The sequence below is a fragment of the Spermophilus citellus genome (genome assembly GCF_964194105.1).
Source record: "Spermophilus citellus genome assembly, chromosome: 6".
NCBI lineage: Eukaryota > Metazoa > Chordata > Mammalia > Rodentia > Sciuridae > Spermophilus > Spermophilus citellus.
In genome coordinates, this window is record NC_138187.1 from 30,404,927 (window position 1) to 30,468,065 (window position 63,139).

Genomic DNA, 63,139 nt, shown 5'->3' on the forward strand with positions numbered 1-63,139 from the left:
ATCTACTGAATTGAACCTCTGGGGTGGGGCCAAGCAATCTGTTTTAACAAGCCCTCTGACGTTTGCAAACCACTGCCACACTGAATGGGAATGTGGACTGTCAGGATTCTGAAGCCCAGAACAAATCTTAACCCCACAGGAGCTTGTTAAAAATACGGATTCCTGGCCTAAAATCCAGTTGGGGTGCAGAAATCTATATTTTAACCAAAGGTGAGTTTGATAGGGGAGGGAGGGGCTGCCTCAGAAGCTGACTGGAAGATGGTCGTGGAAGACACCTTGGGCCTTGAAGGCTGAGGTTTGGGGACTTGAGGGTGCCCCTTGCAGGAGCGGATATAAAGCTGGAGAGAGGAGGCGGATCCTCTAACTCCCCTGCGGAAGGAGTTTGGACTTATCTCAAAGTCACTGGGGAAGAGGAAGATGGGGTACAAAATGAAACGAGCTCGCAACCTGGACCCCTGCCCAGGCCCTGACATCAGGCCCCTAGCGTGGCCCATACTCGCAGTCAGAAGGGGAGAGGCCTCTGGGGGCGGGGTTTGGAGAGACTCCGCCCTCGGTCTGGTCCGCCCACTCTCCGTGCCTGCGGCAGAAGGTGGAGAGGCCTGGCCAGGGAGCCTCCAGCGCTGCGGGACCCAGGCGGGGAGGAGCCAGTAGGACCGCCTGCAGGCCCGAGCTAGGGCGCCTAGACGACAGTCACCTCGCGGTCCTAAGCTCCAGGTGGCGCTGCGGTGCGCATCGCCGGTTTCTGCTGCGCCAACCTTGGCCCCTCGTTGGGGAAGTTGCTTTGGCCTTTGGGAGCGACGGAGAAAGTGCAAGAAGGGGACCTTGTCCAGAAACAGGGAGGCATCCCTGTGTGGGCCCTCTGAGTCCTCTGACCACCGGTCCTGCAGCTAGTGTCGCAGCCTAGAGACACTAGTCGATGGAGGAGCCCCTGTCCTGGACCTTGAAGCATAGAATGTTAGGTCTTCTGAGCAAGGAAATGGGCCATTGGTGACCCTGGCTCTTCGGAACAGTTAATTTCTGTTTAAAACAACTTCTTAACAAGCTAGTGGAACCCTATCCCCTGGGCAGGAGCAGCCTGCCTCTACCTCTTTCCCTCCCTCTTGTCACCACCATCATCAGGGGTCATACATCATCTCATTTAGATCTAAGGGCAGGTCATCAAGGTTGAATTTCCATCACCTTCGTTTTCCACATGTGTAGTCTGTGGCTCAGAGAGGTTCAGTAACTTTCCCAAAGCCCCACAGGGATATCAGACAGGACACAGGTCTGCCAGGACCCAAGCTCTTGTCACCGACCCCTTCTTTCCCCACCTCCTTGTGGTTCTCTCCATCCTTTTCTCTGTTTCACAGCCCCCTACTCCTTCAGGCCCACCCCTTGTCACTGCGCAGGTTTTGCACTGTACAACTTCAAGATGTAGCGCCATTAGGGCAATTTTCCAACAGATGTCAGTAAAAGGCTTTGAGGAAGGAGCATATTTTTTTTCTAATTTGTTCAAATAACCTTCGGGGCCACCTCACTGACCCTGCAGGTGTCTTCCACACTTTTTCCTCCTCTCCCTGGCAGTCCGGTGTCCTGATTCCACATTGTACCTGGCTTCCTCCAGGGGTAAAGGAGACCTTCATGAAGTCCGGCTCAGGGGATCTGATTTTCTCTGGAGAGGTGATGATGCCCTGTGATACCTTGTGACACTGCCCTTCCACGGAGCCTCTACCTGTCAGTGAGCACATGGTTACCTGTAGGTGTGTACACCTTTGTTTCTATCCCTGTGCAGGTGAGAGTGACAGAACAATTTCCTTGTGGGATTCTTAGGGTGCACAGGTGAGCCAAACCACATAGGGGAGACTGTGACTCTTTGGTCCTTCAAGCTGATACTACAAAGGCTGAGGGGAGGCACCCTCCTGGTTGAAGGACTACAAGGGGCACCTTACAGGTTTCGGGTAGGGAAGTGGAGCTGGAAAAGAAGAATCTGGATTCCGAGCATGAGGCTCACTTGTGGATGGTTCCAGCATGCAGTAGGACAGAGATGATGCTGGCAGTACGGTGGTAGAAGCTGACCTGGGTTCAGGACAGGAGGAGGATACAGAGAACTGGTCTTCTGGAAGTGAAGCAGGGGAGTCGGAATACCTGGGCTGGGACCCCCTGGTGGAGAAAGAAGAGAAGTTGATGCCCTTGAGGAGCCCTTGCCTTTGTGCCCAATGCCCCAGCTTCTCTCCAGCCATGGCAGAGCTCTTGGGAATGCTGGGGCTCTCTGGCTTCCTCTGTGCCCTCATGTGTTCTGTCTTGCCTGTCCTGACTCAGCTCTGCCCCCACTCAGGATGCTCCCCAAACACAGAACTTCTGGCAGGGGCTGGACCTGCTCTGCCCCTTCAGCTCTCTCTGCTCCTATGTTCCTGCTTCTAGGATTTTCTCTCCTGCCAGTGAGCAGCTGATCTCCAGCATCCTTGATCCTCAAGCCTGCTATTTTTAAGCTGCATCAGGAGGCCTGCTGCTTCCTGCAGGGCCTGGTGGATCTGGTTGTCTTGGGTGTGCTCTACCCAGTCATCCTGATCTGCTCTGGTGGAGAGACGCTGGTGAGGGGAGGATGAGAAGCTGCCTTGGCCAAATGGGAGGGAGGATGCTGAAGTTCAGGGCAGGACAAAAAAGAAAAAGCAGGGGTGGGGGGAATTGGTGGAGGCAGGAGATGCCAGGGGGTAAGGACCGGCTTCTGGGTGGTGGTAAAGGACTGATGGGTGGTGTGTGGGTGGGTTGTTGGTTCTCTAAACTGTCTGGGGCAGAAGCCACTCGAGATGAATTAGTGCAACTCCCCTGTTCTCATCTAGAAGAGGAGACTGAGGCTCACAGAGGAGGGAGATGGTGTCACTGGAGCGGAATCTAGGCCTTTGACTTCTGCCCCGGCCCAGTCCTCTGTTGGATACAAATCCCTCCTACTTCTTTCTCTGTCCCAGGGAGCAGACTTTGATCTGAGACTGCAGATGTGGTCTCTGTGCAAACAAGCAGTGCAGTGTTTCAATCCCACCTCATCTGCTTCATTGATGAGGCATTTTCCCCACCGAGGTCACTTCCTGCCAGGAGACCCAGATCCCACTGTTATATCCCTCCAGCCCAGAGCAAACCGAGCCTTACTCCCTGGCTTAGCTCTTTGTTTTCAGGATAACAGGCCCTTCCCTGCTCCCTGCTAGACTTTCCTCAGCCTGGGATGCTCACAGAAAATGTACAGGGGGCAGCATTTTGGGGTTTTCCCAGGTCAACGGACTGGCAAGGTGTGTATGAGGGAGTAAATTTTGGGTAGGGGGTGGGCTCTGATTCCTCGGGCCCTGCCAGCAATCTGGGAGGCTTGTCTTTCCAAACTTGGTATCTAAGGCCTCAGTTTCTTGAGCCCACTTCCTGGTTGCCATGGCAACCTGACACCTGCCAATCATGATTGGTGACCATCCACGGTAAGAGTGGATGCCACAATGATGTTTTGCATGTGGGAATGGACTCACAATGTGACCTGGGGATCCTCACTTTCTCCCCAGGAACCCTCCCTTCCTCATCTGGAAAATGAGGGGAAAGTTTGCTTCAAGTGGTAACCAGGGCCCAGTTGAAGCCCTCATAAGTCAAGTCCTTGCTTTTCAGGAGCTGATGGAGACCATAGGCATGTGCTGTTACCTGCCTGCCCTCCCTCCTTCCCTCCTACCCTTTACCCTCTGGCTTTCCTTTCCCCCCATCAGGTCCTTGGGACATCCTATCTGGTCCCCATTTCATTGTTTCTGAAGCAGATGAGTGGGGTGTGATAAATAGATGCTGGGGGACAAAAGCTTACAGTCCCTTTGATGGAGGGTTCCAACACGGGGCTCAGTGCTTCCCACCTTGGGATTCTGCTTCCTTGGGTCTGGCACACACCCCTTTCCAGCCCCTGCCCCAGACCCCAACCCTGCACAGTGGAGAAAGCAAGTAAGGCAGGAAATGTGGCCCCTGTTAAGGAACTCAGAGCCCCATGGAGCAGATGACATGCTTGCCCCCTGCTTACTGACACCTGCTTTTCCAAGTCCTGGGAGAAGAGTGGGTGGCTTGGAGAGGAGCCATGTCTGCCCTCTCAGAGCTCAGGATAAGCTCTAATATCCAAGCCAGAACAGGGCCCTCAGGAAAGATGGGGCAAACCGATAGCAGCATGTAGGGTTCCGAGAGGGATGGGTCAGCTCAGCCTGGAGGCTGGGAAATCTTCTGGAAGGAAGCCCTGAAAGGAAGTAGGAGATTAGAGAAGAGAAGTTCACTGTTCTTACCTCTGTGAGTCAACTGGAGACTGCCTACCCATGCCCATCTTGGCCTCGAGCTAGTTTGAGTCTGAGCAGGGTGACTGCCTCCAGACCCTCCTGCCTTCCTCTGGACCTACCCTGCTGATGAGGCCCCAAGCCCTGGCCTTGACTCACTGTGACTTTCTGCTGTTTCCTGGCAACATCCTTCCTGACCAACCAGCATCCCCAGGCTAGAATTCAGAAGGCCTAGAAGGAGTGTTGAGCTATTCGTTATAGCAGTCACTGGAAACTAGTGCAGCTGGGGGAAGGCCTGGGCAGCATCTCAGACTCAGATCACCCAGGGTCTCCTTCAGCTTCACCTTAGCAACATCCCTATCTGAGAGGCTGGAGTCAGGGTCCTGAAGCTCCACAGAGGCAAGGATTTGGTCTTGAAGGGCTACATCCTCCTGAGAGGCTCTCTCCAGTCTCCAGGAAGTCACCAAGGAAAATTGTCAGAGGCAGGAGGAGAAAGGGTGGGCCACATGAAATAGATGGAGTGTTGGAGGCCCTGAGGAGGAAACCTGGCATGGGGGTCATGGAGGAGTAATTGTGCAGGACACCTCTAATGTGGGGAAGTGTCCCCCACGGAGGTCAGGGGTGGTTAGGGGAGTACTATGAAGTGGAGAAATTGATGGGGAGGGTCTTTGTCCACCCATGCTAATGGCCTCAAACATCTTAAGATAGAGAGAAGACCTGGCTTTCCACAGACTATCCTGTCCAGTAGCTAGGAGCTGGAGTAGGAGAGAGGGCAGATGGAGGGGGACTGTCTGACACCCCTGCCCAGGGCTCCTCAGAGGAGTTGGCAGGTCTCCTTTTGTTATATAAATTAACTAGTCCTCAGGTTCATCTTCTGCTCTGGCTGCCAGGCAGTTCAATGCTAAAGTTTGGGCCAGATTGCAATAACTAATCTTGTCTTAAGTTTCTAGCATGTTTCTGTCCTTTCACACTTAAAAATGAATGTTAGGGGCTGGGGATGTGGCTCAAGCGGTAGCGCGCTCGCCTGGCATGCGTGCGGCCCGGGTTCGATCCTCAGCACCACATACAAACAAAGATGTTGTGTCCGCCAAAAACTAAAAAAAAAAAAAAATATTAAAATTCTCTCTGGGCTGGGGATGTGGCTCAAGCGGTAGCGCGCTTGCCTGGCATGCGTGCGGCCCGGGTTCGATCCTCAGCACCGCATACCAACAAAGATGTTGTGTCTGCCGAGAACTAAAAAATAAATATTAAAAAGATTCTCTCTCTCTCACTCTCTCTCTTTAAAAAAAAAAAAAAATTTTAGAAAAAAAAAATTCTCTCTCTCTCTCTCTCTCTCTCACTCTATAAAAAAAAAAAAAAAATGAATGTTAGATGGGTGCAGTGATGCGTGCCTATAATCCCAGAGGCTCAGCAGTCTGAGGCAGGAGAATCACGAGTTCAAAGCCAGCCTCAGCAACTTAGCCAGGCCCTAAACAACTTAGTGAAACTGTGCCTCAAAATAAAATATAAAAAAGAGCTGAGGGATGTGGCTCAGTGTTAAGTGCCGTTGGGTTCAATCCTTGGTACAAAAAAAAAAAAAAAAAAAAAAAGAAAGAAAGGAAAAGAATGTGACACCCACATCACAGGAGTACTAGCAGGATTAAAGAAAAGACTTTGCATCTTTCAGGATCTACTGCATGTAAGGCATCTGCTTGAAACAAATTTCTCTAAGGTATTATCATTCCCATTTTGCAAATGAGGAAACAGAGGCACAAAGAGGCCAAGTAATTGGTTCAAATTCATACAATAAGTAGGTATAGGAAATAGGCCTCATGCTCTGGTGCTCTTTCTTAGATCTAGAAGGTCATCTGTGAGAAAGCTTCCTCCAAGGATGACATTTCATGCAGTTGGGGCTGCTGTTGGGATTGCAGACTTGCCTAATGCTCCTTAACACACCTCCTGCATTACTTCCCAGTAAGCTCAGTAAGGTCCTGGGGCTGGTCCTGTCAATCGGGCTGAATCCAAAGAGCAGACCAGTATGGAACAGTCTCTGAGAACTAAGATGAGGATCCTCATAGCCATGAGTGCCAAATGGGGCATGGGGGATGGATGCATAAAGTTCTTAAACTTTCTGGGAGAGGCAGTATAGTTGCATGGAAAGAATTGGGCTTAGGGCCTTCAGTCTGGTTATACATCCTGCGTCCCCTTCCTTACAGTGGGTAGGGAGTCAGAAAAATCTCTCTAAGCATCATTTTCTTCATCTGTACAATAAGGAGATGATAAAACATCTTTCACGAGACACTTGGTAAATGAGTGTGTGTGTGTGTGTGTGTGTGTGTGTATGTGTGTGTGTTACTGGAGATGAAACCCAGGACCTCGCACATGCCAAGCAAGTGCTCTACTACTGAGCTTCATCCCTGGCCTTTTTATTTTGAGACAGGGTCTCACTAAATTACCAAGGCTGTCTTTGAACTTGCAATCCCCTTGTCTCAGCCTCCTGAGTAGCTGGGATTATAGTTGTATACAACTGTATCTGGCTCACCTGGTGAGTTCTAAGGGTTAAAATGCTCCACAGACTAAATATAAAGCCTCTTCACGTAGGGTGTTGTCACCATGACAAGCTGGCTCCCTGGGGATGGTCTCAAGAGCCTTTACCCCAGTACTCCATTTTCTTGGATTATAGCCTCATCTTTTATACCTTTGATTCTGCCACCTTTCACATGGCCTCTGCCTGCTTTCTTATAGTTCCAGTGGTCTTTGACCAGTCTTTCCTTGGGCTCTTTTAGGCTCCAACCAATAAGTGTCAAATGCCTGGCACAGTGGCACATGCCTGTAATCCCAGCAATTTGGGAGGACTGAAAATTTGAGGCTAGCCTTAGCATCTTTGTAAGGCCCTCAGCAATTTAGTGAGATCGTGCTTCAAAATAAAAAATAAGCAGGGCTAGGGATATGACTCAGTGGTAAAGTGTCTCTGAGTTCAATCCCCAATGCCAAAAACAAACACTGAACAAACAAAAACTGGCATTGATCAACCTATTCTGTGTTGATATCAAGGACATCCCCTCTCTAGCAAGCGCAGGACACCCTCCAGCGCTCTGTGCCTTTTCAAGTCCTGCTCCATTATAATCTCCACCTGCACCCCAACCTCAAAACCTGCTTCTCTTTTCTGGCTTCATCCAATTTTCCTTTTTCTCCACTCTGTGCAGACCATGGACAACTTCTTTCAAATGAAGTTCCCTCCCTCCAACTCTCCATTCCAGTGAATGGCCTCATGCTATGTCCCTGGAGACTTACCCTAACAGGTCCCACCTTGGCCCTCCTCTTCCTGTTCTGCTGCCATAGGGACCTGTGCTGCAGTGTGCTGGCCTGTGGTTATAGCTCACCCCAGTCCCTAGATTCCAGTCTGTCTGTTCCTCTGGGTTGGGAGAAAGGAGTAGGTATGGTGGGGTGTGATGGCTTCAGGCTGAGGTACCTGCGATCGGGTAGGATGGGAACAAGCACTCTGGAGTTGGATGTGTGTGTTTGGGGATGGGCCACTCACAGTGTAATAGGGACACACTTTCCTATGGAAGTGTTTCTGCCTTGGCCCCCACCCAGAGCCAGGAGCCAATTTGTGAGTAGGAAACAGGAGATGAGCATCGCTCGCAGGTAAGAGTTGGCAGAGGGTGTCTTTGACCTGTCTTGGCCCTACTGGGGGCACCTTCCTGAATGGAATCTTTGTTCTTCCCACCCTCATCCCCTACCCCAGCAGGTCTTCTCATCTGCCCTTTGCACCAGCCTCAGCCACAGCACAGCTCACTGTGTACTGGAGGCCTCCACACGCAGGGCAGGACCTCTGACTCTGACGGTCTCCTGTTTTACGTAGCCCACCTGTAGTGTCTGGTTCAGCAGGAAGCCTGGGATAATGCTGAATTATCCCTTCTAGCACCCAGACTCACCTTCTCCAAACCCATATCTAGTTTTGGGAATGTCTTCTAGCAGCCTCAGATGACCTAGAACATCTCTCTCTGGTGAGTTCTAACCCAAGATAACCTAAAGTCTTAAGTAGGACTTCCTTTTGGGGAATCTTCTCTTTCCCTCTTACCTCTCCCTACCATGCCCTGGATGGGACATAATGCAGAGGTAGAAAATCCTCGGACTGGCGAATGGAGGAAGGGCTGGTTGGTAAGAGCTTTGGCCGGGCTTCCTCTCTTTGGATCAGGGAAACTTTTTTCTTCTTCTTCTTTTTTTTTTTTTTTTTTGTGTGTGTGTGTGTGTGTGTGTGTGTGTGTAATAGTTCCTGGGACACCCGGGGCATATTTATAATTTTCTCTCTTTTTGGTGCTGGGGATTGATGTAGCTCAGTGGTATAGCGCTCGCTTTGCATATGGGAAACTGGAGATTTAATCCTCAATCCTGATATAACAAAATAATTCCTGCAAACAAAAGAAATGCCTTATACCCATTAGCTAGGTTCAGCAATCATCAACATTTGGCTAATCTTTTTTTCATTTATATATCTTCAAGCATTGTTCTCAACTCCAACATAATTTTTAATAAGAACATAATTGAGATAAATTTTGATTCACATATAATTGTTAAGAAATAATACAGACAGATCCATTGTATATTTTCTCCAGTTTTCCTAATGGTAATTTATGTTTTTAGTCTTTAATTTTTTTTTTTTTTTTGGTATCTGGATTGAATGCAGGGCTTCACAGTTGCTAGGCAAATGCTCTGCCACTGCCAACCCAATGGGAACAGCTTGCAAAACTGTATTATCACAATCAGAATAGTGACATCCATACAATCTACCAGTCTTATTTACATTTCCCCGTTTTGTGCTCATTCATGTTTGTATATGAATTTCATCATCTATGTTCCTGGATCTACCACCAAAGACCATGAGCTTCTCAATACCAAAGGATCCCTGATGTTGCCCTTCTGTCACCACAACCACCTCCTCCCAGCACCATGTCCACTTGGTCACTAAATGTTTTCTATTTCCAAACTTTCATCATTTCTAAAATGCTGTATAAATGGAATCAGAGAACATGTCACTTTTGAGGATCAGCACTTTTCATGTCAATAATTTGTTCCCTATTTTGGCTGATTACTATTCTATTGTATGAATACACCATAGCTTAACTCTTTATTTGCTAAAAGACATGTAGGTTGTTCCCAGTTTTTGGCTATTATGAATAAAGCTGCTATGAATATTTGTGCACAGATTTTCAAATGCTTAGTGATGTGAAATTCAAATTCACATTTTGGGAGCTAGGAGTGCTCACTGAATCTGTCATTGTTTTTGAGGGCTTTTTAATGAACAGAATTAGGATATAGATTTAAAATTAAGGCAAAATATACCATGAATTCATACAGATATTTCTTATCTAAATTCAAGACTGCACAGATTTTGTGTATTATCATTCACTGATTTTGCATCTCCTACACCAAAATTCCAGTTTGTCCATTCCAAAATGGACACTATTGTTTTATCCTACATATTTTCACATCTTCCAACAAGATTACTAAAAATGGTTTAAGATTTTATGGCAGTTTAAAAATGTCAGTTACTTTGGTTCTCTAGGAGATGGGGATGTATAAATTAGTTTTTTGTTTGTTTTCTGTTTTGGTCATGCTGGAGATTAAATTCAGATTGCATGAACTCTACAACTCTACAACTGACCTATATTCTCAGACCCCAAATTACTGTTTAAAGTCATTTCTAAAGACATCTGACACACATTTCACTTTCAATTTTTAGAGATTTATTTTCAAATAATAATAATAATAATAATGTAAAAATATATTTCCAAATTCATATATATTAAACAAAGTATATTCAGAGACTTTTAGACTCTTTTCCTTTCACTCTGGTCTTTCTTTCCCCAGGTCACCATTTAAATAATCTATACTTGCACCGTTTATTTATATTTAGATTGCCCTATTCCCTTTAACAATCCAGTACACCTTAGTCCTGACTTCAACAGGAAAGGCTTTAGTTTCACCATTGAGATCCTCCTTTAAATTCCTTTTCTTTCTTTCGTGTGTGTGCGTGTGTGTGTGCGTGTAAAATGTGGGCTACGCTATCCCTTCTATTTGATTTCCCATAGCATTTCCTGGGAAGATAAACAATGTGAAACTCTTAACATGCTTGTACGCAAACATGCCTATTGATAGATCATCGGTCTCCTCCGGGAAAGCCTCAAGAATCTCGAGTCCAATCTACACATTTTACACAAGAATAAACGGAGACTCACAGAATTGAGGGGACCTGCACCAAGGAACGTCGGAGCAGGCGGGCGCTCCAACCTCCCGCGGTCCACCGGTCTTCCCCAGCCTGGACAAGAGTGGAGCCGGGTTAAATACAAAAGTTAAAAAAAAAAAAAAAAAGTACAGAGCATGCAGATATCTATTTTATACCAGTCAATAATTCAGGTAACCCTCGAAGGAAAAACCAGGTCACAAAACGCTGCAGAACGGCTAAGTGCCTGGCGGGAGCCTGGGCTGGGGCCCACGAGAGCCTCCACTCTCGTGGAGTGGCCCAGGGTTCCGAGGTGACGGAACCGGGGGATGCGGTGTAAGCACAGAAGGGGGAGGACTAGATGCGTGGACACTGGGCGGTTTAGTTAAGGCTTCCCCTCTTGGCGTCCCAAAGAGAGGACGGACACACTCGGGACCACAACACAAGCCGGGAGAAGAGCCACACAGGTCGGATCATCAAATCCGAGTTTTCGAAAGAAGTGGTCCTGCTGAGCACTTGTAGGGCTTCCAGGTCTTCAGCTCTCTCCCGGGCCTAAGAGGCGGTACCAGACTCTGAGGGCGGAAGTCCGTCCGGAGGCTGGGGGCGGAGCAAAGGAACTGACACCGTAGGAACGCCAATAGGCGGGGTGGGTGGGTGTTGTCCCCGCCCTCGTGGGTAAGGGCTAAAGGTTTCCTGCTGCGGCGTCTGTGAGGGGTGGGGGAGAAGAGGAGGAGGAGGCGAAGCTGTGCTGCGACCCTGTACCAACTCTAAGATGAGGGGCTGCGGGGAATCAGAGCTGAAGTTCGTGGAAGGGGAAGAGGCCGTGGAGTCCCCGGGACCACCCCCAGAACCACGCGCCCAGGAACCCCGAGCTCCAGTGCCCGAGCCCGGCCTGGATCTGAGTCTGAGCCCGCGGCCCGAGAGCCCGGAGCCGCGGAACTGCAGTCCGGGGCGGCGGAAGGGGCGGGCGGAGCGCCGGGGTGGGGCTCGGAGAGGGCGGCAGGTGAGCTGGGGGGAAGCCTGGCCCCCATCCTGCCGACGGCCAGGAGCATGTCTCTTCACGGTGCTGCTCTCTGCTCCAGGTCCGTTTCCACCTGGTGCCTCCCTCACCCGTCCGGCCCGAGCCGCTGCCCGCGGCCGCTGCACCTAGCGACAAGCCCGCGGCGCCGCAGGAGCTGGAGGCGCCCGCGCGGCAGAGTAGCATGGCCCTGAGCCTCGAGCTGCAGGCCGCGCGGGCCGCATCCATGGGCCAGTTTGATGCCACGAAAGCCGTGGAAGAGCAGCTGAGAAAGTCTTTCCAGATCCGCTGCGGCCTGGAGGACAGTGTGGCCGAGGGTGAGCTGGGCGAGCGGCCGGTCGGGCGCGGGAGTCTGAGTGAGGGGCGTCACTCACCCCAACCCCCTCTGCGCTATCAGGATTGAACGTGCCGCGCTCCAAGCGGCTCTTTCGGGACCTGGTGAGCTTGCAGGTGCCGGAGGAACAGGTTCTCAATGCTGCACTCAGGGAGAAATTGGCGCTCCTGCCGCCGCAGGCCCGAGCCCCGCCCCCAAAGGTGAAGGGACCGGGGCTTGGACTTGACCTTGGGTCTCCTGTCCTCGCGGATTCTCCTTCCTCCCAGCCTGTAACCTTGCTTTGGCCCCGACTCCAACAGGAGCCACCAGGGCCGGGACCGGACATGACCATCCTGTGCGATCCGGGCACATTGTTTTATGAATCTCCGCACTTGACTCTGGACGGACTGCCCCCTCTACGACTTCAGCCCCGGCCCCGCCCTTCAGAGGACACCTTCCTCATGCATCGGACACTGCGACGGTGGGAAGCTTAGACCCCAAAGCTCCCTGGATTGCTAGTTCATATTTTTGTAGGTTAAATTTTTTTTTTTCAGAATAAAGTGGTTTTGCTAATAATGTAACTCTTTTTGGGAGCCAGGAAAGGACTAAAACCCCTCCAGGGGTCTTCCACCTGGGTTGCATGTTGGAAGCTGCCTGGAAGTGAGTTTTTGGTCGTTTTAGGAAAGTTCCCAATCAGGGATTAGATCCCCATCCCCTGCCTACCTTTCCCCTTCAGTCACAGCCACCACCTTGGCACTACTAGGGTAGTACAGATCAGTGGTAAAGTGTGTGCTTAGCATTCATAGGTCTTGGGGTTCAATCCTCAACAGCAGCCCCTACAAAAGCTTTTAAAACTTCCGCTTTACCCATGAGTAGATAAAAGGTACACATGTGGGTCTTGGCCTATTGCAGTTTATGGAGGCCTTCCTTCATTACCTGTCTGAAGGTATCTGCAAGGCTTGCTTTCATCTTTAAGGGCCTTGCCCATCTTATTTACACTTAACCCCAGAATTTTCAGTATTTGTTGAATCAATGTTCAGGACGCCAGTAACCCTTGACAGACCACTGAAGAGCTTCATGTTAATTGCCTTTGCCTAAGTGTGAAGCCACAGGAAAAAAAAAAAAAAAGTGTCTTTGGCCAAAGTGCCCTCTGTTAAGACCTCCAAAATTAGCCTTCTGCCCAAGGTTCCCACAAAAATATCTTTCAACAAGGTTTTTGGGGTTAGTCAGACTCAAAAGTTGCACATTTGTGACCAGGGTTCTGTGAAATGAAGTGTAGTTGTGATTAGCACCCAGCAATCTTCCCAACCATTAAAAAAATTCTCTTTGAGATCCTACGGTAGGAACTGGTTTGACAGGAGGTGCCATCCCTTCCCCAGCTAGAAAGAGCCACATACCAGGTGTGTGTGTGGGGGGGCCACTGCCCTAGACATTAAGTTTATTGTGCTGTTCTCACATTCCAAACCCAGCCCCCACTCCCACTGGGGGACAGCAGAAGGAAGGATTTTCACAGTACCTGTGTGCCTCCCTGCCAAACTTCCCCCTCTTAAACCTCAGTCCATCTATTCATGGTTCACTGAAATGCAGCTAGGGGCAAGGGCTGAGGAGAAACGGGAATCGAGAGCAGGAGGAAAGGGCTATGAGGATTTGACATTCCCCACTTCCCATGCCCTAGAACAGAGTTCAGCAAACAGTCCAAGCCATCCAGCCCAGCAGGCTAGTGGAGAAGATGATGGTAACTCCAGCACAGCTGGGCTTGCTGCTCAGGTGCCAGAGGTATAGGGAGGAGGCCAGGGCAGCAACTTAATAAGTATTCTTTGCAGATCCAAGAAAGGAAACTATTTTTGGAGTCAGAAAGGAAAAACCTTGGGATGCTTTCCTCTTTCCCCAGGTCCTTAGGAGCAGCAAGGGCAGCCTCTTCGCACTTTCTGTTCAGGGGCCACTTAGTGGCTGGGGGAACGGGCCTTGTGGAACAGGTACACAGGACGCTGGAAGCCTAAGGGGAAGAATATGAAGTCAGGAAGCAGGTTGGCAGTATCTTAGAACTCTCCATTGGTTCTGCACCCTTTCAGCCAGGACCAGCCTCCCCCAACTCAAAGAACCAACCTTACCTTTGGAGGTGTTGTGGGGTGTGGCCACGAGCTCATAGCTGGAGAAGCCCACCTCTGGGGACATCAGATAGGAGCTGAACTGTTCTGGCTTCAGTTGGATTCTAAAGTAGTTCTTATAGATTGTTTCCTGAGAAGAAAGGCAGGAGATAATACCTCTGCTTGCTGCCTCCTCCCCCTAGCCAAGAATGATGCTCACCCAGGGACCTTCTCCTGTCACTCAAATCTTTCTGCTTCCTTGAGACCTTTTTTTTGGCTCAACCAAAAGATTATTTCCCATTTCCACAGAAACCCAACTTACTGTAAGAGTCTTTCTCTTGCCATAGGATGACCATGGTTGGGGCTCCAGGACCAGGATGCCCCCTGGGCGTAGGTGCCGGTAGATTCGGCGGAACATGCGCTTCAGTCCCTCATCTCCCCAGTTCAGATGCACCCACTTGGTGAGGCTGAGGCAGAGCACCACATCATACTCAGGTTTTTGCGCCTCCACTAGCTCATCTCGATCCAGCACATAGTTACCCTGAGGGCAAGAATTGCGGGTGAAGTCTACAGATGGAAAAGAATCACCACTGGCCCTCACAATTGCTCTTCAGACTTTAGAAAAGTCCTATTTTCTTCACACTATGGTTACACTTGTCTCTGACACTTCTTACACTACGTTCCAATGGTGTCCTCCTTTCAGTCTCATTTTCTCTTTATATCTTCCTGCCTCTGCTTCCTACTGGTGGTAAATAAAAACAAGCTTGAAAGGAAGCTTGGTTAATTTTAAACTGAGCACATTATCCACGAGATCTTCCCAGATGGGGTCAAACTGCAGCTGCTCTCCAGAATCTGTTTATTCCCACCTACAAATATGCAAGAGGACCCAGCCCAGGTATCAAAAGAAGACCCATGAGTCCTTCCCTAAGTTGGGGTTGGCAAAATGTCAGGCCTGTTTCATCCTTGCTCTGAGACAAATCAAGAGCCATACCTCCTAGGAAACCTAACATAAGCTCCTCACCATCCCCTAGAAAGTCCTCTCACCTACCCCAGTATGTTGGCAAACATTCCTGTAGATGGCCTAACTGTACTGTTTTGTGGGGAGCTATGTATAGTCAGAGGCCAGATGCCCTGCCAGGTTCAGTATTCTCCCCTGCCTTGCGAAGATGTCTCTGGCTGTTCCCCCTATCCCCCCCAACTACCTAGGGTCAATGTGGAGATCTAAAGCCAAATCTCTTGGGTTTCCAACCACTGACTTGTCAATGAAGTCTATATCTAAGGAAACAAAAGAAGCTGATGCAAACAAGATCCCTATAAAAGGTCAGAAACTACAAATGTCTCTCACTGCTAGTGTTCCTCCAAGAAATTCCCTTTTGGAAAAAACCCTCAGGTTCCCTCAGCAAGTTTAAGAACAAGGTTCCATCTGGAGTGAATCCTTTAATGAGTGGCACTAGCTGCCCTAGAGGGAAGGTGGAATGGCCTGACAGTCTAGTCTGGGAACAGCCCAACAGGGGTAAGCCCTTACGTTGGGGAAGAGATCCCAACAGTCATGAGAAATGACCCCAGGGTTAAAGCCCCAAGGTAGAGACCCTAGCTTTCCATTATAGTAGGGGAGAGAAGACCACTAGTATTAGTCTCACTTGACCAATCCAGACCCATCTCTTGAGGAACTGGTTCTTAGGAGTAAGATGCAGGAAAATACCTCTGGATCATAACCTTCCACTGCCACATTCCCATTTAACTTCACTTAAACATCCCATCCATATTCCAAGACCCCCAGGACCCTCTTACCCTGACGAAGACAACATTGTTGGGGAAGACAGATGTGTCCGCTCCATCCAAGGGCAGTTGGGGTGCAGCAATGGGACCCCGGCTGGCTGTCAGTGAGGCTGGGAAATAGCTCCGTTTCCGAACAGTGGCAGTCCCTTCCTCACCCTCTGCCCCTGGGTCCCCCTCAGAAGTCTGGGGTGGGAGCCGTAGTTCCTCAGACAGGTAGTGTCGGATATTTTGGCGGGCTGAGTGGATGAGCTGGGCATCGATATCCAGCCCCACCATGCGGGATGGACCCCACTTGCAGGCAATGCTCAGGGTCAGGTGGCCCACATTGCAGCCCAGATCTAGGACGTCCCGGCCGCGAAACCACTCAGGCTTCAAAACCCGAAGGCGCCCATCCTCACAGGAAGGATTGCGGTACCCATAGTACTTGCTATAATTTCCATACTGGAACTTGCGGTGTTGCTTTTTGAAGCCTGCTGCAGGTAGTGGGTGGTGATGGTGACGACCTCCCCCACTCCCTCGGCCCTTTTCCTTGGAACCCTGGCCTCCACCCCTAGCCCCTGCCTCCGACTTGCTGGAAGTCCTGCGACGTTTGCGATGTCGGGAGGAGGAAGACGAGGGTACAGAGGTAACTGAGGCAGTTGGAGGGGCTGAAAGGGAGCCTGAGGGACCTTGCAGGGCAGATGGAAGGGGAGACACGACCTCATCCCTGCAGTTGATGGCTGTATTGAGTTCATAGGGTTGGGGGGCATCCCGGTTCTGGCCCCTGTGCCGCTGCTGCTGTGTGGCGCCCTCCCCGTGAAGTGAGGGGGTGAGGGGGGCTGTGGGCAGCATGGCATGGCTATCGTTCCCTCCAGATGCCTGCTGCTGCTGGTGGTGCTGTCCCCGGTGCCTATGCCGCTTGCGACCAGTCTTGAGTGGCGAAGCGAGAACTACTTGGGCCTCATCAGTGCAAGTATTGAGACTGAGCGGGTCAGTGATATCTTTGGGGATGAGGATCTCCACTGGATCTCGCCCCTTAGCCGGAAGTGGGGATGACTTAGGGGTCTCCGCATTGAGTGCGCGACTCACTTCCTCATCCAGGAGGCTATTCAGGTTCAGGGGATCAAAGATATTGCCCCCCAGGAGGAAGTTGGAGGGTAACACAGAGTCACAGTCCGAATTCACCCGCCGGCGCCTCTTGAAGGCCGGATGTTTAAAGCCTCCCCCAACATTACAGCTATTTCTCCTCTTGCCCCCTCCCCCCCCAGGGGCCCGGTGGGGCTGGTAGCCATTGCGGGGCCGTGGAGGGGCAGGGGGGCCCAGTTCCGTCCCGCCCCCTCCCCGGCGCTCCTCCCCCACGTCCGGGGGAGCCGCTCGCCCTGGGAGATCGGACAAGGGGGCCTCCCCGTGCGATTGCACCTGGGGGCCGCCCCCTCGGTGCTGCTGCCCCTGACCACCCCGGGGGCTGGCCGTGGCCCCTGCCGAGTGTGCGCTCCGTCCAGGCCCACGCTCCGTCCTTCTGCGGAGCTCCCCGGAGGCGGCCTCTCGGTGCGGCTGCACCGCGGGGCCGCCCCCTCCGCCCGACTCATCTTTGAGCGGCGGCGGCGGGGCCGGCACCAGAAACGGCTCCTTCTCCGCCGCCATCTCGATCATTTCCTCCCCTTATGCCGTCCCAGTCGAGGGTACCGAGGGGGATCAGGGGGCTTAACCCCCCCTTCCTGGCCCCTACTCCCTTCCCCCCCTTTCCCGAGTGCGCGCGCAGCTCTGCTCTGCTCGCCTTGAGCCCAGGCGCCTCCCCCCGAAGCGCTCCCCACTCGCCCGCGAGACCAAAACAAGATGCCCGCGAGACCCAGACAACCCGAGAAAACAACAGCGCGTGCGCCGACCCCTTTCTCCACCGCCACTACCACTCGGCCGCGAGCGCGCACGGCTGGCGCGCGTTCCTCTCCCTCCGGAACCACGCATGCGCACTTCGCCACCGCCCTGGCTGCGCGCGCATCAGAGTACGAACCAACTTAACGGCTCCGGGAGTTTAAATATAGCCCCCCCAAGCCCCCCAGAAGCCCCCCCACCCCAAACGGGCACTCTACTTCCCTTCGTAGCTACGTCCGGCCCTACTGATATCCTTTGTCTCTGCAGCGCGATCCCCCCCCCCCTCTGTAGGCGGGGGAGCTGGTGTGAAAAGGTCTCCTTGACACTCGACCCTTGTTCCTGAGGAATGAGTCTCAGCGGTCTCCGCCCGGCTCTAAACCCGACAACCTCCCTACCCCGCCTCCTTCCTCCCCCTAGTGGGTAGCGCCTGCGCACACCCTTTTGGGCTTGCGCGGGTAGCTGCAGCACGTGCTGGAGATGATGCCCCGCCTCCAGTCCTAGGGGCGGGAACTATTACGTCGCTTCCTCAGGTTTGGTATACGCAGCGTGCGTCAGCACGAATCCAAGGGGCGTGGTTTTCCCAGTAAAGGAGGCGTGTTCATGAATTATTCATGAGGCGATCGCACACCTCCCCTCAGCCCCCCTACTTAGAGGGAGTAGAAGGGAAAACGTGAAGTAGAGACAGGGGAGAAGTGGAGTGTACTGACCGTATTCTTACGAACTATTCTCAGCAAAGTGCGATTATGTCATTTTAACTCATCCCCCCCTCGGAAATATTCTCTGAAAAAAAAAAAAAAGACAACGGAAACAGCCAAGGTTGTCCCAACTTTCCCCGAAAAGGCTCGCTTATTTGCCTTTCTCCAATCGCGATCACCACAGAACACCACGCCTTACTCTCCGCCTCCACATCCACGTACTGACCCCAACGCCTCCGCCCACCACCCGGCGCCTGCGCTCGAGGCCCCCGGGCCCGCGGACGGCTCGCACGCGGGCCCTCCGGGGGCACCCTGCGACTTCGCACCGCCTTGCATGAAAGCGAGCGTGGGCGGGGAAATGGATTCAGCCCACCTTGGGTCCCTTGCCCCAGCCCTTGGGAAACCGCGATTCGATGCCGTTTTCCCCGGGTGATGAATGTCCCGGTCTCCCTTTCAACAGTTTTAGAAGTGGATGGTATAAGTGGGAATGGAGGCCCAGGATAGTCTCAAAATTAAAGAGTGCGGAGACTGGAAGGGAGAATAAGTGTGAAAAGCTGACGAAAGAAGCAGTGTGTGGCAAAGAGATGAGTTGGTAAATGTGCTTCAGAACACTCAGGCACTGTTGCTGCTGCCTATTTTAAAAAGTGAAGTCGAGGAGGATTTTGGGATTTGTAGTTTAGGGTCTTCGTCTGGAAGATGGCCGCTTGCAGCAGCTGCAACTTCCAACTGCGCATGTGCTTTGGTCTTGAGCGCTCCCCTTAGGGGGCGGAGCTTGTGCACGTCCTCGCGCCTTCTCCTCTTGGCGGGAAAAAAGTAGGTCGAGGTTGTAGGGGCTTGCAGAGTCACGGCTGAGGCACCCTGTGCTTATCGCTTTCAGGTCTTCCTCGCCCCAGAAGGTAGCTGGCTCCTCTCCAGTTGCAGATGAAGGTGCTGGGTGCTGCCAGTTTTGGCACCTGTGTCTGAGGAGAAGGTTTCTCTTCAGGGCGATGACCAACTCTTGCTCCTTCTCCTCAGAACCTCTGAAACTCCAGCTCACCCCCAACAAGCGAAAATGACCAGTCCTGTGGCGGGCACCGGCGGTATGCCGGAGAGCGAGGCTCCCAGGCCTGGGCGGGAGGGGCGCCCGGGGACACCGGCCCCTGGGGGAGTCTTGGTGGGGAGGGGACCGGCTAGTCGCCGGTCCACCCTCAGGGGAGTCGAGAACCTTTGGCTCTGTCCCTAAGAACTGGTGAGGGGAAAGGGAAAATGGAAGCTCGTCCGCAGTCGGGCTCGACCTCGCGCCCTTTGAGGGGAGGTGGCGCGGTGCCTGGGAGGTCACAGGGGACGTGCTTCTTTAAGCGAAAGCCACCCAAAAGCCCGGTTCGGGGGTTTACGGCTGCTGGGGAGGGGTGTCCCAGAGCAGGAACGTGAGGGCCACCAGCCATCGCGCTAGAGAGGCGGCTGACCCCGCTTCTTTGCACCCTCTGAACTAAGAAGCTGTAATTTACGGTGAATTTATTGATAAGCTGTGAGAAGTTTAGTTCGGGTAGTTGCTTCTGAGGGTAAATAACTTGGTGTGGGCATACGGGTTCCTGGAAACGACTTTTCGTCTTGTGAAAAAGCTGAAAAATCAGGTTTGTGGAGCGCGCATGCGCCCGAGCCCACCTACGCCCAGAATGGACCCTGCTGCCATTCATGGCTTGGGAATGAGCGCGAACCACGTGCTGCTAGACAGTGATGCCCAGGGGAGCTCAGACTCTGAGACTTTACAGCCTTTAAATAAGTTCTGAGGCTCGCAGAGTTCATGGTAAAGTACAATTCTAAAGGATTTGCTTTTCTTAGACTAACGACTGGAGGAACAATATGAAGAGGGAATCTTAAAAGGCGGAATTAACTTTTTTTAATATTGCCAAGACTAAATTATTTTACTAGGTAAGGTCTTTAACTTTTTGATAGGAGAATTCTTTTGTTCTCAATTTATGGAGGACTCCAAAGAGTTTTTTATGTGGTTTGTGTCTATTGATGTTAACATTAGACATTAAAACTCTGAAACGTAAAATATTTACTTAGAAATAACTCATAAACTCGCTATATAATATTTTGGGAAAAATGCATTTTCCTAAACAGAAGACATTTTAGTGGGAAGAGTGGCATTGTTTATATTTTCACAAACCTCATGTCTGCTTAGTAGAAAACAGCCAGATTCTCATCTGTTTCAATCTGTTGTAATATCTTGTTTTGGTATAAGTGTATGAGAAAGCCAGGCGTGACTCAGGAGGCTGAGCCTGGCAACTTCAAAACCGGCCTCAGCAACTTAGGGAGATCCTGTCTCAGAAGATAAAAAGGGCTGGGGATGTGGCTTAGTGGTAAAGTTCAAGCCAAAGTAAAAAAAAAAAAAAAAAAAATAGTATATGAAAAAAAAATGCAGCTTAACACAAATAATTAGTTGGAAAAGGAAAGAACTCCTCAGGGATTTTGGACTACATTTTGAGGATGCAGTCTGGGCTGGATAATTTTATCTCAGTATTAATTATGAGTTTTTAGTGTTTTTTTTTTTTTTAAACTGGTCATTAATGGCACAGATCTTTTTATTTATTTTTATTTTTTAGAGAGTGAGAGACAGAGTTTTTTTAATATCTATCTATTTATTTATTTATTTAGTTAGTTAGTTAGTTTTCGCCGGACACAACATCTTTGTATGTGGTCCTCAGGATCGAACCCGGGCCGCATGCATGCCAGGCGAGCGCGCTACCCCTTGAGCCATATCCCCAGCCCCAGTTTTTAGTGTTTTATTTTTCTTTTTGGGATTGAACCCAGGGGCACAACCACTAAGCCACATTCCCAGCCCCCTGGTCGCCCCACTTTTAAAAAAATATTATTCAGAGACAGGGTCTCTACTAAGTTGCTGAGATTGGCTTTGAACTCCTGGTCCTCCTGCTTCAGCCTCCCAAGTCACTGGGATTACAGGCATATGTCACCACACCTGGTTTTCTTTTATTATCTTGTTCTAAGTTCTTTTGGTTCTTTTTCCCTTCTCTACTCTTTTTGTCCCCCATGTGCTGGGAATTAAACCCTTGCTAGTGCTAGGCAAATGCTCTACCACTGAAATAAATCCCCGGCCCCTACCCTCCTTTCTTAGGTTGAGTGAGTGGGATACAGTTTGTGGGATTTTCTGGTTATTTTACTTCCTATGGTAAAGGTTTTGGGACTGTCTCTATGTCTTTATTGTCATCTCCATCTCTCCTTCCCTATCTCCTTTTCATCTAAGGTAAGAAAAAGAGAAATGCTAATCCTGGATCTAGAGTCCTTAGTCTGTTCAGAAGAAAGTTGGTGATGTTTTGTATATTTATTAGCTATGATTTCTTTTTTTCTCTCTGAACCAGATTTCAATATTTGTTATTGTAGAAAGAAGGAAATTAATCTGAAACAGGGAGCAGAAACTTGAGTTGTCACTTCTTTGCTTTCTCTTCTCTGTTGGTCAGGCTAGAACTCTTGTTTAAAAGTAATGGTCTTCATCATATTTCTCCTTAGATTAAGGGGACCTTTAAGCATCACAACTTATAGATTTGCTATGTCTTGTTAATTTAATAATAATATACAGTTCTATCCAGTTGCTTGGAGTTTCAGAAACACTTTGGCCTAGAAAGGTCTGTGTAGGTTTAGATAAGGATTTGAACCTAAATATTAGAAAAGTTTTTATTTTTACATTGGTCAAAGTATTCTTTTTATTACATTTGAAGAATTTAAAATAAAAATATATTTTTCATTGGTGCATTACAGTTGTATATAATAATGGGATTTTTTTTACATATTTGTACATGCACATGGCATAAGAGTATAATTTGGCCAATATTATTCCCCAGTATTCCCCTCCTTCCTTTGATCCCTTTCCTCTACTGATTTCTCTTTGATTTTCATGAGATTCCCTGACTTTTCTAAAAGTTAATTTTTTAATTGGTAATATGTATGTTATAAAATTCAGAAATAATGCAGTATCATGAAAAGCTTCCTTTCATTCTCATCCACCCAGATCTACTGCTCAGAGGCATTTTGATCAATTTTTTATATATTCTTCCAGAGAAAGTTTATGGATAAACAAGCATATTATGTAGACATACATTTTGAATAGCCAAATGTCATCTTAAAAACATTAATTTTCGGGCTGGGGATGTGGCTCAAGCGGTAGCGCGCTCGCCTGGCATGAGTGCGGCCCGGGTTCGATCCTCAGTACCACATACAAACAAAGATGTTGTGTCCGCTGATAACTAAAAAATAAAATATTAAAATTCTCTCTCTCTATCTCTCTCTCTATCTCTCTCGCTCTCTCTTAAAAAAAAACATTAATTTTCATTCTACTTTTCCTCCCTCAGTACAGCTGTTATAATTTAAATTATCTTCATGGGTACTTTTCATGAGATTTTTCAGAATTCTGGAGTCTAGGAGAAGATATGTTTGTCATTTATGGTCACATTTTCATTTGTGGGCAGATATTCCTTTTGTAGCTTATTAAAGTTTCTGGCTTTTACTGAAGATCATATTAAAGAAAGAGAACAATTTGCTTCAGTGTTTCTCCCCCAAATTTCTACTTGCCTTTTTTTTTCCCCCTGGAGAAATTATGTTTGGGGATTGGTGGTGATGAGTTAAGATGGACACAGTGAGGAAATGTGCTCCTTAATATAAGGGAAAACTAGTTACTTCAGAAAACCATATCTGAATTGTTCACATTTATGAAATTAAGAAAAGGAACAGAAAAATATCAAAGGATAATTTTAAAATACTTTGCATGTAGCCATGAGGAGTGCATGCTAATCAAGCCCCCAATACCTTTTGAGTTCACCTTCTGATCTAGATGATGGAACTCTAACTTGAACAAGTTTGGGATTTGAGTATCTTAAAATCTTCAGATTCTTTAACTGGAAGTGTCTAGGAATCAAAAAGTCTATTTTATGTTGCCTTTATGTCTCTTTGTGGTGGGAGATTAAGTAGTTAGAAGAACTGAGTGTCAGTTCCAGGGTCTTCAAAATTCAAAACCAACAGCCAGAAACAAGATCACTAAGTAGAATGGATGTGTTTTTAGGATTTAGAAGCAAAAGTCTGGGTTGGTCTGAGTTCTAATATGTATTAAGACTAAGACTTTGGGCAAACCATTTACCTCACGTTGTGTATTTTCTTCTGTAAAAAGAGGAGCTGAGACTTTATGCCTCTAAAGCCCTCCTAGAGCTATATTGTTTGTTACAATCACCAAAATCAGGAGGCTGGGATGTCCTTGGGATAATGCTTGCCTAGCATGCTCCAAGCCTTGAGTTCAATCCCCAGCACTGAAAAAAAAAATGGTGTGTATGCTTTAAGCCTATATGTTTTAACATGTATTCTTATGTATGCTTTCTGTATGTTGTGTTAAAATTATGGTGAAACATTGAATTAGACTATTGGGTTTCAGCACAGCACAGTTAACAGCACCAACTTTGACAGACATGTTCTGATTCTGGTTTTTATGGTTTATTAATTCTTCAATATCTCTAAATTTTTGTAAGCTGCAGTTTCTTCACATATAAAATGGTATCTAAGATTTGTGAGAATTAAATGAGATAATATATAAAAGATAAAGAAAATAGTGTTGAATATATGTTAACCATTATCATTAATTGCAATATCAATAGTAAGAATGAAGCACATTGGTGTAGTGTAGAACCCCTCTGAATAGATTGCTGAATAGCTATGAATATCAAATAAGGTTCTGAAAGTTCTTATTACTAGGTTTTAAGTAGAAGAGTAAGATAGAAGGTTCAGTTCTCTGAAGACTTCTGCTGGTTTATGAATATTTCTGAGCTATAAACAGACATGGGTAGAGTCCAGTATTTGGGAAAACATTGGCCTTAGGATCTAAGTAAATGGAAAGCAAACATTACAATGATGTCAAAAGGGGATTCTCTATGCATAAGAGAATTGCCAAATTATTTGTATTCTAAGTATGTAGTGGAACTTCAGGAAATGGAGGAAAGTGCTCACTCTTGAACTCCCAGGACTGTCAAAGCCCTACAAACACTACTTCTACTAATGCTTCCACCACTGCCACTCCTATGGCTACCTAGTATGAGTGCCCACCTTACATCAACATGGTTCTAGGTACTAAAAATACTAAGGATTTTTGCTCATATTTAAAACAGTAATTCTCATTATTCCCTGGTATGTAATTGATACTGCTGAATTGGGGAGAAGTATTGTCAAAAAAGCAGAAATGTAGTCAAGATTCCCAAGCAAATAGATGTTGAACTCAAGAAAACAGGGAGAGGAAAAAGTAATCAGGGTCTGGGGTTTTAGCTCAGTGGTGGAGTACTTGCAAAGTGTGTGTGAGGCACTAGGTTTGTTTCTCAGTACTACATAAAAATAAAATAATAAAGGTATTGTGTCCATCTACAACTAAAAGAAGAATATTTTTAAAGTGATCAGAATCATCGTTCATTTCTTTCTTCTAACAGAGGCAAAGAAAGCTGTGTTTCTCAGCTGAATGATGACAACATTGCAGAAGAAAGAAGGTGAGCCAAGAATGAGGGAGGTTCACTTTATACATTTATCTCATTTTCTCTTTCTGAACATCCTTTGCACCAAAGGGCAGTTCAGTTCATATATATTTTCTGTTCACTCTATTCAAATTTCTACTCTGAAAGATACTTTGAGCAGAAATAAATATGATTTCTGAACTCATAGGGAGAAGAAAGACATTTAAACATCTATAACATAAAGTTGAATGTGGTAAGTGCTATCTGAGAGGTGCAAAGAATTATAAAGGCTCAGAAGAAAGAGATATTACTTATACCTGAGAGGATCAGTGTAATTTCATGGATGAGGTAGCATAAGATTGGCCCTTGAATAGTTTGTAGATTTTGGCTAGTGCTTTGAAGCTAAATTCTCAAAAAATTTTATTCAAAGTTAAGCAAATTTTTAAAAATTTACACTTGAATACTCAGCTTTCTATATGCCTATATTTTTATCACCTTTGAATTGGTTCCCAAACCAATTTGGAACTGTGCCAGAATCAACTAGTCTTATAAAATTATAGATTTCTGGGCCTCACTTCAGTCTACTTCATCATAATCTGAGGGGGGCGGTGATGTGGAACAGGCAGGGACAGACCTAGGAATCTGAATTTATTAAAAATTCTCCCCATATAATTCTCATGTGGCTAGTAAAGAGACAGTGTTCAGCGATGTCTGTTAGACTGTTTCATAAATTCCATTTGATCAATTTCAGAATGTGGGAAGGGATCAAAGAAACCCTTTGCCCCACCTACACAAAAATTGCATAGCATGATACCGCATGGCCCCAACTCACACAGAGACGAGACCCTGGGGATCAGTTCTCCAGTGGCAGAAGCCAAGGCAAGCCCACCAAAAGCCAGGTTAGAGAAGGAGGAAAAGGCAACTACAGAGGATGGTCCAGGGGTTGGTCAGGAGAAAAAAGGAAAGGCTCAAGACAATCCAGCAGAGAAGAAGGAAAAGGTATGAGTCACATTAATGAACTCTCATAGGAAAGTTCCTCCTACACTGCCCCCAGCCCCTGGGGCTAGACAAACAATCTTTTCATGTTGGGGAACTTCATCCTGTAGTTACAATATTATATTTGTGGTTTTTATTTTTTTTTAACTTCTGTTTTCTTCCCTAAGAGGCAAAAAGATATTTTGATGAAAGCATTTGATGAAATAATAGAATGAGGTAGGTTAGAGTGGGAGTAGAAGTAGACAGAAATATTATAAACATTTCTCTTTTCTTCTACTCCTTTATTCCCAGGACATCTGGGATAAAGTTTATGAACTCCTTAGGTATGTTGACTTCATACCTTCAGTCCTGTGAACTCAACTGCCTCATCTAAAGGAGGTTTTCCTGACTGGCCAGAGGAAAGAACTATGAAAAGATAAGCAGTTTTCCCTTCTTACCCTCATCTCTGCAGGGAAAATCAAGTCTTACCAATGCAGAATTTGAAGAGATTGTCCAGATTGTGCTTCAGAAGTCCCTTCAGGAGTGCTTGGGTACGGCTTGTGGTAAGAGAAAAAAGGTTTCAGTTAGGTAAAGTGACTTATCTGAGAAGTAGTGTAAGTTTGACATCTTTTCTTCTCTTTCTTCCTCATAAGTAAAGAAACATTAGACAAGACTTTGAAATACTTAATTCCTTATCAATAGGACCATGGCTAACCCACCTAAGATAAAAGGTACAGACCTTTAGAAAAGTGGATTACATTGATTTCAGAATATAGTCTTGAACTAAAAAAAAAAAAGGGGGGGGTGCAGGCAAAACTGGGAATTGAACCCAGGACCACTCTACTGAGCTACATCTTTAGCCCATTTTATTTTTATTTTGAGACAATGTCTTGCTGTGTTGCCCAAGCTGGTCTTAAACTTATGATCCTCTTGCCTCAGTCTCCCGAGTATTGGGGATTACATGCAGTACCATCATGCCCATCTCACCTACATTTTTAAAATGCTCTTTTTTATAATATTTTAAACTGCAATTTTAATTCATTTCTATATGTTTACAGTCTACTTAGGAAAGAAAAATTGTTTTCCCAGATTTGAAGAATTTAGTCTCCATCTATCCTTGTATATTTCTGTTTTTAATGTTTTAACATCTTCTTAGGGTTTTGGTTTTTAAAAGAAAGAACTCTGTAGTATAGGCCCCAGGGCCTTCTCCATAAAGTTTGAGGCTAAGGAGAATGGTCTAACACTTCAGCCATTCTCAGGTATACTTCTGTTCCTAGAAGGGGTTTGAGGAAAAGTGATATAATGTGTGTGTGTTTGTGTGTGTGTGTGTGTATTATTTTTACATATACAAAATAAAGTTATAATTATCTAGCTGTCCTGGAGTGAATCAGATCAGTCTGGAAAGGCTTGCAGAAAGATACAGATTTCTAGTTTTTTTTTTTTTTCTGAAAATTTAAAGATTTAGGTTTTATCATATGACAAGTAGCCAAAGGTAAACTCTTCTAGGCACAGGAAAGAGACAAATGTTATGGTTAGTAAATACTGAGTGATTGTTTTATCACTTCTCTGCTTATAATTTTCTGTTTTGGGAGGGATGGGATCTGGTCTTAATTTTGCAGAGACTACCTGTATTCAGACCAATTCCCAGTCAGACAAAGAACCAGGCATTGCTTCTGCTACTGATAATGGTAACGCTGTTGGGTAAGTTTATCCCAGGGAGGCAAGTTAAACATGGGGAATTAACATTGGGAAATGGTGATTTATCTATATATCTAGTCATTTATGGTGTTTCTACTGATTATAGGCATGTACCACCATGCTCATCTCACCTAAATTTTTAAAATGTACTTTTACAATATTTTAAAATGTAATTAAAAATTATATAATTTTATTTCTACTGATTTCTCTCAGCTAAGGAAAGAAACCTCTTTCAGCTGAGGAAAAAAATAAGCAAGTAGATGAGTAAAATGACCTCAGGTGGCTTTAATGGACGTAGGATTGGTATTTTTTTCCTTGTTCATTCTAATTGTGTGCTGTACCACCAAGCTATACCCTTACCCCCAAATCTAGAAATCTTTTATCTTTCTTTTACCCTTGAGGTCTTTCAAAAGTTGCTCCTTTTGACTTTTTCATTTGAAAATATCATTTTCAGAGAGAGGAAAATGATACCTCATACTCCAGAGACTTCAGCCTCTGTAGAAGATGTCCCAGAGATAAGAACATCTAAATCAGCCCAACTGGTTCCTGCACCTTCTGAGAAGAAATTTAATAGACTTTCCTTAAGCAAAAGAAAGAGGGAAGCTCGTAAGTGTAGTCAGATACAATTTGATTCCTGACTTAGATACTTAAAGAAATGAGAGGATGGGACAGTTAATAGGCTGAGAATTTTCAGTCCAAGTCTTGAAATTATTGAGCTTTGATTCCTCTTTTCACTGACCTTTTCTATCTACAAAGATTCTTTTCTTCATCTCCTCACCTCATAATGTTTTTTTTTTTTTTTTTTTTTTACCTTCCCAGAAGATGAAAAAATGGAGAAAGTTCAAGGTGGACATGAGTGCAGAGAGAAAGACCATCCAGAGAAAATAATTCAGGGTGATTCTCAGATCAGGGGTCAGCAAAAAGGGGAAGAAAGTGGTTTTGGTGAGTTTATCCAAAGTTTATCACTTGGTTTGGCAAGCCCACCTGAGCTGAATATTCAAAATGGAGGAGAGAGACAAGGATTAGAATGTTAGAGGAAACTGCAAAGACTCTAACTTTCACAGTTGCTTGTTAAAGAATATGCTGCTGAGGAAGAGAAAGATTCCATTCATTCAGTCATTTATTCACATAATCCTTATGTACCAGGCATTTTAGATAGTACCCAGGCAGAAAACTAAGATGTGGTCAGAAAGGTAGAAGAAAAATTATGAGAGTGGTATCACAGATATCAGAGGAGGAAAGAATTTGAAGAAAGAGGGAGTGCTTAGTCATGTCAAATGCTACCATGGAGAAGCCAGAGAGGGTAAAGATTTGAAAATGCTCAAGGATATCACAGTTAGGAAGCCATTAGGGTTTGATAATAGTTATCATATGGATTGGTAAGGGTGTATGGATGGTTATAGTTAGTTGCAGAGTAAACACTTTTTAGTTAGTATACATGTGAAAATTAAGAGGGAGAAAATGGACAGAGTGGGAGAGTTGTGGGAGGGATATTCAGTTTATAACTTTCTTCTATCTATCCATCCATCTATTCATCTGTCTATGAATAACAAATGAGACAGGGTCCTTCCTGTGTTGCCCAGGCTGATCTCAGACTCCTGAGCTCAAGTGATCCACCTGCTTCAGACTTCCCAAGTACTGGGATTATAGACATGTGCCATCATGCCTAGAATTATCTTTTAAAAGAGAGACTTGATCATATTTATATGTTGAGGGAAATTTATTTATAGAGGGGGAGAAATTGAGATAGGAATGGGAAGAGATTCAAGGAATTTGTCCTTCACCAAGAAGGACACCTTAGCCTTTGAGATGGGTTGAAGGCAGAGTCACAATGAATATGGATTTATTTATTTTTATGAAATTTTTTTGTGCTAGGGATTGAACCCAGGGCTTTGCATATGCTAAATATGCACTGTACCACTGAACTATATCCTCAACTTATTTGTTTTCTTAACTTCACTTATTAGTGTGTTAATTGTGTTCCATGTACATTAGGAGCTAGAAATACAGTGATGAATAAATTTGATAGCTCTTATTCATAGAATTACAGTTTTTGTGTGTTAGATAATGAAAAGTATAATATGAAATAATCAAGGTGACATTTAGATATTTATGACAAGAAATAAAACAGATCATACAATATATTAGTAGGTTCAAAAATTCAGACATAAATAGCTAATACTTTGGGAGAAAACAGGCTTGTACAGAAACCCCCAAAATAATAGAAAACAAAATCCAAGGTATAAGGATTGGTATAGTAAAAAGTCAGGTGGTATCTAATATGTATGTGTATATGTACATTGTTTTGATTGTAAAAGCATAATAGAATTTGCACAAACTTGGAAAAAACTTTAGAAAGACTATGCGGGTATCAACAAGAAAGATAGTCCAGATTAGTGAACCATTCCTCTAATTACAATGACATGGTAGCAGTAAGGATCTGGAAGTATAATCTAATTGGATGGTCAAGTGGTCTGAAACTCAGATCACCACAAGGGAGTGTTCTAGGTAGGTTTGTTTCTTGAAAAGAGAACTAAGAGTTTTTTTTTTTTTCCTTTTGGTTTTATTTGAACAGATAAACTTAGATGTACCTGTTAAGAACTATTCTTGGTATACTGTAGACCCTGTTGACCTGCTCTCCAGTTCTTCCAAATAAACCAGTGTCATTAGGTTTATGTGGCTCCCTCTTCTGTACTCATTACTGCCAGGATAGGATTTTAGATTGACAGATATGAGCTCATTCCCTAGGTGGCGCCTGTGAGTTGAATTATGATTGTAGTGAATTTGTCAGCCTCTTGCTGTAAGTGAACCATTCCTTCTGTTTCTTACAATTGCCAAGGAAAAGAGTCTTCTGGAGAAGAAAGTAGAAAGGGGTGAATCCCCTAAATACAATTTTCACTAAATATTGTGAAGGAAAAGAAGAGTGTCACTAGGAAATGATGGAGACCTAAGTAAGATTGGGATAGTCAGGGAATTTCTAAGGAAATTATATTTCAGATGTAACCTGAAAAAAAAAAAAAAGAAGTCATTCAAGTGAAGAGTAGGATAAAGTTTTAGGTAGGGTAAGTTTGTCATATTCCCAGTACCAAAAAAAAAAAAAAAGTATGATTGGAGTTCAGAGAGCAAGGGAGGGAAGTGGGAAAGTGCCTTAGGAAAAATGGAAAGAACTAGGCAGTGGTTAGATCAATGACCTTGATCGTGCCATAGTGAAATTTTTATACGTTAGTGCAGTGTGTCATTCTTAATTTCTTTTTTTATGTGCATGATACTGGGGAATAGAATCCAGACCCTTGCACATGCTAGGCAAGTGCTATACCACTGAGCTACATCCGTAGCTCTTTTTAAAATCTCACTTTGAGTCAAGGTCTTACTAAATTGCTCAAGCTGGTCTTGAACTTGTGATCCTCTTGGCTCAGCCTTCTGAGTAGTTGGGATTACAGGTGTACATCACCACGCCTGGCCAAATTAATGTTTAAAATGATCCTTTAGTGATAAATTAGTGGTTGAAATATGGGGAAAAGAAGGAGGAGTCAACCAATTACTAAGTTAGTGGTAGCATGGCTGGGATTAGGATGATAAAAATGGAGAGAGAGAAAGAAATAGATAGTTTTATGATAAGTTTTAGAGATAAAATTGTGACAACTTGGTAATGAATTGGATATTGGGGACAGGAAGAGAGGAAAGGTTCTGTCAAAGATGTTTGGTTTTTGGCTTAAGCAGTTATGTAAAAGAAAGTGATAAGAGTGGAAGAACAACACATTTGTGGGATAAGATTCAAGTTTAGGTGTACTAAACTTGAGATCTTTGTGAAACTTCCAAATGAAAGTATCAGGGTTGGGGATGTAGTCCAATGGAAGTGTATGTACACATGGCCAAGTTCAGTTCTCAGCAGAACACACACACACACACACACACACACACACACACATACACATACACACAAAATGCCAAAAGGCAAGGTGGAATCTGTAATTCGAGTATGAAAATGGATTTCAAAGATTTGGGAATGGGTGAGCTTGTCTAGGGGAAAGTATAGTGTGGGGAAAGAAAGCCCATGATTGGGCTTTGGAACTGTGACATTTAAAGATTGGATGGAGAATGAGGAGAATCTAGCAAAGGAAACTGAGGAGGAAACTGTCTGAAAGATGAGGGAAGAGGACAGGAGAATGAGGTAACACAGAACTCAGGATGCTAGTGTTTATGGAATGAATGGCCAATTGAAATGCTGTTAATGTGTGTCTGTGACATCAGTCTTCATTATCCTGGAACCACATATGGTGAACATCAATTTTTCAGAGCACATTGTCTTTTCCTTTCAGTTGTTTGAACAGAAACTTTAAAAAATTGCTGTCATTGGATATTTCATCCCAAGCCATAAATATCCAGTTTTATATCATTAGAGTGGTTTCTTTCCATTCATTTTCTTGTGAATAATTATTGCTTTCACACGAGAGAGTGAACTTACCAGAGGAACATAATGGTTGGTGATATGAATTGTGAAAATATAGTGATACCTTCGTGCCTGGTTTTTCTCTAGCAACTTTCGGTTTCAGGAGTGTAAGCACAGAAAAGGAAGAAACTGGTTTCATTCAAGGTGGTGTTTTGTCATGGGTGGAAGAAAGGACAGATAAAAAGGCAGCTGAAGATGTCTGCAAGAGAGTCTAAGGAAGTGTTAGAGAACCAAAGGTGATTGGTTCAGAGTGAAGAATAGAGGTTGTTACCAAGCAGAGAAGATGGGAGGAGATAGTGGATTGAGAAAGTTGCTATAGGGCTCATTGAATAGGACAGGGCTTTTTTTTTTTTTTTTTTTTAGTTTTAGCTGGACACAATATCTTTATTTTAAATTTATGTGGTGCTGAGGATTGAGCCCAGTGCTTTGTGCATGTCTGGCGAGCACTCTACCACTGAGCCACAACTCCAGCCCAGACAGGGCTCTTTTTTTTTTTTGTCAGAGACGATATTTGAATAAATGGATCAAAGGGTTTACGATTCCCGTAGATGGCTGGTTGGGGCATGTGGAAGTGGGAGTGGATTACTGAGGTGGCATGGAGGAAAAATTTAAGGAACTGAGAGAATGGGGATATTTTGGGTGGTTTTCCTGTGGTCATCTGGACTGAAGTCTAGAAATGGAAGAAAATAAGCTGGATGCCAGCATATTTACAGGGGAGATGAAAGGATGGTAGAACCTCAAAGGAAGAAGAGATTTAAATATAGTAGCAATGGGAGTAAGGATGATGCTGGTGCAACATTCTGTCCTGAGAGACATGGACAGTGTGAGAAGGGTCAGAATCCACTTAGAGGGCTGGGGTAGAGGTCAGGTTGAGTGTCATTAGTATGTCTTCAGGCTTCATAAAGGAGGCAGAGGCTCAGAGGTTAAGTATATGTGAACATTTGTTGCTCAAGTCTGGAATTTCAAAGGACACTGTGGAAGAGTTTGGGAGGGGAAGTGTGTGGGACATGAAGTCAAGATGTGGGGATACAGAGGCTGAGATGGGAATTTAGAAGGTAAGGGATAAATGGAGGCTTGGCCTTTGGGGCCCAAAGCAAATGGGAGAGAAGTGCTAGACTTAGATCAGTGTCTTTGGGAGGAGGGTGAACCCAGGGCTGTTGGTCTTAGAGGTTTCAATTTGGTGATTTGGTAACAGATTCAGATAAGAACTGTATATTGAACACAAGGGAGGCTGGTTAGCCCTTCAAAAGAACCTTTCAGTAGTGTCATACAACAGAGAATGAAGCACTCTCAGGAAAAATACCAGGCAACTTTTTTTTGATGGGGGGCAGTGTTGGGGATTGGACTGAACACATTGGGCCCAACACATGCTATGCCAGCACTCTACTGCTGAGCTATACCCGCATCCCTAAGGCAATCTTTTTATCTAAGAACTATTAATACAGGAAACTATCCTTCTGCTTGCTTGAATTCCGAGTTCTAATTTAGTCTGATCTGCAGCAAATAATTATCTTCTCTGAGCATTGATTTTCCCAGTCATGGGGCAGGGATTGGACTAGTTGATATGTAAGATTTATATAGAGATGTGATTCTGGGGGAGTGGGAAAGTTATATTGATTTTTAGTTGGATTGAAGAAGGAATAACCTATTTTTGAGTCCTTTATGAAAGTTTTTTTTCTTGTCACAGGTCAATGTTTAGTTTGGGTCCAGTGTTCCTCTCCAAACTGTGAGAAATGGAGGCGGCTGCGTGGGAACATTGACCCTTCAATTCTCCCAGATAATTGGTCTTGTGACCAGAATACAGGTAGAAAAAAGAATTTTTTTCAAGTTTTATTGTTCTTCCTTCTTTCCTGATATGTATCCCTTAGATTAACTATGACATGGGTGTATTTTACACTCAAGGGGTCCTTGTAGTAACTGGGAGAAAGGAGCTTCTTATCCTGTGGAGACGACTATGGGCATAAATAGTGGGAGAAAGACATCCTGTAGAGTTACACGAAGAAAAGGGCCTGGAATTCTGAATATATGTATTGTGTGAATTTCATTTTCTTTAGTATTGGTCTGATCCTTTCAATCCTGATTAGAATATTGGGCTGGTAGATAGCAAGGAATATGGGATTTATAGGGGAAAGCAGGTGAGAAAGACCCAATGTTCTTAGAATTATAGAATGTTTGAAACTACTTTGAAGAAATAATGATGATCTTGTCTAGCTCAGTTATTTTACACATGAGAAAATAGTCTCTGAGAAATTACTCTCAAACTGCTCCATGGATGGGAACAGAGTCACACCAGGGTTTGTAAGTGGGAGTTTGGAATCTCTATATAGAGTATCAGGAGGTAGCACTCCTAATTCTCCTGGCTCAGGCTGCATTTCTTCCATGGGTCTCTATTCTTTTCCTCCAGGTGCTACTTTTGTTCTGCCTGCTTCCTATACTACTTTCTTCTTGTTCTCTCATAACCTGCATCTAGATTTCTACCTCATGAGTGTCTTCCTATCCCTTCATTCCTTCTCTCTCTTGGCAGACTTGGATTATAATCGCTGTGATATTCCTGAGGAGATCTGGACAGGGCGTGAGAGTGATGTGGCCTATGCCTCCTATGTCCCAGGATCCATCATCTGGGCCAAGCAGTATGGTTACCCCTGGTAGGGCACCATGATAAAGAGAAAACATCCATCCTGAGCTTGGGAGTGGTAGATTCAAGAAGGGAGGGAAAGAAATGGCAGACATTTGTAATGGGAACAGTACTTGCCTTAGAAAGAACAAGGTCTTTCTAAGGTTTCTCAAAGTTAAGGTCTAACTTAAGTTAGACTGAACTTTAGCAAGTAATTATTTTCTCTGAGCATTGTTTTTCCCAGTCATAGGTTGGGGAATCATGAGGTGAGGGAGAAGACAAAATATCAAGCTCGAGGGTTTTGAAAGAGTGTGTTTTCTTGAGGTTCCAGGAAGAAAGGTCTGGCAATGCTGCCATAACTGGGTAGAAAATGGAGGGGGGATCCAAGGCATTTTAAAATATTGAGTTGTGAGAATATGCAAAGTGAAGAGAATGAGGAAGATTAGGATAGTTTCTTCCTTAGAGATTTTGTACTCAGGGTTGTGGGAATGTGCATAAGAGTAAGACAACTCTACTAGGAAGACTCTGACCTTCTGTGTACATTGATGGAAGTCACTTTAGTCATTTGAAAGTGACCACTGGAGGGGCTAATGAGGGACCTTTTGGATCCTTTGTTCACTAAATGTATTGCCTTTTTCTGTACATGTATATTGATTAGCTTGTGTTCTGTTTATCTGATGTCTTCTCTTGTATCCCCTATGCCTGTCTCTCTTCCCCAGGTGGCCAGGCATGGTCGAATCTGATCCTGACCTGGGGGAATATTTTCTCTTTGCTTCTCATCTTGATTCTCTGCCGGTGAGTAATAAACAAGCATATCCATCCTAAAAGATATTTAGAGTTGGAAACATAGATTTAGGCAGCAGACTTGAGTGCAAAAAAGACCTTAATTAGAGCTAGAAATATGGAGGTAAGTTCTCACTCCAAGAAATAAACTTGTGTTTAATTAAATCTTTACCCATTTGTAGGGCATTTATGATTTGATAAAGATGCTTTGACTAGAATTCCTGAGGTCAAAATGGAGGAATAGTGGGATGAGGTGGAGTAGGGGATTTAGACTTCAGGGAACATATGAAGCACAACACCTTCTTTGTAAGTCCCCTTATCTTTCTCCACTTCTTTTGGCAAGAGGAGAAAAGTCGAGAGGTCAAGAGCCAAACAGACTATCTTTTATTACAGTCTAAATACCACGTGACATTTTTTGGAGAAACAGTTTCTCGTGCTTGGATCCCAGTCAACATGCTAAAGAATTTCCAGGAGCTGTCCCTGGAGCTAGCAGGAGTGGTGAGCAAACCTGTGTGGACTGGGGGTGTGGGGGGGTGGGGGGTGTCTCTTGTGATACAGGAACTGGAAGACAAAAATCTTCCCTTTATTAAGTGTAGTCTGCTCCCAGGGGAAATTGTCTGGAGATGGTCTTTGGTCTGATCAGTCATGCCAAAGGTAAGATTATGCACGAGGCACTCTTCTTTTTGCTGGGTTGCAGTAAGGTAACAATTTTTTTCAGTTTCCTTCCCTGCTTGCAGATAGTGGACCTTCCTGAAGATGAAGGTACTCTACAGTTGAGCCAAATCAGGACTGACAGACGTGAGGGCCCAGATTAATTTAGGATCTACCATTCTCAATGCTGTGGACATTTTGGATCAGATAATCTTTTGTTGTGGAGGGCTGTCCTGTGCACTATAGAACGTTTATCAACATCCCTGGGGTCTTCTGGCATCTAGCCCTGCCCCTGACCCTGCTTCTGGTCATGACAAATGAAAAATTGTCTCCAGACATTGCCAAATGTCTCTGGGGCACAAAGCCTTTCTGGGTTAAGTATGTCATATTTCCTTCTTAGAGTTACTTTGTGTCCAGTGGCTATAAGATGAGCAAAGGCCCAGCAATTCAGGGGTCTTAGAAAAGGAAACAGAATTAAATCAAACAGTTGTATCTAAAGAAACTTGTGAGAAGCTTAAAAGTGAGATCACCTAAACTCCTTTAGATTCACTTTGGAGACCAAAATGTCAATTGAAAAATTTTCTAGGAATTGGTGAGAGGTTTATCAGAAGGAAGAGGAGTGCTGTTTCTGAGTGCAGAAGACTGAGAACAGAGGAGTGTCATATCAATAATTGGAAACAAATAGTTAAAATACTGTCTGGTGGGTTGCAGCATGTTGGGATCACTTCTCTAATATTTATTATTGACTGATCTTTAAAGCAGTATCTATTATTGACTGTAATCTTCTTCCATTTCAGAAAAAGTGCAGGAATAAGGACTACAGCCAGAAACTGGTGGCAGCCATCATGATGGCTCAGAAGGCAGAACAGATCAACATTGGGGTGGGAGAGTGTTCAGATCACATACTTGCTTTTATTTGGGACTTAGACACAAAGAAAACCATACTCCCCACTGCATTCCATAGTTGTTATTTTAGAACTACTCTTTTTTCTGAGACCAGATTCCCTTGATTCCTGAAGTCATCCATTTCTTCCCATGTCCTTGAACAAGTGGGATCTTCTCTCAGCCCAAAGAGACACAGTTTGTGGTAGGGGTCAGCCTACCTCCCTATTTAACTTCAAGTCTCAGATATTTGTACCCTAATCTCTTTTAATCTGAGAGTTTTTCACTCTCAGATTCTGCCTATGGGGGTAAGGGTGGGGTTGAGAATGACGAACTGAATTTCTCTTTCCCTGTTACTTGTTGAATTATGAATAAACTGGGAAAATAGATTACAGTTAATCTCTATAAAAGTCCAGATAGGCCTAATATAATATTTCAAGTGAAAATGATGTGGAAAATGAATACAAATTTTGTCAGAACTTAAATTTAGAAGACAGAGGGCAAAGGCTCCCTCAGGAAGATAGTGGATGATGTTTTTGTTTCTTGGTTCCCTCAGGAGCGGGTCAACTTATTTGGTTTCTGGAGCCGTTACGGTGGATCTGACAGCAGTGAGAATGGAAAAGGTAGAAGTGGAGGGGGAGGCTGAAGAGGAAGGGGAGAGACTCTTCCATGAAAGTGGCAGCTCAAGCTTGGTTCTGGATTCTGTAATAGGAGACTCTTGTGAATTTCATTGATCCAGTATTCAGGATGGATCGACAGATGGATGGAGAGAAGAATGGGGAAAAAGAGGATGAAAAGAGAATGTAGATGGATAGTAATGAGCTTTGAAGAAGGTGGAATCATGATATTTGGGAACTAATTTTATGAGGAAAATATCATTTGGACACAGAAGGCAGAGTTAGAAGATGGATTCTCTGGCATCAGCTTCATAATTCACCAACTTTTTTTGTAAAAATTATTTAGCCTTTCTTTTCTTTTCCTGTTCTAGACCTAATACTTTCTGGGGCTAATAGCCCAGAGTCCTACTTGGAAAAAGAAGAGGAGGAATCAGAGATAGAGGAGGAGAAAGAAGAGAAGAGAGTAAGATTAGCTTTAAATATTGGTTATATCAGGATTGCCTTTTAGGAGAGTCCTGTAAGGAACTGGTTGTGATGGGTTTACATTTGCTATTATCCATTTCATTTCTGTCTCAGGGAAGACCAGCTGGCTGGTCTTATGTCCTAGAGGTCTCCATCAAGGGAGGCTCTCTGCAATCCTCCTTGTTCCCTCAATTTCTCACATCTCTAGAACATTTTTTTTAATTAAAATCTCAATTTATACCATACTTTGTGGTCCTTTCTGGAGAAATTTGAGAGAAGAGCAGATTGCTTTTTTTACTCTTTTCTTTCCTCTGTGGACCCTTAGGATATTCATTCACTCAGTTACTTAGCATCTCTTATTCAGGAATATGAAATATAGATTTTTCACTTTCTCTTTTAATTATTTTTAATTTTTAATTTATCAGCTTTTACCATGCTTGTGACCTAGCTTTATTTCCTTCTTTTATGCATTAAACCTTGCATTGACTAATACCAAACAAAATAGGAAGGTGACCGTTGATTCCCTAAAACCCACCCGCTATTCTACAACATCCCTGTCTATTAAGACAGTTATATGACTGAATTTATCCTTTTTTTTCCCCTATTCTATTCACAGGATCCAACTTTGCCTGGACCAAAGCTAACCAAAACACATTCAAAAAAGCCCAAGGCAAGACGTAAGCAAGCCTGCTGGAAAGGGGCTGCATCTCAGTTAAGGCAGGGCAGAAGCAGAGAGTATTAGGAGTCTTCAGGTAGCTGGGTCCATCTATCTCAGCTCCAAGACCTGAAAACACAGGCAGGACTAGCTGATTGTATCAGGGAAGAAACTGTAGGTTCCTCATTTCTGTGTTTTATAAAATGTTAGGTTAAAGATGGGAAGTTTTAAATTCTTAGCCAATAAGGATGACTTCCTAGAGAAGGCCGACTCTCAGGAGAACAGTGAAGAGAAGGAGAAGATGGGGCGGGGGAGGGGGGATGTAAAAAAAAAAACAAAAAACAAAACCCAAGTGGGATGGGGAACTGGAAGCCACTGAGAGAGCTCACTAGATTGAGAATGAGCAGAAGATGTGGAGCAAGGCAGAGGCTAAATGTCGGGAGACAGTCTGCCCTTTCCAAGTTATTGAGAGAGAAAAAATGTCCTTGATATTTTTGGGGTTGGGGTGATGCAGGCATGGCAGATAGACAAGACAGGACCCTGAAAAAGAAGATAGTGAAGAGACCTCTGGGTAGTGAATCCATAGTGCCTCCTGCACCCATAACGGGAAGGAAAGAAGGACAAAGGAATTCTGATCTGGACCAGCCAGGTAAGGCTTAAGGTATAAAACACTGGAGAAATGAGGTCCATAACTGCATATCCTCTCCAGGATCATTTCTGAAAAATTCTACAGCTTTTCATTACATTAAAGAAGGAATGAAAATCAGAATGAAAGCGCATGCCTCACATTGTACCCGGCACACACAGTATGAAAGCATGATGGGTTTTGAGTTGATTGATTCCAGGGAGGGGAGAATACTGAGGAGAAGAGAATGTTTATTGAATGTTACTGTAGACTGGCTAGATGGGTACTTTCCTGCTTGTTCCTTTTCTTTATTTCTGTAGCTTTATGACTGGATATTTGACATTTTAAATATAAGACAGCTGAAACTCAAAAGAGTTTAAAATTTGTTTTAAGACCCATGTTGAGCATATGGATATCCATGGCTTTAATCCAAGTCTTTCTGACCCAAAAGCCCATGTTCTTTATACTGCGATCTTTTCCACAGATACGTTTTTTTTTTTTTTTTTTTTTTTTTTTTTTTTTTTGCATAGGTATTTAGAATTTTACTAAGCCAGCATAATCTTGCCCTTTAGGACTCTGAACTTTATTCCCATTGCATCTAGGCCTTAAGAAAAAATTTCAAGTTCCCCAAACCAAGGCCTCAGCAACCAACTTGTCTCAGGAAAAAGAAGTTAGAATGATGCCGAAGGGCCTGACCCCACCAGCTCATCACGTGGCCTGTCCCTTGGAGGGGAAAGAAGGGCCTAGACCCCAGGAACCACCGACTAAGGAGGCTGAAAGTATCCCCACTGAAGATGAAGCTTCCAGTGACCTGGACCTGGAGCAACTCATGGAAGATATTGGAGGAGAGTCCAAGGAGCAAGGGGAGCCACAGCATGGAGAGGATGCAGAGGGGTTCCCTGCAGCCTTCTTTGAGGAGTAGTAGTCCTCTGTTCTTATCCTACTATTCTCTGCAGCAGTGGAAAGAGTCTCTTGGGAGGTCCCTGAGCAGTTGATAATTTTGGGGTTGTTAGTTGGCTACAAGTTCAAGTCAGTTGTGCAGTTTATGTGTTAATAAAGCAGGTTACTGATGTGATTTGTTTGGCTTCTGTCTAAGCAGTGCTTCATTTTGGCTTCTTTCCTTCCACATGTTACTGTGGCTTATCAGTGCCTCTGATGGGAGGCTTGCATGTCATAGGAGCTGGGGAAGGCAGTGAGACCTGAGTCCTGGGAGAACCTCCAAAAGGGTAGGTCTGGGTTCAGATCCTGGCTCAGTGATACTAGCCAGCTCTATAGTCTTGGGCAAGCACTTGGAACTATCTCTTCATGCCTCAAATGGGCACATGGTCTAAGCAGGATTGATGTTTTCATGAGGTGATGGAATAATCAGGATAATGCTAGTGGTTACGGTGAGGGGAGATGATGGTTAGATCAGAAGCAGTCCTTGGTTCTGTGGTGGCTACCAGGGTTTGGGGATTTGTGTTTCCTGGCCTGAGATAGTCACTGAGAAAAAAAATTCTAGAGGAGGTGGCTTGACTATAAATGGCTGTACCAATTTCTTTGTGTCCTTCAAACCTCCTGATTTCTGAGTTGTCTGGTTTTAGTAATTGGAAGCTGTGATTTTTCCCATTGGAAGCATAGTTGATTCTTTTTTTTAAATATTCTTTATTTTTTTATTTTTTATGTGGTGCTGAGGATCGAACTCAGGTCCTTGCATGTGCTAGGCAAGTGCTCTACCGCTGAGCCACAACTCCAGCCCTAAGCATAGTTGAATCTAAGATCATCATTTCAACCCCACTCTTTAGGTCTTCAGAACAGAATATAGGCTCTTTTCTGGGGAGCCCCCATGAAGAGTGTGGCTAGGAGCTGCTCCTGGCAAGGTCAAGTTGGAGAGGGAAAGGGAGGCATAGACAATGTTGTCTTCCTGGGTGAGAACCAAAAGAAGAGGATGTTAGTTAGTGGCTTTAATCCAACTTTTTCTGACCCAAAAGCCCATGTTCTTTATACTGCAATCTTTTCCACAGATACGTTTTTTTGTGGTTTTTTTTTGCATAGGTATTTAGAATTTTACTAAGCCAGCATAATCTTGCCTTATAGGACTCTGAACTTTATTCTCATTGCATCTAGGCCTTAAGAAAAAATTTCAAGTTCCCCAAACCAAGGCTTCAGCAACCAACTTGTCTCAAGAAAAAGAAGTTAGAATGATGCCAAAGGGCAGAACCCACCAGCTCATCATGTGGCCTTGTCCCTTGGAGGAGAGAGAAGGGCCTAGACCCCAGAATGGAGGCTCCCCGGAAAAGAACCTATATTCTGTTCTGAAGAAGTAGGTTATAGGGAGTATAGGGCATAGGGAGTCAAGTCATGTTGGGGCCTGGCTCTCCTCTCCTAAAGCAAAGACCTACATCCTGAGTACCTTGCCTACACCACAGACCCTCCATTCCTTGCATACTACCTTCTCCAAATCCCCCTTACCTCCTTCAGGGCCAAGTTTGAGCTGCATACCTCAGGTTTCACTTTCAAGTGTATATTGTGTCCTATGGAGGGGAAAACCAAGGAGTGCTGAGAACAAGTGGTATGGCAGACAGGTAGACAAATGATAGAGGCTGTGGCACCCAGTATCGTTAGGTTATGGACAGGTCACATGGGAGGGATGAAGTGAGGAACAGAATGGGGGAGAGCACAGAGGTGGTGCATGTGGAGGTAGCAGGTGTTTGGGGGAAGAAGGAAGGGTCTGGGAAGCTTGGGAATGGTGATGGTAGGACTTACCTCTATACTCAACATTCTCATATTGCTCCTCAGTATTTGAGAAGAGTTCACTGCATGGGGACAAAAGGTTGAGAAGTAGGTTAGAGGTTGGGCATAGGGAGTCAAAGTCATGCTGGTTCTCCTTTTGGGGGGGCACTACAGTCTGCCCTGGTACACAGGATGAATGTGATGGTGTTAGGCCCCCCAGAAGGAGGCTGCCTGGAAGAGGAATCAGAGCCCTTGGTGGGGCTGTCCAGCAGAGGTCTTAGCACCAACTAAAGGTGGGTTTTCGAGGGAAGCTGCTTATATTGGGGGCACTTAGGAGAGGTAGGGAGGGTACTGCCTTGGCTAAAACTGGGAGAACAGAACAAATTCAGGTTTTCTGGGCCCTTGCTCAGGCTGGGTCTCTGGAAGGAGAAGGGACCTGGAGATGGGGAAGAAGAGCAGCTGGGCAGGGAGAGAAGAGAGAGAGAGAGACCTTAATTGGGAAAGTATGGTAATGGGAGGATGAAGAGGAAAGGACGAGAGAGATGGTGAGCTGGGGCAGAGGATGCCTGGGGTTTGTGGGGTATTCATCAGGGGAAAAGGACAGACTGGACAGGCAGCAAGAATGACAAGAGGATCTGGGGAGCTGGATGTGTCCAGGAAGACATGTTCAAGTCTGAGGGGAAACCAGATGAACATGAGTTGCAGCTTAGAAATGAAGGAGGGAGGGAAAGAGGATCCAGGAGAAAGACTGGAGGGAGCAGTTCTGAATAGGAGAATAGCTGAAAGCCTGTGCATTCTGGTCATTATCAGGGGATAAAGGTTGTGAAGGTAAAGAGTCTGGTCTGTTGGAGGACAAAAGAGTCGGGGATGGGAGAGTGGCTGTAACAGGCACCTTGTATGGTTTTCCCAAGGAGACTTCCCAAACCAGCCCCTCTCCCCCAGTCTTGGGAGGACAAATACTCACCTGGCTGGGCTTTGGGCTTTGGTAGGCTGATCTGTAGGAAGACCAACAGCACGTCAGTGTGACATCCATGATGATCCTCCATCCCACCTTCTCAGCTGTGTCCTGCACTCAGACAATCTTTCAAGGAACTAGGGTAGCAGAGAAGTTCTGCCCCAACAGCCAGGAAAGGGCCTGGGACTCAGCTGGCATTCTGCAACCAGCTCTCACCTCTTACTGTCCTGTACAGCAAATCCTAAGACAAGCTCTTCTGGTCAATTGCCCCTTCATCCTTGCCCTATCTCCAAACTTTACTTCCTTCTTCCCCCTTGAACTTCTTGCCCACTCCTATGTTCCTCCTTGCTTTCCTCCATTGTTCTTTCCTTCCTTTCACAAAAACATCTTCTAGCACTTTCTCCTTAGTGCTGGCTGCTTCTTCCCGTTGCAGATTCAGCCCCAGGGTTGGAATTGTGTTCAAGACTTCTACTGCCACTGTGGACCATTCCTCTTAACTCTCAGTTGGTCCTCTTTTTCCCTATTTAGACATCTTGGCACTCTTGTTGAAGATCATTTGATTGTAAATTCAAGAGTTTATTTCTGGGTTCTCTATTTTGTTCCAATGTCTGTCTTTATGTCAGTTCCAGGCTATTTTGATTACTGTAGCTTTGTATTGTTTTGAAATCCAGAAGTGTGGGTCCTCCACACTTGGCTATTTGGAATGTTTTTGTTTTTTAGTACCAGGGATTGAACCCAGAAGTGCTTAATCAATGAGCCACATCCCCAGCCCTTTTAATTTTTTTATTTGAGACAGGGTCTTTCTAAGTTGCTGAGGCTGGTTTTGAACTTGCCGTTCTTCCACCCCAGCCTCCTGAGCCACTGGGATTACAGGAGTGCACACCGTGACTGACTTATTTGGTGATTTTTGAAATTCTAATTTTAGGATGAAATTTTCATTTCAGAAAGTAATGCCATTGGGATTTTGACATGGATTGCACTGAATCTATAGATTCCTTTGGGTAATGGGGCATCTTAACATTAATTCAATTCATGGTTACGAGCTGTCATTCCAATTATTTGTGCTTTCTTTAGTTTCTTTCCATAATGTTTTAAAAATTTTTTTAGTTGTAGATGGCTATAATACTTTTACTTTATTTATTGTTATGTGGTCCACAGGATTGAACCCAGTGCCTCACACATGCTAGGCAAGTGCTCTACCACTGAGTTGCAACCCTAGCCCTTCCACAATGTTTTGTACATTGTTTCCAAGTATTTTATTTTATTTTTGATTCTATAATAAATGGGATTGTGATCTTTCCCCACCTTGCTTCTCCCACCACCACCACCTCTACTACTAAGTTTCTTGAAAGCTGACTCCACTCTACCCACTTTGATTCTCCAGTTTCAAACCAGGCTCTTTGGAAAGTGGGCACTGGACCAATCCTTGCTGAGCTGATCCAACTTTCTGTTCCTTCTTCTCTCTCCTTTACTTTTCCCAGGGTAAGCCCTCCCTTCTCTATGAACCAAAGGGTAAGAATTGATGAGACATGACTATTTAAAGTGAGAAGAACTGGCAGATGACCCAGTTGTGTAGATAGGGATTGATGGTTCTCAGAACTTGATCCCACTTGTAGGGATTATAAAAAGGCAGATTTCCAAGCTCAGACCTCAGAGCCTGACTTGGTGGGTTTGAGGGGAGCCCCACAGTGAGTTGCATTTTTAAGAAGCACCTTCAGTGATTCTGATGCAGATGAATGTTAAGGATCACCCAATTTGGAAGCTTGGGCAGAGGGTCAAGCTTACCTCTTCTTCTCTTCCACCTGAGGAAGACCATCAATGCCAAAATTGCAGTTACAAACACAGCAATGGCCAGTGCCACTCCTACTGCAGCTCCCAGACTCAGGGGCTGAGAACCTGATCTCCTTTTGCTCTCTGTGACCTCTATGCCAGTCGTGGTTTTGGAGGTTTTGCTGATGGGAATTTGCATGGTGGTCTTGGCAACTGGAGAAAGATGAAAAATAAGCAGACCCTCCACTGGAGAAGTGGGGGTATCTGGGTGAGGGTTTTGAATCTTGTTCACTAGTTGGGAAATATGGGTAGGGGAGCAACCATCAGGAGTTCATATAAGGAGAGAGTAAAAATGCTAAATGCTGAGAAGCCAGACAGCCCAGCTTACATCTGACTCTACACCACTTACTGATCTTATCCAGTCACATGATATTAAATCCCATTAATATCCTGATTACTCCCAAGTCTAACAGTCAACTTTCTCCCTGCACTGCTGATTCATGTCTTTTTTTTTTTTTTTTGAGAGAGAGAGAGAGAGAATTTTAATATTTATTTATTTTTTTAGTTTTTGGTGGACACAACATCTTTGTTTGTATGTGGTTCTGAGGATCGAACCCGGGCCGCATGCATGCCAGGCGAGCGCGCTACCGCTTGAGCCATATCCCCAGCCCCTGATTCATGTCTTAATGCCTCCTCATGCTGCCATTTGTATGTCTAGTAACAACTGACTTAAGTGTTCAAAACAGAGATCTTCATTTCCTCCCACACCTGTTCCTCCTCATTTTCTTTCCCTCCCCACAATAAATGGCAATACTGTCCTTCAAGATGCTTCCGGCCAAGGGCCTTGGAGTCATCGTTGGCAATCCCAATTCAATCTGTACGAAGAAATACCCTTAGAAATCTCTATCCCACTCTTTCTACTGCTTTTTCTCCTCTGCTTTTTTCACCACCAATTGACTCACATACAAAATTCATTTATACATTTTTTTCTTCCCCCACTCCAAAGTAGGTCCTATCTTTGGGTGTTTTTAATGACTTTCTCCAGGGCCCAGTTAGTACCTGACATGATAGGCACTCAATCTATATTTGTTAAGTGAATGAATGAAATGAAATGATTTTCCTTGGGAATTCCAGGCATTCAACCATGGTTTTTCAGTTTCCTATGTTACTATTGAGACAGTGATCTGCATATGGGACCTGTTTCCTTCCTCCCTGGAGGTCATCTTCCCCCAGGGTCCATTTTTCACCCTCCTGTTTGTTTTGCTGTCTGCATTTCCTGGAAGGAGTTGTTCCTAAGTGTTTAGTGTAAACATAGTTGAAAAGTGGGGCTCTAGCTTTGGGCTTTCCAGGCACAACTGACACTAGGCAACAGTCATCAGTGGGGGGGGGGGATTCCGTGCAAGGATGAGACCCCAGTCTTTTTGCCCAGTTGTGTCTGGGGTTTCTCACTCCAGAATCCCTCTGGTTCACCTGTTCTGGAAAGCAAACCTCCATTCTTTGCCTGGGAGGAATGGAGTTTCCCCAACTTAAGATTTTCAACTGTGTTGTAATTTCCAAATACATCTTCACTCCCACTTTCTGGGATACCTGGGGTTGGCATTATAGAACACTCAAGGGATTTTGTGTTGAAACTGTTGTTGTTTTGTGCTGTATCTTCTGAGTTTCCCTACTGCTGGCTTCAGCAACTCTGGTCTCCTGAATCAGTTCTAGCAGTCTTTCCAGCCTCCCAAGTTTGCCTTTGGACACTTAGCTCACACATGTATTTTTGTTCTTGAGTATTTTTGCCTAATAAAGTTCCCTTTGCTATCATCTTAGTAGATTTTGGGAGTGAGTGGAGGAAATAGGGAGGATGCTGCCATAAATCCAAGCTATCTTGCTTAATTAAGGCTGTAGTGACATTAAGGTAGATATGTGCATACAGGACATTAAGGTAGACATGTGCGCGCGCGCGCGCGCGCACACACACACACACACACACACACACACACTACCACCTGGATCAGAATTTATGCTTTAATTTTTGTAAAAACTTGTTGAAGATATCAAAAGCTAATCTAGAATATTACCTACTTATGAAAATAGAGAACATAAAGAGGAACATCCTATGAAACATTTACATGACCTTTTAGAACACTGCCAAGGTCTAGTAAGGGGTATAAAACAGAACCCGTTCCTGGGTGGGAAAGTGGCATGTCATGCTGATCTCAGTTTCTGTTGATTGCTTTATTGATATAATGCCATTGTGTTTTAAAATATCCCAATGAGTGTCTTTCATTTTTTTTCTTTTGTTCGTTGTCAATAGACCTTTATTTTATTTATTTATAAGTGGTGCTGAGAATAGAACCCAGGGCCTCACATGTGTTAGGCAAGTGCTCTACCACTGAGCTAGCCTGAATGTTTTTTTTTATTTTCCTAAATTTGGCAAACCAATTCAAACCTCTAAGTGTAAGAATAGGAAGGCCATAATATCACAGTGTTTGAGACAAGAATATGTGTTTGAGATCGAAATAATTTTTCTATTGAAACATGAAAATTAGTGTCACTAAAACAGCATGCTACTGACATAAGAAAAATATCAGTGACACAGATGAAGACCAGGGCTGCTGCTGGGGGTGTAGGTCAGAGGTGGAGAACTGTCGCATGTGTAACGCCTGGGTTCGATCTCCAGCACCACAAAATAAAAACAACAACAAAAGGACTGGGATAATATATTAGTTACTTAAAAATCAATTTAGTTGATTAAAAATCTAGTTGTAGAAAAATCAATTTAGTTTTGTACTTCATGCCATATATAAAAATAAGTTCTCAGTATTTTAAAGATGTTTTGTGAAAAGAAATGAAACTATATAAAGATTTGAGCAAAAATTTAGAAGAATTTTAAAGTAAATATTTTCAACCTCTAGTGGGAGATGGAAATTTTTGTTTAAAATAGAAATGAAAACAATTAGATTTGGTTACAAAAGTAAAGTTATGTAAAAAAAATTAATAAGCCAACCACAAACAGTTATATTTACTGCAAATATTCTTTCAGTTGTGATATCTTGCATGCTGGTACTTCAATTGGATCAAAACCATTTTTTTTTTTTTTTTTTGGTACTGGGGATTGAACCTAGAGGCTAAACACTGAGCTGCATCCCCAGATTTTACCTAGAGACAGGGTCTCACTGAGTTGATTAGGACCTCACTAAGTTGCTGAGGCTGGCTTTGAACTTCCCATCTTCCTGCCTCAGTCTCCCGAGCCCCTGGGATTACAGGCGTACCACTGTGCCTAGCAACCATATCTTTTTTATCATTTTCTTTATTTTGGCTTTTAAAATTATGGGTGTGAATATTAGGTTAGTTGGATTAATTAAAAAGTAATTTATTAGCCTCAGCAATTTAGCGAGGCCCAGTTAAGCTCTGGTAGAGTGCTTGCCTAGCATGCACAAGGCCCTGGGTTCAATTCCCAGCACCAACAAATAAAGAAAAAAAAAGTAATTTATTGATTAAAAAAAAAACTTACTGTTGGGATGGGGGTGTAGTTCAGTGATATTGAACTTGCCTAGCAGGTGCAAGGTCTTGGGTTTGATCCTCAGCACCACAAAACCCAAACCCAAACCAAAGCAAAAACCTCATAGTAAATCTGACTGAAGACAAAGAAAGGAGAAAAGCAAACAGGAATTAGAGAAGGAGGAAGAGGGGCCTGAGAAAACCCAAAATCTCTCAGAAAAGGCCATTTAAGGAAGTGGGTAGGAGGCACTGGAAATATAAATCCAAGCTGTAGCGAAACTGTCTATTTACTCTAAAACCAGCACAGTGGTTAAGATAGGACAGTGGTTCACCATGGGAGGCTGGGTCTGCTCTGGTAGGGAGGAGTCATTAATCACTGTCATGGAGATTTGCTAGCATGGGTCATTATGAAAGGGAAATCCATTTAGTCGATTATTAGATTCCTGAAAAAATTTCTAGAGGCAATGTACTGCCTTATAGCCTCCACCTGAAGGCCTCCTGAGAGCCCCCCAGACACAGACAGGTCCCAATTCCAACGCCCCTATGGAGTGCTACTGAAGCGTCTGTGAATGGTCCTAATTATTAGGTTAAAAAATAAGTCGAGAGACGAATTGGGGCCAACTCAATAGGCAAGGCGTGTGGCTGATGGTTAGGAGACCAGGGTTCTGCCGTTTAACTGTCCATTCATATCCCATGTATACCACTAGTGTGACTTTGGGCAGATGTTCAGATTCTGCTACTCTCAGTTTCCCTAACTTTAAAATAAAGATGAGATGACCTTTTCTGTTACTGCAGGGTCGTGGTGAAGGTTAACTGAGAAAATGTCCAGTTATCTGGCAGGGCCCTGGTGCAGCTAGCAAGTGAGAGCTGCTGTTACTGCCACTGCAGAGGTGCCTTGTTGTGACCAGGACAGAGGAGAAAAACATGGTGCAAGATGGGGACATTGTGATTAGAACGTGTGTGGGAGAGGAGGAGGGGTATGTGGCAGAGGAGGAGGCTCCCTAATGGTGAGGGATGAGGAAGGAGAAGAGGGAAGCAGGACAGGGGACAGAAGAGCCTGGGCAGGGAGAGATGAGGGATGGGTTTTGGGAAGCCAAGCAAGAGAGGGAGCTGGGAGATTAGCAGACTGGGGGCTTCCCAGGGCCTGGAGGTGCATATGCTGTGTATTCTGGGCTGAGCTGAGGGCGGTGGGGACTCACAAGGTACATGCTCACCCTAGGGGTAACTGGGGCCCAGACACAAGACCAAGCAATGGCAAGCTGCATCTTAGGTCAAATCCACCTAGAAGTCATGGGGCGGGGGTAGAAGGGCCCGTTTGGAGCAAAAAGGAAGGGTAACTGGTGAGTCTGGTGGGTGCTGAGGCCTGGGAGTTGGGTAGGGCTGGATCTGGAGGGGACCTAGAGGGGCAAAGTCTGGAGAAGCAGCTCAGGTTTAGGGATGATTACAGGGAAGGACAAAGGTAAAGTTGGCAGAGGTGTGGGAAGGGGCGAGGGAGCAGGGAGGGGGTCCTGGGGAAGGGCAAGCAAGTATGGGGTTCGGTTAGGGGATGAGAACTCCAAGGACACTGAGGCCTCAGCTGGGGTGGGCTCAGGGGTGGGCTCACTGTGGGTGATGGTAACTGTGGTCCCCTTGACGGACTGCCACTGCTTTGTGCCTTCCTTCGTATTCAGCTGGACTCGGCAGAAGTATGTAGACTCATCCTCCTCCCGCAGGTTCTGGATGATGAGGGAGCCGAAATTCTGACCCCTTTTCCAGTTCAGAGACAGCCGGTTTTTGTAATCCTCATGGATAAAAGATGAGGTGTGGTTGTAGAAAAATGGCCCATGGAAATCCTTCCGTCTCCAGGATATTCTCACGTCGGGATTCTTGGCTAACACCCAGGAGTAACAGAAGGTGAAGGAGATTGTAATGGAGTCACCCTTGGAGGCCTCGAGGTGTTCTGGTTGGGTGACCCCATAGAGGTAGCCTTTGCTGCATGCTGCTGAGTAACCTTGAGGAGGGAGGGGAGAGAATATCAAGCCACCATAAGAGACAGAGAAGATTACCCAGACCTCCTAGCACCTTCCTCCACAGGCGGTCGTGGGACAGATGACAGGGCTGTCCCTCCAGTGCCCCTCTCTAGGCTTGGAGGAGGAAAGAGGGTGAAGGGTTGAGGTGGACCCACACATGGGATGTCTACCTCCTTGTTGGGGGTGGGAGTTTGGCTGGCCTCTCCAACTTACCCCTCTGCATATGCCCAGCCATTACCACCAGCCCCTTCTGTGGCTTAGGCAGAGCCCCACTAGGGGCGTCCTGGCCACTCACCAGCTTTCAGGGATGCTGTTGGCAGCAGCAGCAGCAGAAGCAGGACGCAACCCATGGTCTGCCGTCCTCCAGGGGATGAGACAGCAGAGCTGTGCAGACAGGAGTGGAGGCCTGTGGAGGAGCCAGAGCCAGGCCCCTTCAGAGGACTGCAGGAGGTTGGAGTCCTTCCCACCTCCCTGGGTGACCAGCACTTCCTTTGTTAATCTGGCTTCTTCTTTTCCTCTGTTGCAGAAGAGCCTCCCTGTGGTCAATGGCAAGGCAGCCCTGTCCTTGGGCCACAACCCAGGATGAGGTGGCATGTGCTTGCTGAAGGGACAATGGGAACAGGAAGACATGATTGCACTAGAGGAAGTGCATTGGCTTCCTTGAGTTGAAGAGCTCAGAGCAACTTCCCTTTTCTCCTCAGCCTCTTTGCTAATCCCAGTGGACTCTCCCGTGCTTCCCCTGGGGCCACACAGGCAGCCTGGCCTCTCTGCTTCTGTTTCCCTAACCCTCCTCAGGTTTCCCATGTTCACGAGACCCCCTCCACCTGATCCGGGCTCTCAACACCCACTGCCTCATTCCCAGCTTCACATTTTCTGGTGGATGCACTGTTATCTCCAGAGTACCCACAGGGAAACTGAGGCATGGGAACTTTGGCTGAATGGGTCCCAGATGGAAAGGCAGGCAGAGGAGAAGGTAAGGGACCCACTGGCTATCCAAGGTGGCCTGCCCTCCCAGAGCTGACCTGGGGGTTCTATTTTGGCCTTGCCCCACTGACTGTGAGCTATTGGCTGATGGTCACATGATTGCTGTGTCTCTCGAGCAGGGGCTGGACCCTAACCACAGCTGCTGTGGACCTGCTGTTGGGGGTACAGAACTTTCCCAGAACAGGCTCAGGGTAACTTTGTGGGATGCATGAAGGGTCAGGCCCTGCTGCTGTTACTGTGTAGCCTGCTCAGGGTTATCTCAGGCAGTTGGTCAGGTGGGCAGGTCACTGCATCGCTTTTAGCATCCTGGACCAGTTGAATCCCCCTAAGGATATGTTTCCAGCTCAGGGGTGTGTGAGGCCCCCTGGGCCTGTCCTCCTGTCCTCCTCCAATAGAGAAGTCAGGGCCTGCAACCACGGCGCTCCACAGAGGGGATTTGTGCAGCTGGAGGGCCTTCAGTTTGGGGGTTTGAAGATGGGCAGAGACTAAATGCAGCCCTTTAGCCTGACAGATGGCTGCTGGGAGGAGCAGGTTCTCTGCACTTCCTGCTCCCTCCCCTTTGCTCTCCTTTCACACACACTGACTTCCTGTAACCCTGGCAATGCCCAGCCCCTCTGGGCCTCTGAGCCTTTGCCCAGGACTTCCCCTGGTCTCCCCAGTCTTTGCCTAGGCTCCTCCCGCCAATCTCCAGGGCTTGTTTGGAATTTCATCTGCTCAGAGATGCCCCATCATTCCCCCTTTTCCTTAGGACATTTCCAATGCTGTTGGTCTGCTCGTTGACATTCCACTTGAACATAGACCACAGGAGACCTGACTTGCCTCCTCCAGTCTCCCGGAACCCAGCCCTGTGCCTGATACCTTGGAAGTAGTAGTCATTTCTGCAGGAGGAGGCGGGGAAGGGGCTGGCAGGGCCGCTGGGGCAGAGCATCGATGGGCCTTGTTCCTTCCCTTTATGAGCCCCCTGCCAGGTGCCTTGCTGGCCAGCCTCTGAGGCCATCTGACAGGTTGGTTTCCTCTTTCTCCCCATCACCCATGCTCCTCCCCATTGGCTGCCATCCTGGATGTTGCTATCTTGGGGACAGGTACCCTTCTTGTCTGGAAATCACAGCTGGACACCTCTGTCTTGAATGTGAGTTTTGCCCTTCTGGGGAGTGAGTGTGGGGTGGGGGCTGGGCAGGGCCAGGCTCATGTAGTTCTCTCCTACCCATTTTTTCTTGTGGTAGTTAATATGACTCTGTTTCAGAGGGTGAGGCCACTGTGGCTTCAATCCCTGCCTCCAGCCCTTCCAATGGTCAGTGGCTTAGCAAGAAGTAGACCTTGGACTCTCCTCCAGGCAGCCCCACTTTCTGTATTTCCCAGATGCTGAAATGAAGCCTTTTTGGAAACAAATTTCCATGGAAATTCCATGTGTCCCTGACCCCCTTCCTGCAGGGGTTGGCTGGAACCTGAGGTTCTGGACCTCTGGCTCCTCACCACCCCATGGTTGTGCCAACAGACTAATGTCCTGAGCATTTGTCTGTGTCTTGAGACTAGGGGCACAGCCGGTGGTTTTTTCCTTGGGAGGTTCCTCCACCTCCAGCCTGGCCTCTACCCTCTGGTGTCCCCCGCATCTCCAGCTGACTATGCCTCCTACCCCCACACTTGCCTCAGTCAGATTTGTTTTTCAAAGGTTCTGTCCCCTGCCACTCACTATTGAGATCTCCTGGCTACTTTGTGAGTAGGCTGGGTTCCACAGAGCCAGATTTGAGGCCCTGAGGACAGCACAGGGCAGTGGTAGACACCCTCAGGGCTGGTCATTGGCCTGATGTCACATGCTCGGCTCATGGTTGTAGTCCCTAGTTCTGCAGCTCTTCCAGGATGATCCCCTGGAGGGGCCAGCTAGTGGGGGAAGGAGGGCTTGGGGGCTGGTACAAGCTGGTGGCAGGTGAGGACCTGCAGCCAAGAGGGCTTGGGCAGTGGGCTACTTGGAGGGCAGGAGCTGGGCTGCTGGACTGTGGCCCAGGGGAGGGCCAGGGACTCCATCAGAGTAGGTGGGAAGGGAAAGGATAGGGCAGAATTGCAGCCTGGGCTGGCTCTGGGCTACAGGGGGACAGGCAGAGGGACTAGAATGGGGAGGAAGATTCCAGCCATCAGTAAACTGATGACATTTTTAGAGCAGGGTTGGAGGGGGGTGGAAGACAAGGACTGGGAGCCTGAGAGTGGTAGGGGCTGGGCTGAGTGAGAGGGCTCAGGGTTATCTCAGGTAGATGATCAGGTGGGCAGGTCCTGTGGAACCAGCGTGGCCTGTATTGGCAGAAGGGGTAGCTGATGGGCAGGCAGCAGTCCCCAGCAGTGGCTGGGGGTGGCCTGGGGGTCTGAACTTGGCCCTGGCCTCCAGAGTGGGCTGCTAGGCTAGCCTGTGGCAAGGGGAGGGTGAGCCTGTGGAGTCAGGTCAGGGATGCAGGAAGGTCACATTCTATCTCTGCCAGCCTTCCTCCTAGCATCAGGGCATCCAAGGCTGGGACCTCGCTGGGGCCTGGTGTCTTGGGCCCTCGCACTCTGGCCCTCTGGGGACTGTTTGGCCCCTCTGTAACAGTGTCATTCGCCACCTGGTGGTGGTGGTGGCCTAGTGAAGACGTGCAGCCAAGATAAAGTGCCATCTTGTGGTCCTTGGTATTACCTCCGGAGGGCCCAGCCAGCTGGCTGCAGCCTTTGCCTACCTGGAAGCAGCATGCAGTTTAGTGTCTTTCCCCCAAAAGCCCTTTCTCGGTGCTGTGACCCTGCACAGGTTCCTGAGCTTCTCTAGACTCCAGGCTCTCATCTGTTCAATGGCTCTTTTGAAAATGCCTACTCCCTGGGTGGCTGCATCCTGATGAAGCCAGTCTAGGCAGAGTGTCTGGCGCTTGAGAGTTGGCTGCTGGCAGTCCTCACGCCCCTTAGGCCTTTTTATCTACTTTAAGAGCGACAAGTGTCTCCTGAGGTTAGCTGAGCCACTCAGGTCACCGAGTGGGAGTGACCAGGGATCCAAACCCAGGTCTGGTCAGGCTGAAACTTTATGGGTATGGCAGGAAGGTAGGCGTTCTCCTGGACACCTGGGGAGCTGGAGGGAGGAAGTGGAGGTCTTAGCCTCAGTTCTATCCCTTTGGGTGGGTCACCTTTCAGTCCTCATATACTGAATGGACAGGGCTCAGCAAAAGGGATCTGCAGACTGCTGACCCTGGGTCTGTAGTCCAGCTTGTCCCAGGGCACCATGCATGCACCATTCAGCTCTCAGGGGCCCTTCTGTGTGCTGCTGACTCTGGCACTTGGGATGGGGAGTGGGGAGCCACTGGCTATGGGAAGACTTCCTGGGTCCCCAGGTGTTCAGCTCTGAGCACCATGGGGTTCAGGCTGCGTATGGCCTTGAGTTGGTGGAAGCCATTCCCAGGCCAGGGGGTTCTCCCTGACTCCATGGGCTGGGGAAGCCCTCAGAGTTCCCCTCTCACTTCTATCTTGGAGAGCAAAGCATTCTGGTGCTTGGGACTAGGCTGTTGGCAGTATTCATGCCCCTTAGGTGTCCTCAACCCTTTTTATCTACTTTAAGAGCGATAAGTGTGAGACCCAAGCTTCCTGTGAGACCCCACAAGCCCTATAATGGCCCCACACTCCTGCCCCAGGTTTGGACAAGGTTCAGGGCTGCTGGGCCCTAACTGACTCCCTCCCTGCTAGATATTTCCCTACCAGGTCCTCCCTCTTAGGGACCTGTGAGGGACCTCTTCTGTAGCCCTTTCCTCTCTCCCTTGAACTCCCAGCCCTGGAAGGGCCATGGAACTGTCTGGGCCAGTGCTGAGGGCTTCCTGAAGGAAAAGATAACATCCTGTGGAGAAGGGTAAGCCTGACCACCTACTTCCCAGCAGTGTGGGGCCAGGGGCTAGATAGGGCTTGGTCCAGGGAGGGCCACATCAGAGCAAGCCTGAGCAGGGAGCTGGCCTCCTGGAAGAGGCTATGGCTGGACTCAGCCTCTGGGCAGGCCTCCCTGAGCAGAGAGAGGCCGGCAGCCAGCACTGCCTGGGACCCCAAACCTACTGAGCAGCTCCAAGGATGGGATCCTGTGCAGGTGCCCCCACTAGCATTCACCCTGGCTGGGGGTTCAGGGCCATACTGCCCCTTGCCATAGGGAAACTGTCATGCTCCTGGGAGACTTGCAGCTTACAGAGCACTTTCACCATTGTGAAAGCCTGAGGAGGCCCAGGCTGGCCCCTGGGCAGGACAGTTCAAGGGTAGCTGAGCTTGTGTTCAGTCTCTGCATCTGTAAAGGCCTGTCTGCCTGCCCAAGTGGCCACTCGGGAGCAGTGCCTGGTGCCCTGGTAATAGGGGAGGACCTGGAGGATGTGACTGTGGGGAGCTGAGGTAGGTCTCCCCAAACATTCCCCCTCCCCTGCCTCTGAAGTTCAGCTCAGTGGAAGAAGGCACCAGGGTCCCACCGCAGGCCACCCGGGACATCTGACCTAGGGAGGCAGGTCAGACCATAGAGACCTGCTTCAGGTTGAAGCCCAGAAATTCCTGCTTCTGCCCTAGAGAGCAGCCAGTGTGGTGGGGCTTGAGTTGGTCCATCCAGGGGGTCACAAACCCCCAATCCATCTTCCCAGACCCTCATTCTCTTATCTCAGCAAGGCCCGCAAGCCAGGAGACCCCTCTAGCCTCCATGCTGAGCCACTGTCCCCTTCTGGCTTCTACCTCCCAGAGGTTGAAAGTACCTCTAATCCATTAGCCCCCCAAATAAGAAAAGGCCAGCCAAGACCAAGTCAGAGGAACTGCTTTATTGACAGTTACTGACATCACCTGAAGGTGACATGTACAAAACAGGAAGTAACCTGGAGTGGGACTTTGTCACTACACATACCCACACCTGTGCCCACATGTGCACACACACTGACCACATCCGCATCAAGGGGGGCCCTGGCTAGGTTTGTGAGACACTTATTAGAAGGTTAAGAATAAAACATGATGTGGAAAAAACAGCGGGTGCCTGGGACACAGATACGCAGCAGAAAGGGGTCCCCCAGGCCTGGGAAGGGAGGCCAAACTGACCTGGAACCTCTCTCATCAAACTCCCGAGTACCCCTCCATGACCCTGGGCCCCAAAGAGTCAGGGGAAGGGCTAAGGTTGGGGCCAGTGCAGGGAGGCCTCTCTCCTGCCCAAGCATAGAGTCCATTCTCAACAGAGATAAAACTGCTGTGTGGAGTGGCCAGCAGGGACCCACGGGTGACAGGTACCTGGGTTTGGCATGTAGTGTGAATGGGGAGCAATGCCCACTGGGACAGTCGCTGGTGGGGGTGCCCCATGTTCGGAGCTGCTGGGCAGAGGGTGGTGGGGGTATTGGGGAGGTGGAGACTGCACAGGGAGGTTTGGCTGGTGGCCTGTGGACAATTGAAGGAGGGTCAAATAGGGTTCCATTCCCAGGCCTAGCTCCAGCCTCTCCTCCCAAGTCTCACCTGAGTTCTCCTCTGGGCCCAGGCGCTGGAGAGGGGTGGCTGAAGCTGAGCGACAGACCTGGGAGGGAGAAGAGGGGTCAGAGGCAGAGTGTCACTAGCCCAGTGATGCAGGGACACAGCCTGGGTGGTTCTCACTGATGCCTCTGCCGATGTATGAAGTGTAGGATGAAGATGCAGCCACACAGGAGGATCCCTGAGGCTCCAAAGATCCCGGCCAGGTCTGCCCGCAGAATGGGGGCTGGAGAGGGAGCCGGGAGTCCTGGAGACAGGGGTGTCAGATGGGCAGCCAGTGCCTAGGCCCTCCCTGTGCCACAGGCCTCTCCCCAGTCCCACCTTTGTCTCCACAGGCTTCCTGGGAGCCACTGGGGAAGGAAATGAACTTGCAGCAGAAAGTGGTGTTGGCCCAAGGGCTTCTGGCCGCTGACCCTTCCAGAGTGAGGGAGATGCTGCTTTTGGTTTCCCAGTGGGCCTGGCGGACAGGGGCCCAATACCTGGTTCCAAATTCTGGGTGCAACACAGCCAGACTGGTTCCTCCAGCACCATCAGGCCCCCCGCAGCTCATGGTCACCAGGGAGATGGAGCCAGACCCAAGGAACCCACAGCGGACAGTGAAGGTTGGGAGCTCAGTGGCCTCCATCTGGACTTGCACCCACACCTCGGGGGTCCCTGAGGAATAGGGACAGGAAGATCAGTGGACTGATCGCTGACCATGGTCCCTGCCCCATGGCCTCTGTATCTCTCTGGCTTTCCCACTCACCTGCAGAGATGCAGAGGGTCAGCAGTGCCCAGAGCAGGACCAGAGGCGTGGGCCCAGCCATGAGTCCCTGGCTGCCCAGGCTCTGGGGGCTGCCGGCATGACCCAGGTGATCCTCTTCTCATTGAAAGAAGTTTTTATGTTGTCAGCAGCCTGGGTGACAGGGTCTCCTCAGAGCCCAGCCCCACTTCCTTCTCTGATGCCTTCCTCCAGAAGTGGTTAACACTGGGTGATGGGTTCCCCCCTTAAAGTGACAGTGACAGAGCTTCCTTTGTCCCCAAGAACTGTGCTTCCATGAGAGGGGTGGGGTGGTTCAGATCCTGTAATGGCACAGATGCTGGCTATGCCAGACCCTCAGGGAGAGGGCAGAGGGGTGCTACAGGGGATGCTGAGCAGTAGCCCTTTCTTGGGGACAGGGGACACCTAGCTATTGATGATGAACAAGGCTCTGACCTGCCTAGATAAGGGGTAGGGAAAGCAGGAAAGCCAGTGGGGAGACCACCTAGGAGCCAGGCCCAGTGGCCCAAGGGCTTCTGGGCCATTACACATCTGAGGTGGCCCCTGGATGCTCTGTTTGCCACTGTCCACATTTAAATCTGCTGCCCAGCTCACCCTCCTGAGCTCCTCAGCCCTGGTGCCGTCTCTGGATGCCCAAGGGCTGAACTTAACCTGTCCCACTTGGAGCTCCACCCCTTCTGCTGCTTTCTTTACAGTGCAGGGCACCCAGCTTCCAGCTGCTTGGACCCAAAGCATTGTCACCTGTGGCTCTTCTCATTTGTCTCCAACATGCCAGGACACTCACCTTCCCATCCTGATCAAATAGCTAACTCAAGCCATCTGCCTGGATGAGCACAAGTAATGTAGAATTAGCCCGTCTCCCTGCATCTCCTGTGGCCTCCCGATAGCAAGCTCTCTTTGCAGTAGCCAGTGTGACCCTTGAGAACCCATGTCACACAGGCCACTGCCCTTCCTAGCTCAGACCCTATATCATCCAGAGCCAAAAACTCGAAGGCCCTCCATGATCTGGCCTTGTTTCCCCCTTGCCTCCCCCCGCCTCGTACCTCACCAGCACACCTTTGTCGTCGTCTGGAAGTGACATGAACATGCTGGCCCTTGGCCACAAGGGTGGATTGGGGGCAATGAGAGACCCCTTTTGGCCTCCACTTCTGTTTTCTCTTCCCACCAGGTGTTGCTTCAAATCCCTGTCCTGTGTGTGTTCTTTTACGAAAGTATGCTGACTAGGCTATATATGCAGTGACAGGTGACTCTTTCCAGGGGTCAGAAAGCTTTGTGTGCTATGAGCCTGAATCTGGGGCTGGCCCACACCTGGTCTGAGGACTGTTTTGTTCAGGTGTGGTGAGGATTAAAGAGACAGCCCTGTCCTGGGTCCCCTCTCTGAGGCTTGGCCTGTGTGTTCTAGATTCAGCATTTTTAATCCTGTGGTGATGGCCATAAACCAATTTGGCCCTTGGGCAAACTCATCTCATCTTTAACCTGTGGCCCATTAACTGGCCCTCACAGGTGCCTCCAGACCAGTTGCCCCACTGTTCTGGTCTGGTCAGGCCAAAAGTACTCACCTGGCTCAGACCTGCTGTTACCATTTCTTGAACTACTGAGCCCAAATGTCGGGGTTGAGACCTGGACAGAGATGACCCACCTCAGCATGTCCCAGCCGTGTAGGTGCGGGGCATCTGGGGCATCTCTTGAGCTGCTGGCCTCAACCTCCCTTCTGGACACTCTTTCCACCTGCTGGGATCCAGCCTACTTTGCACGACCTGGCTCCAGGAAGCTGTTTCAGCCTGAGTGCTTCCTTCTCCAAGCCCGTCACAGGAGGGCAGTCACTCACAGCCAGGCTCTCAGCAGCCCGGAGGGTCTTCACTGGTTGACTCTAAGACCTAGAGGAAGATTCTCTTTTGATCTCCACCTGCACAAAGTGCACAAGAAGAGCTCAGAACTTACTGATGGGTTTTAAAGTTATGGCAGGAAGCCAATGACCCGCCAACATTCTCAGATTTGAAATTTCAATCTTGGAAGCCATGTTGTTCCTTCAGTAAGTTTTCATTGTGTAAGATTCAAACAAGATAAAATAGGAGGTTTCTCCATAAGCTCTATGGAGAGCTTAGTAAGTGCCCTTATTTGGGGGTGGTGTAAAACAGCTGCAGAGCATGTTAGGTGGAATGCCAGACGCCAGCAAACCATTTATTAACCAGGCTCTTGCCTAACCATTTCAAAATGTCACCTCTATCAGAAAATGAGTTCTTACAAACAGTCTATTTTGGCTTCTCTTTCTTAATCTCGCCATTGACTTGCTCATTCCTGTTTAATACCACCTGGTCCTCAATGGTCCTCACTAGAATATTCTATGTTTGTGATGGTAACAGCAGTTCTGAGCCAGGTGAGTACTTTTGGCCTGAGGGCTCATGGTCTCAGAACTTCTTGTCTATTCCTGAACATTCTCCAGAATTTTTTTTTTAAAGAGAGAGTGAGAGAGGAGAGAGAGAGAGAGGAGAGAGAGAGAGAGAGAGAGAGAGAGAGAGAGCGCTACCGCTTGAGCCACATCCCCAGCCCCCATTCTCCAGAATTTTAACTCCAGAAACACAAAAGGTCCTAAGCCAAACAATGTAAGCAAGCCCTATGTCATCAGGTTGGCATTGCTGCCTCCCCACCTCGTGGCCCACAGTACAGGCAAAATGACACTGACTACCTCTTGCCCAGACATTTCTTGGTGAAATCCTTGCAGCCACAGTCTGAGGCCTACTGCGGTGAAACAGGCTTGGGCTCAGTGTGTAGAGTTAGGCCATGAATGTTAGAAATGGCCACGACTCCAGGCAGAGCTGCACATCCACAGGCCAAGCAACTTAACCTCTCAAAGATGCTCGATCTCAGCAGGGAGGGTGCTGTCTGCTTCACAGTGTGCTTGAGAGGACTGAGTAGGTCACTGTAGGTGGACCCTGCCCAGCCTGGCTCAGCCCTCAGGGAAGGCTTCTGTATGAGACATTCCTTGAGTTCAGCCCATTCTCTCCAAGATACTGGGGTGAGTTTTCTTTGTGGCTTGTGTGGAAGATATGACGATACACAACTTGATGTTTATTGCACCTTCCCAGCAGATCAAAGCCAGGATTGTTTTGTGGGGGGTAGTATTGAAGATTGAACCCAGGTGTTTTTCCACTGAGTTATATCCCTGGTCCTTTTTATTTTTCATTGTTACCTTGGGTCTTGCTACACTGCTGAGGCTGGCCTTGAACTTTTGATCTGCTTGCCTCAGACTCTCAAGTTGCTCAGATTACAGAAGCATGTCACCATGTCTGGTCCCTTCCTTCTTAAAACTTTTGAAACAGGATGTTTCTGAAGTAATCATCAGTTGTGCTTTTCCCTAGTATTTCTTCTTCCTTTGCTTCCTCTCAAACAGAGCTCTCTCTGAGGAAGATGCCTTGGCTTCTGCAGGGTTGTGACAGGTTGGAAGTGAAGCAGAGAGTGTTGACTAGTCTGGCTTTTTGTTCAAAGGCCTGACATCTTCCAGGAATCTCGGAGAAGACAGGGAAGAGAGGACAGGTGGGGAAGCCGTGGCTGGGGCAGCTCTGAATTCAGGAGGGCAGACTGGGAGCCATTAAGGACTATGGAGAGGCAGGGCTGCTGTGGGGAGGCTGGGCAGATTCTTGTGGCCACATCTGGCACAGGAACAGCAAGGGCGCAGGCTGTGTAGGCAGAGGACCAGAGGCTGCTTCCCTCCCCCACATGCCTTGGCATTTGACACCACCTTAGGAAAAAGAATGGAAGCTGGAAGAATCAGGAGTTAATTCTTCCACCATCTGGGCAGGAGAACAGCTTGAAATTATAGAGGAAAATAGTTTTCATTTCTGCTCATCTGAGCTTGTAGTTTGAGATTCATAACAGCTACATTTATTTTTGCCTGTTTTATATGCTGTGAAAAGATCACGTTTTCCATCTTGTATTTGTAATTACATTTTACCTTTTATTAAAGTAACATAAATAAGAGTTAATAGCCGAGTGTGTATTACATGCTTAAGTCTTTTCTGAGTGGTTCATGCTTTAACAAACACTTTATGAGGGACATGGCTTGCCCAGGGCCAAAAACCACTGACAAAATTTTTAGCTCCAGAACCCACAACATTAACCACTCTGCTGAGCTGCTTGTCCCACACAGTTAAAATTAAAAACTGATCTACAAGGTGTGTCAATAAAATGCAGTCTTCGGTCCCAGAGTGAAGCTGGGACATGAACTGTGCCTCTCCATCACTAGGTCAGGCCACTTTCCTAGGCTCTGACAGGGAGGCTACTGCACTAACAGGGACAGTTTTGTGGCTTTCACACACATCATTTGACCTCTTCATTGGTTCTAATCTGCTGAGGTGAACTAAATGCAGTTGCCTTCAAGTTTCCCTGGAGCCTGGGCTCCCCTTTGTCTTTGCCAAGTTTTCCACTCCTCTCCTGTGTTCCATGTTCCTTCCTGACCTCAGCTCTTTGGTGCTATTTCTCTATGCTGCCCTAGTTTGGCAACACTAAGGGTCGGCCACTAGTGAGTCTGCTCTAGAGGCTGGTTTTGTGAATCCTTCTGGGACTGCATTATTTCATCCTGTCTCCAGGGCAGGATCTAAAGAGTTCATCAAGGGAGACTTCAAAACGTCTGTGTGTGAAAAGAAACCTTTCCCTTCTGGCCACTGCCTCTTCTCCCATGATCAAGGCATACATTCTCCTTTTATCCCATGACTCCTGGGCCAGCAATCCTGGGGTTCAAAGATGGGGGTGCATTACAAAGTCTTGCATGCCAAAAACTTCCTCAGCCATCCAGAAAAAAACATCTCTTCATGTTGTAATTCAGGTAATACCAACAACTCACCTCTGGCGGAGCTCATCACAACAGACACAGGTTAAAGAAAATAATTATTACCCAGTATTGGAATAATAGAATGTGACATGCAGCAGGCCAGCCCCTGGAAAAGCATTGCTTGGCGTCACTCATTACGCCATGAGAGACCTGCATTGCCTTCTGAGCTGGCCTCTGGGGCTGGGAGGTCAAGTGTGGCCTGGGCCTGACTGTCCCAGCCAGCAGGGGGCAACAATGAACTTGGCAAGTTGGGCTGAGACCCAGGTGGTAACACCCATGGCTGTGCAGGAGAAATGCTCAATTCTAACTTAAGAAAAAAACACAATGAAGTTAAGTTTCATAACTATTTAGTGACACTGTGCCTTCACTGGAAGGATCATGGTTCATCTCCAGTCTAAAGATCAAAATCCTGAGGGAAGAGAGGCAAACCCACAGCCCATTACCAGACTCTGGCTTCTATGCCACAGATGTACTGGCTTTGAGATACCAAATGTTTCCCCTGTAAGAATGCTGCTATTTGCACTTGGAAATCACTTATCTAACCTATTTGTGAGTTTCCCAAATGAAGGCTTTTAGTGGGCTTTGAACTTCTCTATTGAAGTGGTAAATATGAAGAGGCACCTATCCCCTGTGGGGTTATCTTGAGAGGCACTCTGGAGCTTTCAATTGGAATTTCAGAAAGTGCTAAACTATGACTTAAAAATGTTTCTCACTTTCAGGAAAACATATTTTTAGAGCAAAAATATATTTTGTACTATTAACTAATAAATATTTTAAAGACACTTCATTAACTCACCCAATGTATTTCAAATGGGTATTATAATGTACAAAATAAGGAGCAAATGTTCTTTTAGGTCAAATTTGTAATAAAGATTCCTAAATTTTTGGAGTCATGGAACTCAAGTTCTGTTCCCATTACCATGGCAACACAACAAACCCCATCAGACTCAGTAGTGTAAGCAATCACCTTCTTACTGGGCTCGTGAATTTTGTGCTCAGAAACTTGGAAAGGACACAGGAAAGATGGCTTAGCTGGGGAAACTTCAAAGGCTGTGGCTGGAATCATAATCCATG

The 63,139-nt window shown here is 46.7% G+C and overlaps 5 protein-coding genes across 18 annotated transcripts; 2 read left to right on the forward strand and 3 right to left on the reverse strand.

The window, feature by feature from the left end:
* Positions 1 to 11,114: 11,114 nt before the first annotated feature.
* PPP1R35 (protein phosphatase 1 regulatory subunit 35) lies at positions 11,115 to 12,359 on the forward strand. 3 transcript variants are annotated; one of them, XM_081299096.1, is made up of 4 exons: positions 11,115 to 11,461; positions 11,541 to 11,793; positions 11,874 to 12,010; positions 12,110 to 12,359. In XM_081299096.1, exons 1-4 carry the CDS (start codon positions 11,231 to 11,233, stop codon positions 12,281 to 12,283), a joined length of 795 nt encoding a protein of 264 aa, XP_081155222.1. In that variant the 5' UTR covers positions 11,115 to 11,230; the 3' UTR covers positions 12,284 to 12,359. The 3 variants fall into 3 exon arrangements, with proteins under 3 accessions (XP_081155222.1, XP_081155223.1, XP_081155221.1); XM_081299097.1 differs by lacking the exon at positions 11,874 to 12,010 and having other exon boundaries at positions 11,121 to 11,461; positions 12,110 to 12,303; XM_081299095.1 differs by having other exon boundaries at positions 11,123 to 11,461; positions 11,874 to 12,355.
* An 835-nt stretch (positions 12,360 to 13,194) lies between these two features.
* MEPCE (methylphosphate capping enzyme) lies at positions 13,195 to 17,919 on the reverse strand. Its single transcript, XM_081298037.1, has 4 exons — positions 15,668 to 17,919; positions 14,199 to 14,417; positions 13,901 to 14,027; positions 13,195 to 13,785 (listed from the first exon to the last, which is right to left on the reverse strand). Exons 1-4 carry the CDS (start codon positions 17,285 to 17,287, stop codon positions 13,733 to 13,735), a joined length of 2,019 nt encoding a protein of 672 aa, XP_081154163.1. The 5' UTR covers positions 17,288 to 17,919; the 3' UTR covers positions 13,195 to 13,732.
* Positions 17,920 to 18,471: 552 nt separating this feature from the next.
* On the forward strand, positions 18,472 to 40,176 carry ZCWPW1 (zinc finger CW-type and PWWP domain containing 1). Of its 10 annotated transcripts, none has more exons than XM_081298677.1 (17): positions 18,472 to 20,112; positions 24,660 to 24,716; positions 25,432 to 25,679; positions 26,128 to 26,218; positions 27,248 to 27,356; positions 27,808 to 27,959; positions 28,173 to 28,295; positions 33,491 to 33,607; positions 34,328 to 34,448; positions 35,137 to 35,212; positions 35,594 to 35,698; positions 36,649 to 36,732; positions 37,290 to 37,356; positions 37,722 to 37,813; positions 38,429 to 38,489; positions 38,982 to 39,116; positions 39,695 to 40,176. In XM_081298677.1, the coding sequence occupies exons 2-17, from the start codon at positions 24,689 to 24,691 to the stop codon at positions 40,012 to 40,014; spliced, it is 1,929 nt and encodes a 642-aa protein (XP_081154803.1). In that variant the 5' UTR covers positions 18,472 to 20,112; positions 24,660 to 24,688; the 3' UTR covers positions 40,015 to 40,176. The 10 variants fall into 10 exon arrangements, with proteins under 10 accessions (XP_081154803.1, XP_081154805.1, XP_081154806.1 ...); XM_081298679.1 differs by having other exon boundaries at positions 18,472 to 19,097; XM_081298680.1 differs by having other exon boundaries at positions 18,472 to 19,014.
* Positions 40,177 to 40,773: 597 nt separating this feature from the next.
* Positions 40,774 to 50,491, reverse strand: LOC308651593 (paired immunoglobulin-like type 2 receptor alpha). Its single transcript, XM_081298924.1, has 7 exons — positions 50,323 to 50,491; positions 49,622 to 50,008; positions 44,545 to 44,742; positions 42,769 to 42,799; positions 41,838 to 41,887; positions 41,574 to 41,605; positions 40,774 to 40,995 (listed from the first exon to the last, which is right to left on the reverse strand). Exons 1-7 carry the CDS (start codon positions 50,375 to 50,377, stop codon positions 40,873 to 40,875), a joined length of 876 nt encoding a protein of 291 aa, XP_081155050.1. The 5' UTR covers positions 50,378 to 50,491; the 3' UTR covers positions 40,774 to 40,872.
* Positions 50,492 to 55,854: 5,363 nt separating this feature from the next.
* PVRIG (PVR related immunoglobulin domain containing) lies at positions 55,855 to 57,393 on the reverse strand. Of its 3 annotated transcripts, XM_081300003.1 has the most exons (6): positions 57,223 to 57,393; positions 56,957 to 57,131; positions 56,799 to 56,827; positions 56,601 to 56,724; positions 56,466 to 56,523; positions 55,855 to 56,390 (listed from the first exon to the last, which is right to left on the reverse strand). In XM_081300003.1, the coding sequence occupies exons 1-6, from the start codon at positions 57,281 to 57,283 to the stop codon at positions 56,076 to 56,078; spliced, it is 762 nt and encodes a 253-aa protein (XP_081156129.1). In that variant the 5' UTR covers positions 57,284 to 57,393; the 3' UTR covers positions 55,855 to 56,075. The 3 variants fall into 3 exon arrangements, with proteins under 3 accessions (XP_081156129.1, XP_081156130.1, XP_081156128.1); XM_081300004.1 differs by lacking the exon at positions 56,799 to 56,827; XM_081300002.1 differs by having other exon boundaries at positions 56,799 to 57,131.
* Between the last annotated feature and the right edge of the window lie 5,746 nt (positions 57,394 to 63,139).

Bases quoted from the DNA above. Each gene is read 5' to 3' on its own strand.
- PPP1R35 (XM_081299095.1), top strand. From the start codon at position 11,231: ATGAGGGGCTGCGGGGAATCAGAGCTGAAGTTCGTGGAAGGGGAAGAG. The intron at 11,462-11,540 runs GTGAGCTGGGGG...TCTCTGCTCCAG, and splicing joins GGGCTCGGAGAGGGCGGCAG to GTCCGTTTCCACCTGGTGCC. The intron at 11,794-11,873 runs GTGAGCTGGGCG...CTGCGCTATCAG, and splicing joins GGAGGACAGTGTGGCCGAGG to GATTGAACGTGCCGCGCTCC.
- MEPCE (XM_081298037.1), bottom strand. From the start codon at position 17,287: ATGATCGAGATGGCGGCGGAGAAGGAGCCGTTTCTGGTGCCGGCCCCG. The intron at 14,418-15,667 runs GTAAGAGGGTCC...TCTTGCCCTCAG, and splicing joins ACAATGTTGTCTTCGTCAGG to GGTAACTATGTGCTGGATCG. The intron at 14,028-14,198 runs GTAAGTTGGGTT...CTTTCTTCTCAG, and splicing joins GCAAGAGAAAGACTCTTACA to GAAACAATCTATAAGAACTA.
- ZCWPW1 (XM_081298677.1), top strand. From the start codon at position 24,689: ATGATGACAACATTGCAGAAGAAAGAAG. The intron at 26,219-27,247 runs GTAAGAGAAAAA...CTGTTTTGGGAG, and splicing joins GTGCTTGGGTACGGCTTGTG to GGATGGGATCTGGTCTTAAT. The intron at 35,213-35,593 runs GTGAGTAATAAA...CTTTTATTACAG, and splicing joins CTCATCTTGATTCTCTGCCG to TCTAAATACCACGTGACATT.
- LOC308651593 (XM_081298924.1), bottom strand. From the start codon at position 50,377: ATGGGTTGCGTCCTGCTTCTGCTGCTGCTGCTGCCAACAGCATCCCTG. The intron at 50,009-50,322 runs GTGAGTGGCCAG...TCCCTCCTCAAG, and splicing joins AACAGCATCCCTGAAAGCTG to GTTACTCAGCAGCATGCAGC. The intron at 40,996-41,573 runs GTATGCAGCTCA...GTTCTCACCCAG, and splicing joins ACTTGAAAGTGAAACCTGAG to GAAGACAACATTGTCTATGC.
- PVRIG (XM_081300002.1), bottom strand. From the start codon at position 57,283: ATGGCTGGGCCCACGCCTCTGGTCCTGCTCTGGGCACTGCTGACCCTC. The intron at 57,132-57,222 runs GTGAGTGGGAAA...CCTATTCCTCAG, and splicing joins GACCCTCTGCATCTCTGCAG to GGACCCCCGAGGTGTGGGTG. The intron at 56,524-56,600 runs GTGAGAACCACC...TCTCCCTCCCAG, and splicing joins ATACATCGGCAGAGGCATCA to GTCTGTCGCTCAGCTTCAGC.